This window comes from Salminus brasiliensis, chromosome 14 (assembly GCF_030463535.1).
Source record: "Salminus brasiliensis chromosome 14, fSalBra1.hap2, whole genome shotgun sequence".
Classification (NCBI taxonomy): Eukaryota; Metazoa; Chordata; class Actinopteri; order Characiformes; family Bryconidae; genus Salminus; species Salminus brasiliensis.
This window is the reverse complement of record NC_132891.1, coordinates 22,414,812-22,486,900: the sequence shown is the minus strand read 5'-3', so window position 1 is coordinate 22,486,900 and position 72,089 is coordinate 22,414,812.

Here is a 72,089-nt window from a genome sequence, read left to right as displayed (position 1 = left end):
CGGCTAGTTCGTTTCAGCTGCTAAGCTGTAGGCTAACAGGCAGAGGCTAGCGGGATTAGCATCTTGTTTAAGTGTAAATCTACGATGTTAAGTGTTAAATCCTGCTGTTTACGGACTCAGAGACATGCTGAGATGAATATGCTTGTCGTACAGTCTTGCTGAACTTAGTGCTGTATCGTACAGGTTGTTTTGTTGACGGGAAAAGCGAGCGAATTTGTCCACGATGGCGAGCCAACCCGAGACTACACTTCCCAGAGTACTGCGCGAGGGACGTCAGTAGCGGGAACACACACACACACACACATACACACACATACACACACACACACACACACACACACACACACCTACCTTAGTCTATCCGGGTAGTGAAGATTTAAACACACTTTTCTGACACTTTGAGACGATATTACTCCAGAAAGGAACATTGATTATAACAAAAGGGAAAAACTGTTGGTTCACATTTCAGACTTAAAGGACTGTTATATTGTTGAAAGTTGAGTAAAATATCTCATGAATTCTTGACTCTGAACTTTATTATTTTACTACCATTTAAGCTTTTGTTGAGTGTTTTATGTGTTTTGGGTTTTGTTGTTAAATCTGAACTTGTGCATTTTTCCAGTACTGTTATTTTTTTATATAGAGCCTCATTGAACTACAGTTTCCTCTTATAACTCATTTATACCTCCTACTCCATTTTTATATGTTTTTTTCTTTCCTATTAGCCACTCACAACTATTCACACACACATAAGAAGAAGGTCACATCATTTCTGTAAATAAATATATGATTATATCTTTAACCCTGTACTCACTGGTCCATCGCATCTCTGTCCAAGCTCTCCTTAGAGTACCTAGTGAGATATCAACACTGGTCCAAACCCCTGAAGAATCCCAACCTATGGTTGATCTGTCCCTCAATAGAAATTCCTATTGTGGTGTAACGGTTGGTGTAGACACTGAGTAAGCTAACGTAGCTCCTGTGTTACATTTACGCGTGCTACGTATCTGTCTATCTACCTAACTAGACAGATTTGATCTAGTTGAAGAAATTGTAGGACAGTCAGGACATTTCTCTTTGTTTTATTTCAGAAACAGGTTTCTGTAATGAAAGAGAAAAGCAGAAAATGCTGTTTATTGTTTAAATAGAAAAATGTAAAGAATTATTTGAATTAAATGACCCCATGCCTCTTATACTAAGAGCAGAAAATTCAGAGGAATTCATCTATCCAACTATCTATATATTTATCTAGCTAGCTATGTGTCTATCCACCTGTCATTGTTTTTATCCAGTTGGTGAAATTGCAGCGCCCTCATTCCCCCAGAATCACCAGGTAGTTAACATGTCACATAGTCACAAGTCTCTACTGTGTATGGGCTGGTGATGAGTCAGCTACCAGTGACCGATACCAGATACCAGTACCAGATAATGTGCTGCATGAGGCTTGTCTCTCCTGGTTGTTCTTTAAACAGCCCAGCTGGTATCCTTTCCTTCAGCTCCCTCAGCTTGTCCCTCATCTTGAGAACGTAGGACAGGATGTTTAGCTTTTCAGTCTTTCTCAGAGCAAATGCTTCCGGGTAGCATAGACCCAGATTACTAAAATATGGCAATTTCCTCCCCGGCCTCTTGGTAAAGGGCGTATTATATCCATGGCAATCCGTGAAAATGACATGTCAATAACTGTCAGACTTATTAATGGCACCCTGTCTAACTTTTTCTCAGATGCTGTTAACTGACACTCTGGACAGACATTACAAAATTCAGCTATATCTAGCAGCTGACTTGGCCAGTAAAATTGACTTGCAAATCTGCTGTGTGTTTTAGCCTGACCCAATTGACCTGGCCACGGGTCCGAATGACCCAACTTTAAAACTTCATCTCTGAGACATTTGGGAACCACTAATTGCTCAACACCATTTTTGACCTAGAGCTTGTTGTCTTTCAGAATGAGTTGACTTCCCTGAGCTTATTCTCTTTCCTTAGCACAGTCTAAAAACAAGGGTTTGAGTGTTTCATCCTGCCTTTGCAACATTGCTATGTCACCAGGTAAGGCAAATGTTTCACTTATGGGTGTATCCAATTGTTCCACTATTTTTGTGCATCTAATTTTTTCCCGTCCTTTTTGTTTTCTTGCATTTTGGTTTGACAGCATATGGTAATTCTTTTAAAACTCGACTGTTTTGTTTGCAGTTTAAACCTTTCTAGCCTACAACCTTGTTACAGCCATAACCACTGCAGTTCTCTGCTCAGTGTTTTAAAGATATACCAGAATCGGGATATATTTCTACCTAAAACGACAGCATGAGCAGATTTTTGCATTATGTCTACCTTTAATATGTAGCTTTGGTTATTGAACTGTGAGTTTAGTTGTGGGGTGTACCTGTTCATCTGTTCTATGTATACACCTGACCCCAAGTTTACCTGTACTCTCAAACTAGGATTCTGGAAGACACTGTGGTGTTATCATGATGTGACTAGCTCCAGTGTCAATAAGGGCTTTAAATGTTTTGTGTCCTATTTTTACAGGTATGGTTATCTCACTACTGTCCTGTTCCTGAAAGCTTTTTTCGGGTCTTGGAACATATCAAAGAGGATTTGTCCTGGTAACAAGCTTAGGACAATCTTAAATCTTTTGGCCAACCTGATTTTAGCTAGCTGTGTTTAAACAGTTTGGCGATTATCTGTTGCCTGACTATCTTTGCTTCTTTTGCTAGTACTCCAGCGCCCCTGTGTGGTGATAAATTCACTAGCGGCTTAGGACCACAACTGACCCTGCCCCCAGACTTACTTGTCTGCGCATATTGGTACACTCTGAGGCTGGAATCACAGAGCAGGAACTCCTTCTCAGCTTGCCTTGCTGCCACGAAAGCTTCAGCTGCTTCCACTGCTTGTGTTATGGACGCCGGGCTGCATACAGTTATCCAACATCTGAGGTCTGGACTTACAGTTCTAAGGTACTGTTTGAAAATGATGGTGTTCCCGATGTCCTCTTTCTTTTTTTTCTCTAGGAGTCATCCACTTTTCAGACAGTGATTTCAGTCTGTTATACAGTTCACGATAGTTATCCATGGCAACATACGCAGCCCTAGCTTTTCCCTCTAGCAGCGGGACTACATGTATTACCGAATTATCGCTTTTAGGCCATATTGCTACTTATGTTGGTAAAATTGAAGGACAGTCAGGGTGTTTCCCTTTATTCCATTTCAGACACAGGTTCCTGTAATGAAAAAAAGAATACCTCTTATACTGAGAGCGGAAAACTCGAAGGAATCTAGCTAGCTTGCTATCTTTCTATTTATCTAGGTAGCTAGCTATGTGTCTGTTAACCGGTCAATGTTTTTATCCAGTTGCAGAAATTGTAAGATTAAATTAAAGATTAATTAAATTACCCTTTACCTCTTTTACTGAGGGCACAAAACTCTGAGAAATTCATTTATCTAACTATTTATCTGTCTATTTATCTAGCTACCTAGCTTTGTGTCAATTAACCCGTAATTTTTTTTATCCATTTGGAGAATTTTTAGGACAGTCAGGGTGTTTGTCTTTGTTTCATTTCAAACACAGGTTTCTGTAATATAAAAAAATAAATCAGATAATGCTGTTTATCATGCAAATGTAAAAATATAAAGAATTAATATAATTAAATGACCCCTTACCTCTTATACTGAGAGCACAAAATTCTGAGAAATTCATCTATCTAACTATTTATTTGTCAATTTATCTAGATAGCTAGCTACGTGTCTTTTAACCTGTCAATTTTTGTATCCAGTTGGTAAAATTGTAGGACAGTTAGGGTGTTTTTCTTTGTTTCATTTCAAACACAGGTTCCTGTAATGAAAAAAAAGAAATCAGTTAATGCTGTTTATCTTGTAAATTGAAAAATATTAAGAATTATTTTAAGTGAATTACCCCTCACCTCTTATACTGAGAGCACAGAATTCGGAGAATTTCATCTATCTAACTATTTATCTGTCTAATTTTCTAGCTTCCTAGCTATGTCTCAATTAACCCGTCATTGTTTTAATCCAGTTGATGAAATGGTAGGACAGTCAGGGTGTTTGTCTTTGTTTCATTTCAAGGACAGGTTCCTGTAATGAAAAATAGAAATCGGTTAATGCTGTTTATTATGTAAATAGAAAATTATATATTAAATTCATCTATCTAACTATTTATTTGTCTGTTTATCTAGCTAGCTAGCTATGTGTCTTTTAACCCTCTCAATTTTTTTTACAGTTGGTAAAATTGTAGGACAGTTAGGGTGTTTGTCCTTGTTTCATTTCAAACACAGGTTCCTGTAATAAAAAAGAGGGAATTACTTAATGCTGTTTATTATGTAAATAGAAAAATATTGAGAATGTATTTAATTTAATTAGCACTTACCTTTTATACAGAATGCAGAAAACTCGGAGAAATTCATCTATCTGACTATCTGTCAATTTATCTAGCTAGCTAGCTATGTGTCAATTAACCCGTCATTGTTTTTATCTAGTTGGTGAAATTATTGGACAGTCAGGGTGTTTGTCTTTGTTTCATTTCAAGCACAGGTTCCTGTAATGATAAAAAGAAATCAGTTAATGCTGTTTGTCATGTAAATAGAAAAATATTAAGAATTATTTTAAGTGAATTACCCCTCACCTCTTATACTGAGAGCACAAAATTCATCTATCTAACTATTTATCTGTCAATTTATCTAGATAGCTAGCTATGTGTCTTTTAACCTGTCAATTTGTTTCCCAGTTGGTATAATTCTAGGACAGTTAGGGTGTTTGTGTTTGTTTCATTTCAAACAAAGGTTCCTGTAATGAAAAAAAAGAAATCAGTTAATGTTGTTTATCATGTAAATAGAAAAATATTAAGAATTATTTTAATTAAATTACCCCTTACCTCTTATACTGAGAGCAGAAAACTCAGAGAAATTCATCTATCTAACTATTTATCTGTCAATTTATCTAGCTAGCTAGTTATGTGTCTATAAACCCATCATTTTTTTTATTTATCCATTTGGAGAATTTGTAGGACAGTCAGGTTGTTTGTCTTTGTTTCATTTCAAACACGTTCCTGTAATGGAAAAAGAAATCAGTTAATGCTGTTTATCATGTAAATAGAAAAATATTAAGAATTATTTTATTTAAATTACCTCTTATCTCTTATACTGAGAGCACAAAACTCAGAGAAATGTATCTATCTAACTATTTATCTGTCTATTTATCTAGGTAGCTAACTATGTGTCAATTAACCCGTCATTGTTTTTATCTAGTTGGTGAAATTATTGGACAGTCAGGTTGTTGGTCTTTGTTTCATTTCAAGCACAGGTTCCTGTAATGAAAAAAAAGAAATCAGTTAATGCTGTATATCATGTAAATAGAAAAATATTAAGAATTATTTTAAGTGAATTTCCCCTTCACCTCTTATACTGAGAGCACAGAATTCGGAGAAATTCAACTAATCTAATTATTCTAACTATTTATCTGTCAATTTATCTAGCTAGCTAGTTATGTGTCTATAAACCCATCATTTTTTTTATTTATCCATTTGGAGAATTTGTAGGACAGTCAGGTTGTTTGTCTTTGTTTCATTTCAAACACGTTCCTGTAATGGAAAAAAAATCAGATAATGCTGTTTATCATGTAAATACAAAAATATTGAGAATTTATTTAATTTAATTAGCCCTTACCTTTTATACTGAGAGCAGAAAACTCAGAGAAATGTATCTATCTTACTGTTTATCTGTCTATTTGTCTAGCTAGCTAGCTATGTGTCTTTTAACCCTCTCATTTTTTTATCCAGTTGGTAAAATTGTAGGACAGTTAGGGTGTTTGTCTTTGTTTCATTTCAACCCCAGGTTCCTGTAATGAAATAAATAAATCAGATAATGCTGTTTATCATGTAAATAGAAAAATATTGAGGATTATTTAAATTGAATTACCCCTTACCTCTTATTCTGAGAGCACAAAATTCGGAGAAATTCATCTATCTAACTATTTATCTGTCTATTTATCTAGATAGCTAGCCATTTTTCTATTAACCCTTCATTTTTTCTATCCAGTTGGAGAAATTGTAGGACCTGATGTTTGTTTTTGTTTCATTTCAAACACAGGTTCTTGTATTAAAAAAGAGGGAATCAGTTAATGCTGTTTATCATGTAAATAGAAAAATATAAAGAATTATTTTAATTAAATGTCAACCTACCTCTTATACTGAACAGAAAACTCTGAGCAATTCACCTGTCTCTTTATCTGTCTGTTTATCTATCTTGCTATGTGTCTGTTAACCCGTCATTTTGTTTATCCATTTGGAGAATTTTTAAGACAGTTAGATAAATGACTGTATTGAATGAATTGTAGAACAGTCAGGATGTTTCTCTTTTTTTATTTCAAGTATCTTTAGCTGTCAGCTGTCTCTCTCTCTCTCTCTCTCTCTCTTTTATCTATCTATGTAAATTTTAGTCTGTATGTTTGTCTATTTCTTCTGTCTGTCTTTTGTCTATCTTTATTTTCTTTGTAACTGTTTCTTACTTATCAATTTTTCTAACTTTCTTATCATACATAGATCAATAGATTAAATTTTTCACCACTAGCAAACTTTAATAACTGAGTCTGTCCACCATCCCAAGAACATCATCAGCTTCTCAACATTACAACTTTAACCCAGTTAAAATTAAAACACACATCAGCAGCAGACTTTAAAAACCCAGTCAGTTTAGCAACCTCAAGGCTAAAGCACACTGCCACGGCGGGCAGGAATAATGAAAAGACTGTTTGTCCTACATTTGCTGTCCTGATGTGTGGAGAGGGTGCTGGTTACATGTCTGCAGCTGGAGGATCAGAGGAGCGACTGGGAGTTAAATGGAATAATTGATAATAGAACATTATTACATCATAAAGACACAGTTCTAAAGTTCCAGCAGCAGCTGTTTCTCTGACTTTTGAAAGATGCATTTGTGAACTGGTGCTCACCTGAGTTTACTCATGTATACACACCTGCACCAACACCTGAACACATTAAAATCACTCCTGTCATCAACAGGGTTCTTTCAGTAATCCAAAATCTGTCTTCAAATATGGGCCTAATAGTAATTTACTGTTACTATATATTGCATTTCATGATTTTATATGTTATGCCAATATATCTATCTATATATCTATCTGCCTGTATATATCTATCTTTATTGTTTTTAATTGATCAGTGAAATAATCAGCCTGGTCTCATGGGATATACGTACCTCTGACCACTTTTTAGGTTTAAGATATAGGGGAACTGGGTACTTTCTACTGATTAAGGGTGATTTATCTAGCTAGCTAGGTGGCTAGGCTAATGCAGCCTCTAACATAGCATCAGGTACACAGTGAGCTGTAGTTGTGGCCATTCTCATATAGTTTGGTGGTTAAATCAGAGGTTCTTCTAACATATCTTTTACCAAAAGCTTATGCGAAGATAAGGGAATGGGAGATACTGTCTGCTCATTCATTAGCGTAGAGTGAGGTGTCAGCTGAGCTCGTACATTAGCTAGCTAGCGCTAGGTGGCTAATGAGGAGCGCTTGCTAGATAAAGCAGCTGGTGTTTTTCTGTGGTTGTCACGATGTGCTGGCTAGAGATCTCGTATGCTGTACTAACTGATTTCATACTGGATCTAATTGTGTGTAATTATGATCTTTCTCTTTTTTTTACAGCTTTGAACATCTATTCATCATTGATTCTCATTATCTTTCTCTGCCTCTTGCAGGGACCAGGTCGACACATGGACAGGTGAGTTAATGGTAGAGTTTATATTAGCTGGTTTTCTGGTTAGTTTTTATACTCCCTCAGTTAACAAATGTAAGCACAGTACAGAAACACACCATGTGACCTTAGAATTACAGGATTTTACATGATGGGTTTTGTAAAAATGGACTAATTTGATTATTTGAGGTTAATCATCTGAATGTTAGAACTATCTGAGCTGGTTTCCCAGACTTGTGTTAAACCTAGTCCTTGACTAAAAGAGAACTTCAGTAAAGATCACCACTGGAAAAAAGCTAGTTAGTGTCTGGGATTATGATCAATCCATGTCTGGGTAATCAGCCCTTTCTGATCTGAATCATCATGTGTGAAATAATGTGTAATGTGTTGAAATTATTGCACCACTGATTTATTGCACATATTTCAATGAATTGCATTACCGTTATTATTGCACATATGAAAAGTATAATTTGAGTATTTTTCTGATGAACCACAATGTCACACATTGAGGGAGGAGTTTGATGGTCACAGGTAGGAATGACCTGTGGTGCTCTGTGGTGCATTTTGATGATGAGTCTTGCACTGAATGTGCTCCTGTGGGTTGGAGCCATTATCCGTAATGGCATGCAGCTTATACAGCATCCTCCCCTCTGACACTGCCTCAGTGAGTCCACCTCCACACCCACATCATCACTGGCCTTTTGGATCAGTTTGTTCAGTCTGTTGGTGTCTGCCACTCTCAGCCTGTCCCAGCATGCACTTGCCACCACAGACTCATAGAAGATCCTGAGCATAGTCTGGCAGTTATTGAAGGACCTTAGAAAATAGAGACTCCTTCCTGTAGAGGGCGTCAGTGTTCTTAGCCCAGTCTAGTGAGTTGTCAATTTAAACTCATAGATATTTGTAGTTCTCCACAGTGTCCACATTGACCCCCCTGATGGACACAGGGGTCGTCACCAGTGCCTTGTCCCTCCTTAACAGGTCATTTTGTAAAATACATTTTCATGAGTCGCTGAACATTAACAAAAATGGTTCAGCTTCCCATCCTCTATGAGGAAACATACATCATGTTGATTTGCATGTTCTGTGTATGTATGAAAATGTTTTTAAAAAAATAATTCCAGAAAATGCAAGAACATCTGAAGCTTCAGCTAGTGAACAATGCTTTGCGGATGTAAATGCACACCAAGTTATTGGTATGTATTTTTCACACCTAAAATGTTGTTCACAACAATTAGGAAGAGTGAAGCTGTTGAAAAGCCACCTGTCCTTATTTGTGCAGGTCTGTAATTAGCATGCCACTGTTATTCAGTATTTTCCTAATTCCAGAATGGGAACATTTGTGGCAATTTGTGTATCTTCCAAATATATCTTCCAAAAAGCTTTCCTTGAATGAACATATTGTCATCATGAAAAAGAAAAATTCTGTAGCATTGACCACTTCTCTTGCCCAGTTTGCACCCTAGATACAGTTGCTGTGTCTGTCGATGGAAACCGAACACTACATCATTTTAGCAAAACAAAGAGTTGTGTTATTATTGATAACTGTAAACTGTCAGAATCTCTAGGGAGTATCTCTATTATCTTTAATGTTTTCTTTAGAGGAACAGACATTTTTTGATGGCATTTTTTTGGCTAGTGATAAAGATATAGCAACATTTGTTGAGTGCATTCGTAAGAAGGCCAAGCCAGTAAGATATTTGTCAAAACACTTTAGACTGTACATAGTGAAGCAGGATTTACTTTTTGTATATATTTGATAATGACATTGTGTTACAGGTACATGGAAAATGAATCTGTGGGACATCAACATGGGCTGCAGCCAGAGAGACCTCTAAAAAGACAAACCTCATATGTGATGAAGAGGTCCTGGAGGTGGCAGTTTGCTTAAAGGTCTGAATATGTATTGGGGAGATATTAGCCAATCCTCCATTTTTGCAAGAAGAACTGGCCACAAAAACAAATGGAAAGTTCTTCTGCACTGATATAATGTGTGGATATTGGCCCTATCTGCAGAAAACCTGACTTAGACTTTTCTGCATGCAAAGGGGCGTTCTACAAAATGTGAGGTAATTGTGTATTGTCTAGCACACAGTTAAGTATTTTACCATATTGGTGGTGTTTTTAAACTTCAAATTTGTATTCTTGACATCTGATATAAATGCTGTAGGTGCAGCGGGGTGCCAAAAACCAAACAGGGGCAGGCACTACCATATTTAACAGCTTTTTGTCACGAATGGCTCTAACTACAAAATACATGAGTAAGGCTGGGAAGTGAACCTTTACTTACAGTGCTCATGTATTGTGCTTTTTTACCCTACTTTTCATTGATCATATTTGTTGACTAAGCCCTGGTGAAACAGTACATTTATCAGTTCCTTCATAATTACAGCTCGAGTGGATATGATCACATTGCATGTCAGGAGGAGGATCATCTTGCTGTTTTTTACAAGTATATCTTAACACCTGCCCTTTTAACTGATAGAGTGACCATGGCAAACAAACTTCAAAATTATTTGTATAATTGCTTTCTCATTGCATAAGTGATGTGACTTTCTCTATCAAAATGTTGGAATACTTATTAGTCACCATAAAACGAAAAAAGAGCAAACTATAGATATATTCTCAGATTTTCTTGGCAAAACATTTATGGGCGTCGTCTTTTAATTTTACATCCCACGTTGTTTAGTCATTTACTGTTTTGTCTTTATCTCAATATGTTAGATTTACTTTTAATGTCAACCACCTTAACCTGACAAATATTCTTTACAGCTCCACATGACCCCAGATCAGATGATCCAGTGGGGTTGCAACATGTGATTGAAGGCCTATTCTTGGATATGCAACAGAAAAGGGGGGATCTATATTGAGTAACTGTAGCCATGTTCAGGTTGCCTCCCAGACATCATGAACTTGTGGAATTAATTTTTAAATGTGAAATCTGTGACAATAACATTAAGTTGTAGGTAATTTAGGTAATTCAAATACAGTTCAAATACATTTTTACATGGAGCAAAGTGCCCCTTCCACATCGTACACTTAAACCCTTACATAATCTTTATACTGTGTTTATACTCTAGTGAGCATGTTCATGTCAGGTCCGCGTCGCCGCACCCATCCCGAGGGCGGTCCCGAGCCGCAGACCACAGGCTTCATGTTCAAGGACTTTTACGTTGACACCCGATTCCTGTTATCATGTTCTGATTTAGGTCACCTGAGAGCTGGGGTACAAAAGGGGAGCAAACGCTAAGGTCTGGGCCGAGAATTACTCTTGCGACGCCAAGCATTATGTTGGCCTCACGTTCATGAGACTTCTAGGAGAGTCTACGGGTTTCGGTAGTGTATGCTCTATCGGAGCTGTTTCACGTTCAGAGGGAGTTCGCTGTCTGGTTCACTGGTTGGTCGCCAGTGAGATTCGGCGTCCGGTTCCTTTGCACTCTAGTCACGTAAGTTTATCAGCGCCTGACGAGCGCGGTTTGGGTTCCTGTATTTGGCTTCCTCCCTCCGTTAGGGTGGCCCAGCCTCGCTTTGCTCCCTGGCTGCCTACCAGCCTCAGGTGGCCTTCAGGTTTTGCCCGCATTAGTTTGTCACGTTTGTCTTGTTTATCCCTCTGTTATTGTTGCACTCTTGTGTTTTCCCCTTGTTAATTTGAATAAAACGTTATCATGCATCGCACCGTCCCTGCGAGTGTTCACCCGTCCATGTCTAGCTTATCCAGCATGACAGTTCAATAAAAGAACCCCATTGTTTCTGCACGTTTTCCATTTGATCAGTTCCACTGACCATATAGGTCTTGTTGTACAGTTACATACTGTAATCCATCTTTTTCCCTGTGTACTTTGCCAGCACACCTTTACCTTTTTCTTTAGTATTCAGGACCTCCACAAGACTATCATTTCCAGATGTTGTAGTGAAGAAACTAGCATGAGCAAGTCCGATTTGTAATGTAAGCCAAGAGTGATAGTTGGTCACAGGAGGCTGTTGGCTGGATATTTGTGATTGGTGGACTATTCTCAGTGACACTGAGCTGTTTAAAAACTCCAGCAGCACTGCTGTGTGTCTGACTCACTCGCACTGGTGCAACACACACTAACACGCCACCACCCTGTCAGTGTTACTGCAGTGCTGAGAATAATCCGCCACCCAGATAGTACCAGTTTATTGCACTGGTGTGACTGAATCAGACACAGAAGTGCTGTTGGAGTTTTCACTGTTCACTCTATAGACAAACCGAGCTTGTCATTCTGCTTTGGAGACGTTTGCTTGTAATTGTACACACCTACCAACTTGGTAGGAGTGTCTAATCGAGTAGACAGTGAGTGGACACAACGTTTAAAAACTCTAGCAGCACTGCTGTTTCTGATGTATGCTTTGATTACTTTTGTATTCGCTGACGTTATGACTTGGGATTCTGGTACGTTAATTTTGACATGAACCATTTTCGTGACTCTTCATTTAAACTCATTAAACTCAGACTTTCAAAGGAAAGAGGTCTATGTGCTTTTCATTTGTTTCAGACCATAGAAATGTGCAGATTCTGACCATGAAGACCATTAGACATTTTTACCCCCTTTTTTGCCCACTTGCACTAAACTGTGCTTTCAACCTCACAGAGTGACCATGTTCCAGAGTCAGGAGGAAGTGACTGAACGCCTGACTCCTCTGATTAACTGTCACAGTGCTTCTGCTTTTCTTCCTCCACAATGTAAAACCAGTCTGTGTTGTCAGGACAGAAAGCTGCAGCCTTAACATCAGATGTCAAATTATTAACACTCACACTGCAGGAGAACTGGAAATGATGTGTGGACTGAGAGAGAGAAGCAGGAGCTCTGATGCTGTGTGCATCGCCTTTCAGTTCAGTTACACTCCCCTGCCAACCAATTCAGTTCAGCTGGTGATATCCATGCATTGAGTTGATGACGACAAGTAAGTGCCAGCTAGTTGGCTGTTCAAGTTTGTTCCTTGTGAGAATTAACTCCATGTTAAAGAATAAAGAGAGAAAGTCGTTCGAGCTGCAGTAAAGTTCTTGTTCTGTGTGGAAAATGGCTTCCACCTGAGGACGTAGTAGTGCAGTTCTCATGTTCGCCAAACATATAGGGAAGCTCTATATGTAACCATGTGCATATTCTCTAGAACGTAATGTCCCTTAAATACTATTCCTGCTAGAACTTAATGTTAATACTTATTATTTATTAAGTGATCATTTCTTATCTGATTCAGCAGTTTAGAATATTTGTTTGAATATGATTTGATGTTTTTTTTTTTTATTATTATTTGTTATTTCAGACTGTGAGCAATGCTGAATGTCAAGTTGTACTGTGAAGTACTACTGGATTACAATACAGTTTAATAAGAAGAAATTATGTTCCCTCGTCTTTAGTCCTGTGTCCTTACCGATGCACCATCCTGTTTACTGTGAAACCCAATACGAGCTAGCCCTACCTATATCCTCTGAAACACTTAGACATGAAGAAGAACGTTTTTGACAAGGTGATGCAGCTGGAGAGACTTATCGAGGAAGAGGCTCTACTGGTGGAAGAAATGAGACAACAGTGGAACCATCTTACAAGAACCTGCAGGGCTTTGAGGGACCAGGCTGGTGTACTAGCAGATGGCCTGGCCACATAGAGTGAGAACCTAAGTGAAATGAAAATACCCCCAAAAAAGCAGATCAGAATCATTTTCAGTTAGAATTAGTTTCAAACAAATGTAGGTGATTAAAATCATACAGTGATTATAAATCCAGCATGAAGATGAAATTCCAGACTCTTATGAAAGAACCATGAAACTACAGGGGCCGATTTCCTGCACAGGGATTAAGTTTAGTCTTGGACTATATTTGGGTGTTCATCTGTGGGACAAGTTGGAATGGGAAGTGAACATGGACAAGCTGTACAAGAAGGGCCAAAGCCAGCGCTACTTTTTGAAGGCTGAAGTTCTTTGGTGTGACAACCTAGCTGCTATGAACTTTCTACAAATCTGTGGTGCCAAGTATCATTTTTCTAATGGACACAGTGGAGATGGTGCTGGAGAGGGTAATGGGATGTTGGCAAAGGTGTCCGTGATCATGAAGAACCCAGTCCACAAAACACTACAGGGACAGAGAGCACACAATGGGCAGCAGACCTCACTGCAGGAAAAACACTTTGACAGGTCATTTCTTTCTACAGCCATCAGATTGTACAAATCTACACTCCAATCCATCAAATTAATCTGTTACTCAGCATCATTGTACATCTGTATATCACCTGCACTGCATTCCCATCACTGCCTGTTCTGCTCTAGTCATCTTTTGCACAATACTGTGTGTTACAGCAGTTCTGCATTAAGTACTATGCAGTAATACTGCAACTGTAAACGACCTCATCCGTGGATTACTGTTACTATCACACAGTAACATTAACTGTGACAGTAACTGTGGCTAGGACAGTGGCAATAACTGTAACTTCAATACCTATATATGAGGGTTAGGGTCCTCTATAACAGAAATATGCTACAAAGCCATTCAGGGAAACTGAATATCTCTGTATCAGTCCTTGGTTTGGTAACATCAGACAAAGCTGTAGAACACTAGAATAACCAGCTGTACTGAGTACTCCTCCTCTTCCCTGCCCACTTCTCCAACTAAAGTATAAAACATAGCCAAAGTCAAAGCATATAGTTGTGCAGTTGTGAGGACAACCCACTTGGAGGCCAGTAGACTCGACTTTTTTACTCAAACTCAATCCCCTTACACCACTTCACACTAAACCTGCACAGTTCAACAACATTAGAGACTGAGTGCATGTGCGCATAATGGAGATATCTGTCAGGGAGTCCAGCAATGTGTGGGTATCTCATGTAAAATGCATTTTGCAGCATGTAATGTCTGGATAAATGAGTGTAATTAGTTCTATTAAAACATTAACAGCCCCCATCATCTAGCTCGCCTCTTCTGTTTTACATTTATTATAGTCCTATTTTATTCGATTTATTACAATGGTCAGTGGCTTGTCTAGGCTGAGGTCTAAGCTAGACATAGGTTTTAATTTAAACTAATAAGATTATTTTTAATCTCTTCTGTCACATACGTGTTATTTGTGTAAAGATGACTGACATGAGCACTACGAAGGACTTTCAATTCATGGATGCAAACGTATGGATGCAGTTACTGCACAGAACCTGGCCCCAGTTTGAACATAAGACAGCTCTCACTTGAACTAAATTTGTCCTCATTTCTGTGTAATAGAAGGGCAGGATGTCATGCTTTGTATGTTTTTTACAGACACTGATATGACCCCTACCGAGTGAAGCATTTCAGTGGTATTTATTTCATGGCATTATTTCCATTATTACATTCATGTCATGACATTTTCTATCTCTGTATTCTCTCCATCGTCTCGTGCCAGGTTTATTAGCATTACAATGGTTGTGAGCAGCCAGGCCTTCCATGTCTGCAGAAAAAGGCATATGCCTTGAGCTTAGGACCAGTCCCCCCCCTGCCCATTGTTATGGAGAGAATTGCAGAGAAGTGAAATTACACCTTATCCTCAAAATGGAGTTATGTAATAACTGAAAGTTTGGGAGAAGCACCATGCTCAAACTTCCCCTCCATTACTTCGCGCTATAAAACGCTCCTCTCCCTTTTCGTTCTTGTGACGAAACTTGCATCCCACCACCACCCCTGCTCCTCCTGATCCAATTTTACTCAACCTCTACCTGGCAAGGGGGGGTCTGGCTTTGAATTCCATCTGCTCGAAGCCCCCCAGAACTCCAGCCCAAATTTCTCTAGTTGCCTCCTTGCCTCAGCTAGCTTGGTCCGCACTTGCAAACTGATTTATACTTAAATCATCATAGCAGCCACATACATTAATGTATAAATGTCAACAGGTACAGCGGCTGAGATGAATGAACTGAAAGACTCATGAATGGATGAGTGGGAACACTGACTGACAGTTCAGTTGCCAGCAGGCCTGGCAAAAGCAGATGAACCAAAAAATATAATAGTACCAGCAGGAATGACCTCCTGTATCACTCCTTTACACGCCAGAGATGAAGATGTCTGTTTCATCTAAACGGATTCCTTCTCTCTATATAGGAGTGCACTTTTCTAGAGGCTGAATATTAAAGACATTGTATTAGACTCTTGAGTACAGAAAACGTGAACTCCATAGAGAGGGAGAGTGTCCTTTTTTTCACATTACTTTATGAATTGGTAGGTAAACAAAGTCCACTGAAATAAATTTCTAATTTCTATTGGATAGAAATGAGAAATAGGTGCTGGGCATTTCTCACCACCTATTGCAGGGCCTCCATCTGCCACACACCAACAGCATCAAGGGAATACTTACATAATTTAGTGTAATATTAGATACACACTGATGCACCTCCCCTTGACCCTGTACACCTCTGAGAGCAGCACTGAATTTAAGAGTCTTCTGTAGGTCTGCTGGTGGAAATGAAAGTGGTGTGCTTACACTTTTGTTGAGCATCTCCTGAAGATCACCTAGGAGTCCTTTAGAGGAAAACTCCAAGCACTGTTTCAGCTGAAGCGGTGACAATGTACACCATCACAGGATGGATGGCATTAACCTCAAAATACACATAAGCTTCATTATGATGTTGCAAAAAAGTGTAGTGATGAAGGCAGTAGTGGAGAGTAAAGAACCTAGAACAGTCCTAAATATCTTATAATAGACTATAAAAGACACAACTATTCATATGAAGTTGGTTCATCACATCACATTTGATGGCTCTGCTGTTTATCCCCATTATATTATTCCACTTACCCCCAAGAATCTTCCAAGAGCTTTTTAATAGTCATTCCCTCAGCTAGTTCTCCATGCTGCCAATGCAAAGGCTTTCATAAGGTCCTTCACGATCATCAAATCAGGTTTTTCAGGCAACACCTTATTGTGGGCCTCAGACATAGTATCCTCTCCAACAACACATGATTCCCTCTTCAAAGACACAAAATATCAGTCCCAACGATAAAAAGAGAATTACTTAAATCTCTCCACCAATATTACACCAACTACACTTCTGTGATCAACCATAATAAAATCGTTCTTAAACAAACTTACATAACTGTTCTCCTCAACATCCCTCAGGAAAGAGCTCTTCACCATTAAAGCTTTGGTAACTTGGACATACTCTGCATTGGTGGGATAGCTGCACATCAAGAGCAACAAAATGAATCAAATGTATCCAGTAATTCTGTTCATCTAATGGGGGGCATTTCACAAAGCAGGATTCCTCCGATTAGCGAGAAAATTTAAGCCCAGAGTCAAGCCTATCCAATATGTAAAGAGCTAAGGCACATTTTGTAAGGAGGTTCAGTTCCTAATCAACATCTGGCTCTAGGAAGTGGCCACTGCATCATCTGAAAATGCCATCCACTGCCACGTACCATATTACGAATGGCACCTGCCAATGAAAGACAGATGCGCTACGTTAAAAAAGGCACTTTAGCAGAGTTGCTTACTTTTTTTTTAGTTTTTACTTTTGGGGTTCTATTGAGCTGTTCTCCAGAAAGAAGCTGGAGTCTTGCCTCAGCACTGTGAATGACACTTTGGGTCTGTTTACTCCTGCCATAAAGAGCTGTAAATCCCAGAAACATCAAACAAGTTACAGCAGCTTCAAGAAAAATGACATTCACTGGCCTGATGGTGGCGTTACAGGAAAGCATTAAGCGTTTTTATTCAATAGCATCTGGTCTGTAGCATCTGTGTCCTACACACAAAATTCTTTTTTTTTTTGGTAATTTCTTGATCCTTCCTACTTCAAGAATTTTTTTGACCAATCCTCACATATCTGGTAGCAAAATACCTGCAATATTTATAATTAATAATAATTAGAATGAATAATGTCAACTTGTACCTTTTGAACACTTAAGCCCATTTTAACAAAATCTTTTCAGCACATTATTTTGAGGGGGTATGTCAAGTTTGGTGGACATTTGTCACAAGAAAGCGAGGTCAATAGTACATAACTCTTAGAAACCATTCATCCAGTCAACCTACAATTTTACATGCTGCATCTTTAGCCTATTCTATAATAGTCTGACCAGAGGACTTGATATGTCAATTATTGTGGTTGGTATTAGCCAATCACATTCAAGCATACATTTGACATGCTAAACATTCACCAATCAGGGTGCAACTTATGGGGATTTATCAATGTAGGCATATTCTGTAAACCAGTGAAGTTGCCAGAAATGCCTTACAATAATGCTGTCATATGCTGTTATATGTTATGTCCTATATGTTACATTTACAGACACACCAACCTTTTTCAGTTCCGATACCAATACATAAATGTATTGATCGATACACAGTACCGATCCGATACCATTGTTAAATAAATAAACCGTATACCTCACCATGTGGGAGAGATTTAAAGCATCAGGATTGATGTAAACATTATCTCACTAACTTAATAACTAAAATAGTTATAAATGTATTAAATTGCTATTTATTTGTCACTAAAATAAGAAACAATTGTGCAGGACCTAGGCACAGCATTCACCTTACAATGTGTTCATTTATTTATAAGTATTTATAGGAGACAGTCACACATGTCAGATTTAGTTCTTTTCAAAGGATACAAAAGTCTTCATATGAGATATGACTATTAACAGAATGTTTTTTTAGTTAATAATTACAATAATTTTGATGATTGGTTATGTGTATTGATTTGTAACTATCATTATCATTGGGCCTGTTGTGCTGGTTCTTTAGGTCTCATTGGGCCTGTCGTGGTTGGAACTTTAAGCCACTTGCCTATTGTCTATTTTATATATTGGCATAAAGAAAATCCTAAAACTTAGGCCTACTTGAAGCCATAGCTGACACTCCTGTGACTCCAGTGTTGTGACTGTTTTTTTTCATGGTAATTCCTACTCCATCCACTATGTGGCAGTATATTGGAAGTAGACCAGGTTACAAGCCAAAAGGGAGGGAACTATGAAGCAGCAAGGTGGTTTAGATGTGGCTCACTTCAGGCCTCACTGTAATGAAGATCCTCCTGGTGGAACTACAGGTTCTAACACTCACTGTAAGTTTGCTATCATTTAATCCTTTCTATATTCAGTCAAGCTTTTTGTATGTTTTATTCATGAGGTTTTGTGCTGTTCTGCTTTTGCAGAAAGCTTCACTTTTGTCTTGTTTTCTATTTGTTTGTTTCTCTATTTGCAGTTCTTAAAACTAACTTGCTCTTCTTATGGACATTGGGATAAACTTTACACACAGAAGACAAATGTATCACTCCTGAATTGACTCTCAGCAACTCAAACCAGGGATTTCCATGGTTCAGATTTTCTTTTCACAAGGAAACATCCAGGATTATAAACTGTTATCAGAAAGAAGGATGTCTGAAATACAAACCACTTTGTGAGAGCTTTCCAACTCCTATGTTTTGGATTGGTTCTATGGACTTCAAGTAAGTACCGTTAATAAGAGGGTGAGTACAGACAAAATTTCACCCACCTTCAAGCACTAGTGAGCAGTCCACAAGAAATCTGCAGGCTCTCTTAAGTACTTTTTTTGTAAATTGTGATCTGGCTATTCTAAGGGTAGTAGTATATTTCAGATGTGTCTCTACACTACAGCTGATTTTGGATTTATATGCTTTATGGATGTTTAACTGGAACAATATTACATTAAAAATGGTTAAAATAGGCATATTGTACGACAGTGTCACAGTAGTGATTTATTCATTATGAAAATGCACTACATGCATGTTTAGAAGTGTTAAAGTGATTTTCATTTCTTCTCTGTTCTTTAGTAGGTTTGTTTGTCTTTATAAGTAACACCAGCAGCTCTTTATCTCTGAGAGTTTTTGGTTTCTGCACATTTTTTTTTATCTTTTACCATCAACAGCACCTGTTGCAGGAATTCTGGCTATTCTGATTAAATATCCTTGTCAAAATGGAAAGACTGGAAATGTTGAGGAAATCTAGTGAGTGTAGTTTCTCTGTTCTCCATCGTGGTTTTTTGTTGTTTTTTTTAAGTCATGTTTGAGGTTTTAGGACATTGTTTGTGAGTGAGAGGAGGGGCAAAGTGAATATCTAATGATCCAATATCAAACTAAGTTGACTGAGCTTTCCAAACTCAAGGTTCTCAAACTCAAATGTGCTTGGATGTACAAACAAGTGACTGTGTGTTTTTTTTTTTAGTTCATTAGTAAGACAGCCCGATTCATTTCTGTGAAGTTTAATTTACTAGTGTTTGCAAATGTAGCTTCTCTTAGTCTGAGAAATATGTGGAAATAGTACCACCAGTTAAAGTATTGAAATTGGGTATGACGTCCGGTCCTCTATCACAGAGAAAGGCTTCACCTCTGCTGCCTGGAATCTGTTGTGCTCTCCGGAAACATCAAGAAGGTGCTACACCAAGACCTTACCCAGTCACACCAGTCAGGTAAGTGATGATTTACTTTATTCAAATCTTTATACAGTCAAACAATTTTTAGTTGCTGGACCAGGAATAATGGAAAAATCAGCTGATCTAACATTAAGTCTAAATAAAAATAGTTTATTTCTAGTGTCTTTTGGACCTAAAAGGAGAACTTCTGTTTTGTTACTGTTAAGAAGAAAGAAGTTATGTGACATCCAGAGTTTTATATCCTTTACACAGTCCTCCATTTTCTTTAATCTAAAGTTATCAACATGTTGAGCTGATATATAGAGCTGTGTGTCATCTGCAATGGCAATGGAAATTATAACTGCCCAGTGGTAACATGTATAATGTAAATAATAGCAGTCCTAAAATAGAGTATTGTGGAACTCCATATCTTACTTGTGTAATTTGATGATAAATCTTTTATCTTTATAAACTGATAGTGTTCAGTTAGATATGATTTGAACCACGGTGGGGCTGTTCCTGTGATTCCAACCATTTTCTCTAATCTTTCTAGTAGAATAGTGTGAACTATTGTATCAAAGGCTGCACTGCGGTCTAGTAGGGCTTTCTAATTATGCAATGTCTAATTTTTAAATATTTCCAGAAATCACCTTTTTCGCTCTAGCATTTACTGTTGAACAAGTTTACAAAATTACATAAATGTCCCCTCTTTATAGAGATCATTCACAGTGTGTATACCCTTGTCTACACCCTTTCCAAAAAACTTTCTGCTTCCCAATCTTCACCTCTGGGTTGAACCAGAATGATGCATAATGTTGTTTGTAGTGGGAAATCCTGTGCAATTTATGAACCTTTGCCCAGACCTCTTGAGAGTGCGTAGTGACTGGGTTTACTCCTTTGATGGCAGGATTCGCTCTTATGGCCACCGCTAGGGGTTCCAGCGCAATTATAAATAAGAGCAGTGGCATACAGCAACCCTAAAGCATCAGTTTTGACAAATATTATTTTTTTCCCTTTAGCAAAACCAGAACCAAAACCAAACCTCAACAGGTCCGAGTGTAAGGAGTCCCACTCGACCCTGTCGAAGGCCTTCTGAGCATCAAGCGATACAGTGGCCACTGGCATTTCGCATTGACTAGGAGGCATTTAACCACATTAGGTGCATGAGCCTTCTCAAATTATCAGTGGAAGACCTACCCTTTATAAAGCCTACTTGGTCTGAATGTATAATGTGTGGTAAGATTTCCAATCTGAAGGTCAGTACCTTACTATATACAATGATGAGGCTGATTGGTCTAAAGTTAGCCGGATCCATATGATCTGTTCCTTTATTAAGTATCAGAGTGTTTTTTAAGAGATGTTGGAAATGAAAATATTCTTTATAGTACTCCACCGGAAACCCATTCGTTCCTGATGATTTCCCTGTTTTCATGCCAGTTTTAACCTCTTCTTGGGTTTTTGGTGCATCAAGAATAGATGCTTGATCTAAACAGGTTCTCATAGAATTCTTTAAAGACATCATTATTACCTTTAGAAATGATGTGGACAGAGCATTGTTCTTTTAACTGTCTGGCCAAAAGTCTACCAGTTTTTTCTCCTGACTCATAAAATTTTGTCTGAACGTTTTTTTTTGTTTTTTTTTATTGAAAATGTCCTAAATTCGAAACTTACATTTACAAATGTTTTTAAATAAGCTTTCAGAGTAATGTCTGGCCAACTCTTTTTCCATGCTATTTAGTTCTGCTGTCAATGTTTTAATTCTCTAATTGAGCTATTTTTCCCTTTTCTGTGCAATCCTTTTACCCAAATGTACGCTTCAGATGCCTCCAAAACCATTGCTACGCTGTCTGTGCTACCCAAATTAAAACAATGATGGGTCCTCTGTAAGCTCTTTCGAAAATAACTCATCCTGTAGTAGAGATGTGTTCATTCTCCATCTACCTCTTCTAAGCCTGTCTAAATGTATATTCACACAAAGCTCAACAGGTGCATTCTAGGTGCATAATTCTAAATAGAACCAACATAGCCAAACAGGCCAACAAGAATCTTTTCTCCACAGCAGAGGAGAGAACATGAACAGAAAAATGTCTCCAGTAGCCAGCTGAGGATTCTCTTCTTGTTAAATTCATGTCCACAAAACTAACAACAAAGAGAAAAAAGGAAGAAAAAAAAGAAGAGAACTTCACTTAGGTCAGTGGAATGTCTGAGACGTCTACTAGGTTATAGCCTAAACAGCTCCACAAAGCTATCCAGATCAATCATACTTCTCAGTCTCCTTGTGCTAGTGGATGTTTTATAGTTTATTCTCCATCAGTAACTTGCTTCTCGATGAACTTGACAGCTTCTGTTGTGACGTCAAACTTTGTTTCTCCTCTTCCACGCAAACTGGAGCGCTGCAGGAAAGACTAAAGGAAACCTCACTTTTTTTATGTCATGCAGCAGCTGTTTCACCAATCAGAAAGTTTTCCTCCTCTCAAACAGCTTCTTTGACATGTAAGGAAACAAGGAAATGTTGCTTCCACTCCACACTACACCTCCTTTCTCTCTCGCAGCTTTTAAGACATTATCTCTCGCGGTTGAACGCAGAGAGGATCAATCTCTGAGGCTGTCTTCATGTGGACGAGATCAGGGAGAGCAGTGTGCTCTTTTAATTTCGAATTTGTTGTTAATGTGCATGTGCAGGCCCTCTGACAGTATCTTTTCAATGCATACAATCAAGTTCTCCCCTTCAATGCCCTCTTTTAAGCCCAACGATCTGACATTATTGTGGCGGCTCCTATTTTCCAGATCTTCCACACGGCTCTCCAGAGTATCTATGCGCTTGCCATGCAGCTCATGGCCATTCACCATTTGTTGAGTGGCGTCTTCCAAGCTGGAGATTGCCCTTCCTCCTCTGCTAGTCGCCCCTGCATGCCGTTTTTCAGTTCTTCTGTAGTCTCCTTAATCATTGACACATCATAAGCAACTGTTTGCAGCGTCAAGCTCATTCCATTCACTTCGGCAAGGATGTGTTCCAAATTAGCATTCTGTCCCGTTTCGGGCTAGCATCACCTGGTTTGGTAGCAGCTGCCCCTTCCCTCATGAAGGCTTAAAATATTTTGAAGATGAAGACATGTTCTTATGGATGAACGGTTTCGAACGGTAGAAAGTTTGATAATGAAATACGTAACAGACAAATAGCTGAAAAGGAGAAATATGCAGATTAGTTGGGATTTAAGTTAATGGGGCTTAGGACAACGTCTAACTCCCTCCTAGTCATTTCTTTTATATTCTTTAATATTAGCTTTGGCTTGTTTATCATAGTTTTAATCCTTGTGCTGTCTGCTATGTGTCTTACTTTACATTAATTTGCTTTAGTAACTAACTTCTGTGTTTACTTTTGAGGAATATGGTGGCCATGGAGAGGCACTGGGAGCATCAGCGTGACCAGGGCCAGCCCAAGACTTTATGGGGCCCTAAGCAGATTTTCATTTGGAGCCCCCATACCACTACCTTAGCACCAGATGCTTCATCATTCCGTATGCTGCACTGTGTGTGTATCGTACCCATTAGCATTATTTGTAATTAGCTTACATCGTACACAAAAATGTTCTAAATAATTTTCACTTTAAATACAGAGTGATGTATACATGTTCAGTAACATTAGCAGACAAGTCACTGCATTTACAGTAAACAGGTTAATGAGATTTTTCTTAATTTTTTCTTCAACAGATGTAGAAAAGTGTGAGAAAGGCACCTATTATTGACAGGTCCCCTAACTCTGACCATCTCTGCATATTGCGCAATTCCCTTTCTCCCTGGGCCAGAAAAAAGAAAAACAAAAAGAAAGTTGAAGGCCTAAGGTGGGAGCTGATGTTTATTTATTTTTTCCTTTGAGCGATTTGCTGAGAGAGATATTGTTCAATGCTGAAGCAACTGGGTCTTTATCAACTTTGTCTATGGCTCTGCATGCTCCAGCAGAGAGGGCAACTACTCCAGATGGTGTTTCTCATTGTTGGAGATTTTATTGTAAGACCCTATTAAATATCGGGCTCAAAGAGTAATGCTGTGGTACCTGTGGCCTGGAAGACCTCTAGTACACTAAATTCCAGACACCGTTTGGAAGAAAACAGACGCCAGGATCGAGGAAGCAAGTCATTCAGCTGACTCTTCGCGCTCCACTGCTGACTGCAGGTTTGACGTTCTGTCCTCTACCACCGAGAAAGGCTACACCTGTGCTGCCTGAGATCTGTCAGGTAAGTGATGATTTACTATATTCAAACCATTTGTTCTTCCCTTTCTCTGCTTGTATTAAAAAAGTAATATTAGTATCACTTGCTTACATTTCAAACAAACCTTGCAGTATCGAGCATATACTGAGAACAGAAAATTGGTTTTAACAATCTTAGGGAAAAAAAGGAAACCTACGTATCAATTCTTACCAGTACTAGTAACTTCCACAAATAAATTTAAATTTAGACTGTTAAATATACAACCTAAGTCAGGTATGCCGGGCAGATTCTCAACCCCAGATCCCTACTACCTTAACCAGTAATATTTTTATAATAAAATTTTAATAATAAAATAAAAAAAACATTTGACAACAAATCCAACACTCCTTATTAAAGCAAACAATGCTGTCACCTGGTGTAGCTGATTTAGAACATGAGTTAAAATATTAGTTGTAGAACAAAGGCTGGAAGTCTTCTACTCACTTCCACAGCCAGAACTAACAAAAAACTATTTCCTCAGTAAATGTTACAACCTGTACACTCGACCCGATTCCCTTTCAAATACTGACAGAATTACTCCCAATTATAATCAGACCTCTTTTAACAATAGTAAATTCATCCCTTACCTAAGGCCATGTACCCAAATGTACCTTTATTTTGCAGTTATAAAACCTTTAATTAAGAAACTAAATGAATCATCATTAGCCCCCACCATTACTTACATGGTCTACGTGCTGCAGACACAGCTGGACCCCTTAACATCTCTTTTACGTTATGTTTCTTCAGTTCATGTACAGTTTCTCACATTCCTCACATTCCCACTCTCCTTTCCAAGTCTACCCCATGGGCCTCACTATATTCAGTTTCTATACATGTATTGACTTTCTTTTTTGTGTTACAGGATCTCAGGAACCCCATCAACCCAACAATTGTATTTTCATCGGCAACTGTGTGGCTCAATGTCTAAACTGTGTGTTCTGCAACTCTGTAACATGTAAGTGATCCTTCAGTTTCCATAGATGTATTGACTTTCTTTGTCTTACAGGCTTTCTGGAGCCCATGACCCCACCCCCCTCCTCCATCCTAATGGTGGATCCAGCCAAGAAGGGTCTATGCATCTGCAACTGTGTGTGACTCGCTATCTGTCTGCAACTCTGTAACAGGTAAGTGATCATTCAGTTTCTATACATGTATTGACTTTTTGTTATCTTACAGGCTTTCAGGACCAATGGCTCCCCCCTTCATGATGGTGCATACAGCCAACAAGGGTCTGTCCATTGCAACTGTGTGTGTGGCTTGCTATCTGTCTGTCTGCAAGTGTGTAACAGGTTGGTGATCATTCAGTTTCTTTACATGTATTGACTTTCTTTTTTTTTTTTGTCTTACAGGTTTTTCGGACCGCATGAACCAAGGGTCTTTCCATTGCAACTATGTGTGTGGCCAGCTATCTTTCTGTCTGCAAGTGTGTAACAGGTTGGTCATCATTCAGTTTCTATACATGTATTGACTTTCTTTTTTGTGTTACAGATTCTCAAGAAGTCCATCAACCTCTTCTTCTCCCTGAAGGTGTATCCTTCTAACAAATATTTTCATCTGTAACTGTGTGTGGTTCGCTGTCCATCATTCTGCAACTCTGTAACAGGTAAGTGATCATTCAGTTTCTATACATGTATTGACTTTTTGTTGTCTTACAGGCTTTCAGGACTAATGGCTCCCCCCTTCCAGATGGTGCATGCCGCCAACATGGGTCTGTGCATCTGCAACTGTGTGTGACTCGCTACTATCTGTCTGGGAGTGTGTAACAGGTAGGTGATCATTCAGTTTCTCTACATGTACTGACTTTCTTTTTTGTGTTGCAGGTTCTGAAGAAGTCCATCAACCTCTTCTTTTCCCTGAAGATGTATCCTTCTAACAAATATATTTGCAACTGTGTGTGGTTCGCTGTCCATCATTCTGCAACTCTGTAACAGGTAAGTCATCATTCAGTTTTTCTACATGTATTGACTTTCTTTTTTTTGTCTTACAGGTTTTTCAAGCCGCATGAACCAAGGGTCTGTGCATCTGCAACTGTGTGTGACTCGCTACTATCTGTCTGCGAGTGTGTAAAAGGTTGGTGATCTTTCACTTTCTATACATGTATTGCCTTTCTTTTTTGTTTTACAGGTTCTCAAGAAGTCCATCAACCTCTTCTTCTCCCTGAAGGTGTATCCTTCTAACAAATATCTTTGCAACTGTGTGTGGTTCGCTGTCCATCATTCTGCAACTCTGTAACAGGTAAGTCATCATTCAGTTTCTATACATGTACTGACATTCTTTTTTGTGTTGCAGGTTCTCAAGAAGTCCATCAACCTCTTCTTCTCCCTGAAGGTGTATCCTTCTAACAAATATCTTTGCAACTGTGTGTGGTTCGCTGTCCATCATTCTGCAACTCTGTAACAGGTAAGTGTTCATTCATTTTTTATACATGTATTGACTTTTTGTTGTCTCGCAGGCTTTCAGGACTAATGGCTCCCCCCTTCCTGATGGTGCATACCGCCAACATGGGTCTGTGCATCTGCAACTGTGTGTGACGTGCTATCTATCTGTCTGCAAGTGTGTAACAGGTAGGTGATCATTCAGTTTCTCTACATGTATTGACTTTCTTTTTTTTGTCTTACAGGTTTTTCAAGCCGCATGAACCAAGGGTCTGTGCATCTGCAACTGTGTGTGACTCACTACTATCTGTCTGCAAGTGTGTAACAGGTTGGTGATCATTCAGTTTCTCTACATGTATTAACTTTCTTTTTTGTGTTACAAGTTCTGAAGAAGTCCATCAACCTCTTCTTTTCCCTGAAGGTGTATCCTTCAAACAAATATATTTGCAACTGTGTGTGGTTCGCTGTCCATCATTCTGCAACTCTGTAACAGGTAAGTGATCATTCAGTTTCTATACATGTATTGCCTTTTTGTTGTCTTACAGGCTTTCAGGACTAATGGCTCCCCCCCTCCCTGATGGTGCATACAGCCAACAAGGGTCTGCCCATTGCAACTGTGTGTGTGGCTCGCTATCTATATGTCTGCAAGTGTGTAACAGGTTGGTGATCATTCAGTTTCTTTACATGTATTGACTTTCTATTTTTTGTCTTGCAGGTTTTTCAGACTGCATGAACCAAGGGTCTGTGCATCTGCAACTGTATGTGACTCGCTACTATCTGTCTGCAAGTGTGTAAAAGGTTGGTGATCATTCAGTTTCTATACATGTATTGCCTTTTTGTTTAGTTACAGGCTTTCAGAACCAATGGCTCCCCCCTTCCTGATGGTGCATACAACCAACAAGGGTCTATCCATTGCAACTGTGTGTGTGGCTCGCTATCTATATGTCTGCAAGTGTGTAACAGGTTGGTGATCATTCAGTGTCTATACATGTATTGCTTTTTTGTTGTCTTACAGCCTTTCAAGACCAATGGCTCCCCCCTTCCTGATGGTCCATTGCAACTGTGTGTGACTCGCTATCAGTCTGTCTGCAAGTGTGTAACAGGTAGGGGATCATTCAGTTTCTAAATATGTATTGCCTTTTTGTTGTCTTACAGGCATTCAGGACCAATGGCTCCCCCCTTCCTGATGGTGCATACAGCCAACAACGGTCTGTCCATTGCAACTTTGTGTGACTCGCTACTATCTGTCTGCAAGTGTGTAACAGGTTAGTGATCATTCAGTTTCTATACATGTATTGACTTTCTTTTTTGTGTTACAGTTTCTCAAGAAGTCCATCAACCTCTTCTTCTCCCTGAAGGTGTATCCTTCTATCAAATATTTTCATCTGTATCTGTGTGTGGTTCGCTGTCCATCATTCTGCAACTCTGTAACAGATAAGTGATCATTCAGTGTCTATACATGTTTTGCCTTTTTGTTGTCTTACAGGCTTTCAGGACCAATGGCTTCCACCTTCCGGATGGTGCATACAGTCAACAAGTGTCTGTCCATTGCAACTGTGTGTGGCTCGCTATCACTGTCTGCAAGTGTTTAACAGGTAGGTGTTCATTCAGTTTCTATAAATGTATTGACTTTCTTTTTTGTGTTACAGGTTCTGAAGAAGTCCATCAACCTCTTCTTCTCCCTGAAGGTGTATCCTTCTAACAAATACATTTTCATATGCAACTGTGTGTGGTTCGCTGTCCATCATTCTGCAACTCTGTAACAGATAAGTGATCATTCAGTGTCTATACATGTTTTGCCTTTTTGTTGTCTTACAGGCTTTCAGGACCAATGGCTTCCACCTTCCGGATGGTGCATACAGTCAACAAGTGTCTGTCCATTGCAACTGTGTGTGGCTCGCTATCAATCTGTTTGCAAGTGTGTAACAGGTAGGTGATCCTTCAGTTTCTATACATGTATTGCCTTTTTGTTGTCTTACAGGCTTTCAAGACCAATGGCTCCCCCCTTCCTGATGGTGCATTCGCTGTCCATCATTCTGCAACTCTGTAACAGGTAAGTGATCATTCAGTGTCTATACATGTATTGCCTTTTTGTTGTCTTACAGGCTTTCAGGACCAATGGCTCCCACCTTCCTGATGGTGCATACAGTCAACAAGTGTCTGTCCATTGCAACTGTGTGTGGCTCGCTATCAATCTGTCTGCAAGTGTGTAACAGGTAGGTGATCATTCAGTGTCTATACATGTATTGCCTTTTTGTTGTCTTACAGGCTTTCAGGACCAATGGCTCCCCCCTTCCTGATGGTCCATACAGTCAACAAGGGTCTGTCCATTGCAACTGTGTGTGAGTCGCTACTATCTATCTGCAAGTGTGTAAAAGGTTGGTGATCATTCAGTTTCTATACATGTATTGACATGCATTTTTCGTCTCACAGGTTTTTCGGACAACATGACCGCCTCCCTCCCTTCCTGATAGTGGATCTGTCCTTCAAGGGTCTGTGCATCTGCAACTGTGTGTGACTCGCTATCAATCTGTCTGCAAGTGTGTAACAGGTTGGTGAGCATTCAGTTTCTGTACATGTATTGACTTTCTTTTTTGTGTTACAGGTTCTCAAGAAGTTCATCAACCTCTTCTTCTCCCTGAAGGTGTATCCTTCTAACAAATAAATTTTCATCTGCAACTGCGTGTAGTTCGCTGTCCATCATTCTGCAACTCTGTAAAAGGTAAGTGATCGTTCAGTGTCTGTACATGTATTGCCTTTTTGTTGTCTTACAGGCTTTCAGGACCAATGGCTCCCCCCCTCCCTGATGGTGCATACAGCCAACAAGGGTCTGCCCATTGCAACTGTGTGTGTGGCTCGCTATCTATATGTCTGCAAGTGTGTAACAGGTTGGTGATCATTCAGTTTCTTTACATGTATTGACTTTCTATTTTTTGTCTTGCAGGTTTTTCAGACTGCATGAACCAAGGGTCTGTGCATCTGCAACTGTATGTGACTCGCTACTATCTGTCTGCAAGTGTGTAAAAGGTTGGTGATCATTCAGTTTCTATACATGTATTGCCTTTTTGTTTAGTTACAGGCTTTCAGAACCAATGGCTCCCCCCTTCCTGATGGTGCATACAACCAACTAGGGTCTATCCATTGCAACTGTGTGTGTGGCTCGCTATCTATATGTCTGCAAGTGTGTAACAGGTTGGTGATCATTCAGTGTCTATACATGTATTGCTTTTTTGTTGTCTTACAGCCTTTCAAGACCAATGGCTCCCCCCTTCCTGATGGTCCATTGCAACTGTGTGTGACTCGCTATCAGTCTGTCTGCAAGTGTGTAACAGGTAGGGGATCATTCAGTTTCTAAATATGTATTGCCTTTTTGTTGTCTTACAGGCATTCAGGACCAATGGCTCCCCCCTTCCTGATGGTGCATACAGCCAACAACGGTCTGTCCATTGCAACTTTGTGTGACTCGCTACTATCTGTCTGCAAGTGTGTAACAGGTTAGTGATCATTCAGTTTCTATACATGTATTGACTTTCTTTTTTGTGTTACAGTTTCTCAAGAAGTCCATCAACCTCTTCTTCTCCCTGAAGGTGTATCCTTCTAACAAATATTTTCATCTGTATCTGTGTGTGGTTCGCTGTCCATCATTCTGCAACTCTGTAACAGATAAGTGATCATTCAGTGTCTATACATGTTTTGCCTTTTTGTTGTCTTACAGGCTTTCAGGACCAATGGCTTCCACCTTCCGGATGGTGCATACAGTCAACAAGTGTCTGTCCATTGCAACTGTGTGTGGCTCGCTATCACTGTCTGCAAGTGTTTAACAGGTAGGTGTTCATTCAGTTTCTATAAATGTATTGACTTTCTTTTTTGTGTTACAGGTTCTGAAGAAGTCCATCAACCTCTTCTTCTCCCTGAAGGTGTATCCTTCTAACAAATACATTTTCATATGCAACTGTGTGTGGTTCGCTGTCCATCATTCTGCAACTCTGTAACAGATAAGTGATCATTCAGTGTCTATACATGTTTTGCCTTTTTGTTGTCTTACAGGCTTTCAGGACCAATGGCTTCCACCTTCCGGATGGTGCATACAGTCAACAAGTGTCTGTCCATTGCAACTGTGTGTGGCTCGCTATCACTGTCTGCAAGTGTTTAACAGGTAGGTGTTCATTCAGTTTCTATAAATGTATTGACTTTCTTTTTTGTGTTACAGGTTCTGAAGAAGTCCATCAACCTCTTCTTCTCCCTGAAGGTGTATCCTTCTAACAAATACATTTTCATATGCAACTGTGTGTGGTTCGCTGTCCATCATTCTGCAACTCTGTAACAGGTAAGTGATCATTCAGTGTCTATACATGTATTGCCTTTTTGTTGTCTTACAGACTTTCAGGACCAGTGGCCCTCCCCTTCCTGATGGTCCATTCAGTCAACAAGAGTCTGTCCATTGCAACTGTGTGTGGCTCGCTATTAATCTGTCTGCAAGTGTGTAACAGGTAGGTCATCATTCAGTTTCTATACATGTATTGACTTTCTTTGTTTGTCTTACAGGTTTTACGGACAGCATGACTGCCTCCTTCCCTTCCTGATGGTGGATCTGTCCTTCAAGGGTCTGTGCATGTGCAACTATGTGTGAGTCGCTACTATCTGTCTACAAGTGTGTAACAGGTTGGTGATCATTCAGTTTCTATACATGTATTGACTTTTTTTTTTGTGTTACAGGTTTTCAAGAAATCCGTCAACCTCTTCTTCTTCCTGAAGGTGTATCCTTCTAACAAATACATTTTCATCTGCAACTGTGTGTACTTAGCTGTCCATCATTCTACAACTCTGTAACAGGTAAGTGATCATTCAGTGTCTATACATGTATTGCCTTTTTGTTGTCTTACAGGCTTTCAGGACCAATGGCTCCCCACTTCCTGATGTTGCATACAGCCAACAAGGGACTGTCTATTGCAACTGTGTGTGGCTCGCTATTAATCTGTATGCAAGTGTGTAACAGGTAGGTCATCATCCAGTTTCTATACATGTATTGACTTTCTTTGTTTGTCTTACAGGTTTTACGGACAGCATGATCGCCTCCCTCCCTTCCTGATGGAGGATCTGTCCTTCAAGGGTCTGTGCATCTGCAACTGTGTGTGGCTCGCTATTAATCTGTCTGCAAGTGTGTAACAGGTTGGTGATCATTCAGTGTCTATACATGTATTGCCTTTTTGTTGTCTTACAGGCTGTCAGGACCAATGGCTCCCCCCTTCCTGATGGTGCATACAGTCAAAAAGTGTCTGTCCATTGCAACTGTGTGTGGCTCGCTATCAATCTGTCTGCAAGTGTGTAACAGGTAGGTGATCATTCAGTTTCTATACATGTATTGACTTTTTTTTTTTGTGTTACAGGTTCTCAAGAAGTTCATCAACCTCTTCTTCTCCCTGAAGGTGTATCCTTCTAACAAATATTTTCATCTGTAACTGTGTGTGGTTCGCTGTCCATCATTCTGCAACTCTGTAACAGGTAAGTGATCATTCAGTGTCTATACATGTATTACCTTTTTGATGTCTTACAGGCTTTCAGGACCAATGGCTCCCCATTCTTGATGTTGCATACTGCCAACAACGGTCATTCCATTGCAACTGTGTGTGACTCGCTACTATCTGTCTACAAGTGTGTGACAGGTTGGTGATCATTCAGTTTCTATACATGTATTGACTTTCTTTGTTTGTCTTACAGGTTTTACGGACAGCATTACCGCCTCCCTCCGTTCCTAATGGAGGATCTGTCCTTCAAGGGTCTGTGCATCTGCAACTGTGTGTGGCTCGCTATTAATCTGTCTGCAAGTGTGTAACAGGTTGGTGATCATTCAGTTTCTATACATGTATTGACTTTCTTTTTTGTGTTACAGGTTCTCAAGAAGTCCATCAACCTCTTCTTCTCCCTGAAGGTGTATCCTTCTAACAAATACATTTTCATCTGCAACTGTGTGTGGTTCGCTGTCCATCATTCTGCAACTCTGTAACAGATAAGTGATCATTCAGTGTCTATACATGTATTGCCTTTTTGTTGTCTTACAGGCTTTCAGGACCAATGGCTCCCCCCTTCCTGATGGTCCATACAGTCAACAAGGGTCTATCCATTGCAACTGTGTGTGGTTCGCTATTAATCTGTCTGCAAGTGTGTAACAGGTAGGTCATCATCCAGTTTCTATACATGTATTGACTTTTTTTTGTGTTACAGATTCTCAAGAAGTTCATCAACGTCTTCTCCCTGAAGGTGTGTCCTTCTAACAAATGTTTTCATCTGTAACTGTGTGTCGTTCGCCGTCCAATATTCTGCAACTCTGTAACAGGTAAGTGATCATTCAGTGTCTATACATGTATTGCCTTTTTGTTGTCTTACAGGCTTTCAGGACCAATGGCTCCCCCCTTCCTGATGGTTCATACAGTCAACAAGGGTCTGTCCATTGCAACTGTGTGTGGCTCGCTATCAATCTGTCTGCAAGTGTGTAACAGGTAGGTCATCATTCAGTTTCTATACATGTATTGACTTTCTTTGTTTGTCTTACAGGTTTTTCTGACCGCATGACCGCCTCCCTCCCTTCCTGATGGAGGATCTTTCCTTCAAGGGTCTGTGCATCTGCAACTGTGTGTGGCTCGCTATTAATCTGTCTGCAAGTGTGTAACAGGTAGGTCATCATTCAGTTTCTATACATGTATTGACTTTCTTTGTTTGTCTTACAGGTTTTTCGGACAGCATGACCGCCTCCCTCCCTTCCTGATGGTGGATCTCTCCTTCAGGGGTCTGTGTATCTGCAACTGTGTGTGGCTTGCTATTAATCTGTCTGCAAGTGTGTAACAGGTTGGTGATCATTCAGTTTCTATACATGTATTGACTTTCTTTTTTGTGTTACAGATTCTTAAGAAGTTCATCAACCTCTGCTTCTCCCTGAAGGTGTATCCTTCTAACAAATATTTTCATCTGTAACTTTGTGTTGCTCGCTGTCCATCATTCTGCAACTCTGTAACAGGTAAGTGATAATTCAGTGTCTATACATGTATTGCCTTTTTGTTGTCTTACAGGCTTTCAAGACCAATGGCTCCCCCCTTCCTGATGTTCTATTGCAACTGTGTGTGACTCGCTATCAATCTGTCTGCAAGTGTGTAAAAGGTTGGTGATCATTCAGTTTCTATACATGTATTGACATTCTTTGTTTGTCTTACAGGTTTTTCGGACAGCATGACTGCCTCCCTCCCTTCCTGATGGTGGATCTGTCCTTCAAGGGTCTGTGCATCTGCAACTGTGTGTGAGTCGCTACTATCTGTCTGCAAGTGTGTAACAGGTTGGTGATCATTCAGTTTCTATACATGTATTGACTCTCTTTTTTCTGTTACAGGTTCTCAAGAAGTCCATCAACCTCTTCTTCTCCCTGAAGGTGTATCTTTCTAACAAATATTCTCATCTGTAACTGTCTGTGGTTCGCTAACCATCATTTTGCAACTCTGTAACAGGTAAGTGATCATTCAGTGTCTATACATGTATTGCCTTTTTGTTGTCTTACAGGCTTTCAGAACCAACGGCTCCCACCTTCCTCATATTGCACACAGACAACAACGGTCTGTCCATTGCAACTGTTTGTGGCTTGCTATTAATCTGTCTGCAAGTGTGTAACAGGTAGGTCATCATTCAGTTTCTATACATGTATTGACTTTCTTTGTTTGTCTTACAGGTTTTACGGACAGCATGACCGCCTCCCTCCCTTCCTGATGGAGGATTTGTCCTTCAAGGGTCTGTGCATCTGCAACTGTTTGTTGCTCGCTATTAATCTGTCTGCAACTGTGTAACAAGTAGGTCATCATTCAGTTTCTATACATGTATTGACTTTCTTTGTTTGTCTTACAGGTTTTACGGACAGCATGACCGCCTCCCTCCCTTCCTGATGGAGAATCTGTCCTTCGAGGGTCTATGCATCTGCAACTGTTTGTGGTTCGCTATTAATCTGTCTGCAAATGTGTAACAGGTAGGTCATCATTCAGTTTCTATACATGTATTGACTTTCTTTGTTTGTCTTACAGGTTTTACGGACAGCATGACCGCCTCCCTCCCTTCCTGATGGAGGATCTGTCCTTCAAGGGTCTGTGCATCTGCAACTGTGTGTGGCTCGCTATTAATCTGTCTGCAAGTGTGTAACAGGTAGGTCATCATTCAGTTTCTATACATGTATTGACTTTCTTTTTTCTGTTACAGATTCTCAAGAAGTTCATTAACCTCTTCTTCTCCCTGAAGGTGTATCCTCCAAATATTTTAATCTGTAACTGTGTGAGGTTTGATGTTCATCATTCTGCAACTCTGTAACAGGTAAGTGATTGTTCAGTGTCTATACATGTATTGCCTTTTTGTTGTCTTACAGACTTTCAGGACCAGTGGCCCTCCCCTTCCTGATGGTCCATACAGTCAACAAGGGTCTGCCCATTGCAACTGTGTGTGGCTCGCTATTAATCTGTCTGCAAGTGTGTAACAGGTAGGTCATCATTCAATTTCTATACATGTATTGACTTTCTTTGTTTGTCTTATAGGTTTTTCAGACAGCATGACCGCCTCCCTCCCTTCCTGATGGTGGATCTGTCCTTCTAGGGTCTGTGCATCTGCAACTGTGTGTGAGTTGCTACTATCTGTCTGCAAGTGTGTAAAAGGTTGTTGATCATTCAGTTTCTATACATGTATTGACTTTCTTTTTTCTGTTACAGGTTCTCAAGAAGTCCATCAACCTCTTCTTCTCCCTGAAGGTGTATCCTTCTAACAAATATTCTCATCTGTAACTGTCTGTGGTTCGCTAACCATCATTCTGCAACTCTGTAACAGGTAAGCGATCTTTCAGTGTCTATACATGTATTGCCTTTTTGTTGTCTTACAGGCTTTCAGGACCAATGGCTCCCCACTTCCTGATGTTGCATACAGCCAACAAGGGATTGTCCATTGCAACTGTGTGTGACTCGCTACTATCTGTCTGCAAGTGTGTAACAGATAAGTCATCATTCAGTTTCTTTACATGTATTGACATTCTTTGTTTGTCTTACAGGTTTTTCAGACAGCATGACTGCCTCCCTCCGTTCCTGATGTTGGATCTGTCCTTCAAGGGTCTGTGCATCTTCAACTATGTGTGAGTCGCTACTATCTGTCTGCAAGTGTGTAACAGGTTGGTGAGCATTCAGTTTCTATACATGTATTGACTTTCTTTTTTGTGTTACAGGTTCTCAAGAAGTCCATTAACCTCTTCTTCTCCCTGAAGGTGTATCCTTCTAACAAATATTCTCATCTGTAACTGTCTGTGGTTCGCTAACCATCATTCTGTAACTCTGTAACAGGTAAGTGATCATTCAGTGTCTATACATGTATTGCCTTTTTGTTGTCTTACAGGCTTTCAGAACCAACGGCTCCCACCTTCCTCATGTTGCACACAGACAACAACGGTCTGTCCATTGCAACTGTTTGTGGCTTGCTATTAATCTGTCTGCAAGTGTGTAACAGGTAGGTCATCATTCAGTTTCTATACATGTATTGACTTTCTTTGTTTGTCTTACACGTTTACGGACAGCATGACTGCCTCCCTCCCTTCCTGATGGAGGATTTGTCCTTCAAGGGTCTGTGCATCTGCAACTGTGTGTTGCTCGCTATTAATCTGTCTGCAACTGTGTAACAGGTAGGTCATCATTCAGTTTCTATACATGTATTGACTTTCTTTGTTTGTCTTACAGGTTTTACGGGCAGCATGACCGCCTCCCTCCCTTCCTGATGGAGAATCTGTCCTTCGAGGGTCTATGCATCTGCAACTGTTTGTGGTTCAATATTAATCTGTCTGCAAATGTGTAACAGGTAGGTCATCATTCAGTTTCTATACATGTATTGACTTTCTTTGTTTGTCTTACAGGTTTTACGGACAGCATGACCGCCTCCCTCCCTTCCTGATGGAGGATCTGTCCTTCAAGGGTCTGTGCATCTGCAACTGTGTGTGGCTCGCTATTAATCTGTCTGCAAGTGTGTAACAGGTAGGTCATCATTCAGTTTCTATACATGTATTGACTTTCTTTTTTGTGTTACAGATTCTCAAGAAGTTCATTAACCTCTTCTTCTCCCTGAAGGTGTATCCTCCAAATATTTTAATCTGTAACTGTGTGAGGTTTGATGTTCATCATTCTACATCTCTGTAACAGGTAAGTGATTGTTCAGTGTCTATACATGTATTGCCTTTTTGTTGTCTTACAGACTTTCAGGACCAGTGGCCCTCCCCTTCCTGATGGTCCATACAGTCAACAAGGGTCTGCCCATTGCAACTGTGTGTGGCTCGCTATTAATCTGTCTGCAAGTGTGTAACAGGTAGGTCATCATTCAATTTCTATACATGTATTGACTTTCTTTGTTTGTCTTATAGGTTTTTCAGACAGCATGACCGCCTCCCTCCCTTCCTGATGGTGGATCTGTCCTTCTAGCATCTGCAACTGTGTGTGAGTTGCTACTATCTGTCTGCAAGTGTGTAAAAGGTTGTTGATCATTCAGTTTCTATACATGTATTGACTTTCTTTTTTCTGTTACAGGTTCTCAAGAAGTCCATCAACCTCTTCTTCTCCCTGAAGGTGTATCCTTCTAACAAATATTCTCATCTGTAACTGTCTGTGGTTCGCTAACCATCATTCTGCAACTCTGTAACAGGTAAGCGATCTTTCAGTGTCTATACATGTATTGCCTTTTTGTTGTCTTACAGGCTTTCAGGACCAATGGCTCCCCACTTCCTGATGTTGCATACAGCCAACAAGGGATTGTCCATTGCAACTGTGTGTGACTCGCTACTATCTGTCTGCAAGTGTGTAACAGATAAGTCATCATTCAGTTTCTTTACATGTATTGACATTCTTTGTTTGTCTTACAGGTTTTTCAGACAGCATGACTGCCTCCCTCCGTTCCTGATGTTGGATCTGTCCTTCAAGGGTCTGTGCATCTTCAACTATGTGTGAGTCGCTACTATCTGTCTGCAAGTGTGTAACAGGTTGGTGAGCATTCAGTTTCTATACATGTATTGACTTTCTTTTTTGTGTTACAGGTTCTCAAGAAGTCCATTAACCTCTTCTTCTCCCTGAAGGTGTATCCTTCTAACAAATATTTTCATCCGCAACTGTGTGTGGTTCGCTGTCCATCATTCTGCAACTCTGTAACAGGTAAGTGATCATTCAGTGTCTATACATGTATTGCCTTTTTATTGTCTTACAGACTTTCAGGACCAGTGGCCCTTCCCTTCCTGATGGTCCATACAGTCAACAAGGGTCTGTCCATTGCAACTGTGTGTGGCTCGCTATTAATCTGTCTGCAAGTGTGTAACAGGTAGGTCATCATTCAGTTTCTATACATTTATTGACTTTCTTTGTTTGTCTTACAGGTTTTTCGGAAAGCATGACCGCCTCCCTCCCTTCCTGATGGAGGATCTGTCCTACAAGAGTCTGTGCATCTGCAACTGTGTGTGAGTTGCTACTATCTGTCTGCAAGTGTGTAACAGGTTGGTTATCATTCAGTTTCTATACATGTATTGACTCTCTTTTTTCTGTTACAGGTTCTCAAGAAGTCCATCAACCTCTTCTTCTCCCTGAAGGTGTATCCTTCTAACAAATATTCTCATCTGTAACTGTCTGTGGTTCGCTAACCATCATTCTGTAACTCTGTAACAGGTAAGTGATCATTCAGTGTCTATACATGTATTGCCTTTTTGTTGTCTTACAGGCTTTCAGAACCAACGGCTCCCACCTTCCTCATGTTGCACACAGACAACAACGGTCTGTCCATTGCAACTGTTTGTGGCTTGCTATTAATCTGTCTGCAAGTGTGTAACAGGTAGGTCATCATTCAGTTTCTATACATGTATTGACTTTCTTTGTTTGTCTTACACGTTTACGGACAGCATGACTGCCTCCCTCCCTTCCTGATGGAGGATTTGTCCTTCAAGGGTCTGTGCATCTGCAACTGTGTGTTGCTCGCTATTAATCTGTCTGCAACTGTGTAACAGGTAGGTCATCATTCAGTTTCTATACATGTATTGACTTTCTTTGTTTGTCTTACAGGTTTTACGGGCAGCATGACCGCCTCCCTCCCTTCCTGATGGAGAATCTGTCCTTCGAGGGTCTATGCATCTGCAACTGTTTGTGGTTCAATATTAATCTGTCTGCAAATGTGTAACAGGTAGGTCATCATTCAGTTTCTATACATGTATTGACTTTCTTTGTTTGTCTTACAGGTTTTACGGACAGCATGACCGCCTCCCTCCCTTCCTGATGGAGGATCTGTCCTTCAAGGGTCTGTGCATCTGCAACTGTGTGTGGCTCGCTATTAATCTGTCTGCAAGTGTGTAACAGGTAGGTCATCATTCAGTTTCTATACATGTATTGACTTTCTTTTTTGTGTTACAGATTCTCAAGAAGTTCATTAACCTCTTCTTCTCCCTGAAGGTGTATCCTACAAATATTTTAATCTGTAACTGTGTGAGGTTTGATGTTCATCATTCTACATCTCTGTAACAGGTAAGTGATTGTTCAGTGTCTATACATGTATTGCCTTTTTGTTGTCTTACAGACTTTCAGGACCAGTGGCCCTCCCCTTCCTGATGGTCCATACAGTCAACAAGGGTCTGCCCATTGCAACTGTGTGTGGCTCGCTATTAATCTGTCTGCAAGTGTGTAACAGGTAGGTCATCATTCAATTTCTATACATGTATTGACTTTCTTTGTTTGTCTTATAGGTTTTTCAGACAGCATGACCGCCTCCCTCCCTTCCTGATGGTGGATCTGTCCTTCTAGCATCTGCAACTGTGTGTGAGTTGCTACTATCTGTCTGCAAGTGTGTAAAAGGTTGTTGATCATTCAGTTTCTATACATGTATTGACTTTCTTTTTTCTGTTACAGGTTCTCAAGAAGTCCATCAACCTCTTCTTCTCCCTGAAGGTGTATCCTTCTAACAAATATTCTCATCTCTAATTGTCTGTGGTTCGCTAACCATCATTCTGCAACTCTGTAACAGGTAAGTGATCTTTCAGTGTCTATACATGTATTGCCTTTTTGTTGTCTTACAGGCTTTCAGGACCAATGGCTCCCCACTTCCTGATGTTGCATACAGCCAACAAGGGATTGTCCATTGCAACTGTGTGTGACTCGCTACTATCTGTCTGCAAGTGTGTAACAGATAAGTCATCATTCAGTTTCTGTACATGTATTGACATTCTTTGTTTGTCTTACAGGTTTTTCAGACAGCATGACTGCCTCCCTCCGTTCCTGATGTTGGATCTGTCCTTCAAGGGTCTGTGCATCTTCAACTATGTGTGAGTCGCTACTATCTGTCTGCAAGTGTGTAACAGGTTGGTGAGCATTCAGTTTCTATACATGTATTGACTTTCTTTTTTGTGTTACAGGTTCTCAAGAAGTCCATTAACCTCTTCTTCTCCCTGAAGGTGTATCCTTCTAACAAATATTTTCATCTGCAACTGTGTGTGGTTCGCTGTCCATCATTCTGCAACTCTGTAACAGGTAAGTGATCATTCAGTGTCTATACATGTATTGCCTTTTTGTTGTCTTACAGATTTTCAGGACCAGTGGCCCTCCCTTCCTGATGGTCTATACAGTCAACAAGGGTTTGTCCATTGCAACTGTGTGTGGCTCGCTATTAATCTGTCTGCAAGTGTGTAACAGGTAGGTCATCATTCAGTTTCTATACATGTATTGACTTTCTTTGTTTGTCTTACAGGTTTTTCAGACAGCCTGACCACCTCCCTCCCTTCCTGATGGTGGATCTGTCCTTCTAGGGTCTGTGCATCTGCAACTGTGTGTGAGTTGCTACTATCTGTCTGCAAGTGTGTAACAGGTTGGTGATCATTCAGTTTCTATACATGTATTGACTTTCTTTTTTCTGTTACAGGTTCTCAAGAAGTCCATCAACCTCTTGTTCTCCCTGAAGGTGTATCCTTCTAACAAATATTCTCATCTGTAACTGTCTGTGGTTCGCTAACCATCATTCTGCAACTCTGTAACAGGTAAGTGATTGTTCAGTGTCTATACATATATTGCCTTTTTGATGTCTTAAAGGCTTTCAGGACCAATGGCTCCCCCCTTCCTGATGGTCCATACAGTCAACAAGGTTCTGTCCTTTGCAACTGTGTGTGGCTCGCTATTAATCTGTCTGCAAGTGTGTTACAGGTAGGTCATCATTCAGTTTCTATACATGTATTGACTTTCTTTATTTGTCTTACAGGTTTTTCGGAAAGCATGACCGCCTCCCTCCCTTCCTGATGGAGGATCTGTCCTTCAAGAGTCTGTGCATCTGCAACTGTGTGTGAGTTGCTACTATCTGTCTGCAAGTGTGTAACAGGTTGGTGATCATTCAGTTTCTATACATGTATTGACTTTCTTTTTTCTGTTACAGGTTCTCAAGAAGTCCATCAACCTCTTCTTCTCCCTGAAGGTGTATCCTTCTAACAAATATTCTCATATGTAATTGTCTGTGGTTCGATAACCATCATTCTGCAACTCTGTAACAGGTAAGTGATTATGCAGTGTCTATACATGTATTGCCTTTTTGTTGTCTTACAGGCTTTCAGAACCAACGGCTCCCACCTTCCTCATGTTGCACACAGACAACAACGGTCTGTCCATTGCAACTGTCTGTGGCTTGCTATTAATCTGTCTGCAAGTGTGTAACAGGTAGGTCATCATTCAGTTTCTATACATGTATTGACTTTCTTTGTTTGTCTTACAGGTTTTACGGACAGCATGACCGCCTCCCTCCTCTCCTGATGGAGGATCTGTCCTTCTAGGGTCTGTGCATCTGCAACTGTGTGTGGCTCGCTATTAATCTGTCTGCAAGTGTGTAACAGGTAGGTCATCATTCAGTTTCTATACATGTATTGACTTTCTTTTTTGTGTTACAGATTCTCAAGAAGTTCATTAACCTCTTCTTCTCCCTGAAGGTGTATCCTCCAAATATTTTAATCTGTAACTGTGTGAGGTTTGATGTTCATCATTCTGCAACTCTGTAACAGGTAAGTGATTGTTCAGTGTCTATACATGTATTGCCTTTTTGTTGTCTTACAGACTTTCAGGACCAGTGGCCCTCCCCTTCCTGATGGTCCATACAGTCAACAAGGGTCTGCCCATTGCAACTGTGTGTGGCTCGCTATTAATCTGTCTGCAAGTGTGTAACAGGTAGGTCATCATTCAATTTCTATACATGTATTGACTTTCTTTGTTTGTCTTATAGGTTTTTCAGACAGCATGACCGCCTCCCTCCCTTCCTGATGGTGGATCTGTCCTTCTAGGGTCTGTGCATCTGCAACTGTGTGTGAGTTGCTACTTTCTGTCTGCAAGTGTGTAAAAGGTTGTTGATCATTCAGTTTCTATACATGTATTGACTTTCTTTTTTCTGTTACAGGTTCTCAAGAAGTCCATCAACCTCTTCTTCTCCCTGAAGGTGTATCCTTCTAACAAATATTCTCATCTGTAACTGTCTGTGGTTCGCTAACCATCATTCTGCAACTCTGTAACAGGTAAGTGATCTTTCAGTGTCTATACATGTATTGCCTTTTTGTTGTCTTACAGGCTTTCAGGACCAATGGCTCCCCACTTCCTGATGTTGCATACAGCCAACAAGGGATTGTCCATTGCAACTGTGTGTGACTCGCTACTATCTGTCTGCAAGTGTGTAACAGATAAGTCATCATTCAGTTTCTATACATTTATTGACTTTCTTTGCTTGTCTTACAGGTTTTTCGGAAAGCATGACCGCCTCCCTCCCTTCCTGATGGAGGATCTGTCCTTCAAGAGTCTGTGCATCTGCAACTGTGTGTGAGTTGCTACTATCTGTCTGCAAGTGTGTAACAGGTTGGTGATCATTCAGTTTCTATACATGTATTGACTTTCTTTTTTCTGTTACAGGTTCTCAAGAAGTCCATCAACCTCTTCTTCTCCCTGAAGGTGTATCCTTCTAACAAATATTCTCATCTGTAATTGTCTGTGGTTCGATAACCATCATTCTGCAACTCTGTAACAGGTAAGTGATTATGCAGTGTCTATACATGTATTGCCTTTTTGTTGTCTTACAGGCTTTCAGAACCAACGGCTCCCACCTTCCTCATGTTGCACACAGACAACAACGGTCTGTCCATTGCAACTGTCTGTGGCTTGCTATTAATCTGTCTGCAAGTGTGTAACAGGTAGGTCATCATTCAGTTTCTATACATGTATTGACTTTCTTTGTTTGTCTTACAGGTTTTACGGACAGCATGACCGCCTCCCTCCTCTCCTGATGGAGGATCTGTCCTTCAAGGGTCTGTGCATCTGCAACTGTGTGTGGCTCGCTATTAATCTGTCTGCAAGTGTGTAACAGGTAGGTCATCATTCAGTTTCTATACATGTATTGACTTTCTTTTTTGTGTTACAGATTCTCAAGAAGTTCATTAACCTCTTCTTCTCCCTGAAGGTGTATCCTCCAAATATTTTAATCTGTAACTGTGTGAGGTTTGATGTTCATCATTCTGCAACTCTGTAACAGGTAAGTGATTGTTCAGTGTCTATACATGTATTGCCTTTTTGTTGTCTTACAGACTTTCAGGACCAGTGGCCCTCCCCTTCCTGATGGTCCATACAGTCAACAAGGGTCTGCCCATTGCAACTGTGTGTGGCTCGCTATTAATCTGTCTGCAAGTGTGTAACAGGTAGGTCATCATTCAATTTCTATACATGTATTGACTTTCTTTGTTTGTCTTATAGGTTTTTCAGACAGCATGACCGCCTCCCTCCCTTCCTGATGGTGGATCTGTCCTTCTAGGGTCTGTGCATCTGCAACTGTGTGTGAGTTGCTACTTTCTGTCTGCAAGTGTGTAAAAGGTTGTTGATCATTCAGTTTCTATACATGTATTGACTTTCTTTTTTCTGTTACAGGTTCTCAAGAAGTCCATCAACCTCTTCTTCTCCCTGAAGGTGTATCCTTCTAACAAATATTCTCATCTGTAACTGTCTGTGGTTCGCTAACCATCATTCTGCAACTCTGTAACAGGTAAGTGATCTTTCAGTGTCTATACATGTATTGCCTTTTTGTTGTCTTACAGGCTTTCAGGACCAATGGCTCCCCACTTCCTGATGTTGCATACAGCCAACAAGGGATTGTCCATTGCAACTGTGTGTGACTCGCTACTATCTGTCTGCAAGTGTGTAACAGATAAGTCATCATTCAGTTTCTATACATTTATTGACTTTCTTTGCTTGTCTTACAGGTTTTTCGGAAAGCATGACCGCCTCCCTCCCTTCCTGATGGAGGATCTGTCCTTCAAGAGTCTGTGCATCTGCAACTGTGTGTGAGTTGCTACTATCTGTCTGCAAGTGTGTAACAGGTTGGTGATCATTCAGTTTCTATACATGTATTGACTTTCTTTTTTCTTTTACAGGTTCTCAAGAAGTCCATCAACCTCTTCTTCTCCCTGAAGGTGTATCCTTCTAACAAATATTCTCATCTGTAACTGTCTGTGGTTCGCTAACCATCATTCTGCAACTCTGTAAAGGGTAAGTGATCATTCAGTGTCTATACATGTATTGCCTTTTTGTTGTCTTACAGACTTTCAGGACCAGTGGCCCTCCCTTCCTGATGGTCTATACAGTCAACAAGGGTTTGTCCATTGCAACTGTGTGTGGCTCGCTATTAATCTGTCTGCAAGTGTGTAACAGGTAGGTCATCATTCAGTTTCTATACATGTATTGACTTTCTTTGTTTGTCTTACAGGTTTTTCAGACAGCCTGACCACCTCCCTCCCTTCCTGATGGTGGATCTGTCCTTCTAGGGTCTGTGCATCTGCAACTGTGTGTGAGTTGCTACTATCTGTCTGCAAGTGTGTAACAGGTTGGTGATCATTCAGTTTCTATACATGTATTGACTTTCTTTTTTCTGTTACAGGTTCTCAAGAAGTCCATCAACCTCTTCTTCTCCCTGAAGGTGTATCCTTCTAACAAATATTCTCATCTGTAACTGTCTGTGGTTCGCTAACCATCATTCTGCAACTCTGTAACAGGTAAGTGATTATTCAGTGTCTATACATGTATTGCCTTTTTGTTGTCTTACAGGCTTTCAGAACCAACGGCTCCCACCTTCCTCATGTTGCACACAGACAACAACGGTCTGTCCATTGCAACTGTCTGTGGCTTGCTATTAATCTGTCTGCAAGTGTGTAACAGGTAGGTCATCATTCAGTTTATATACATGTTTTGACTTTCTTTGTTTGTCTTACAGGTTTTACGGACAGCATGACCGCCTCCCTCCCTTCCTGATGGAGGATCTGTCCTTCAAGGGTCTGTGCATCTGCAACTGTGTGTGGCTCGCTATTAATCTGTCTGCAACTGTGTAACAGGTAGGTCATCATTCAGCTTCTATACATGTATTGACTTTCTTTGTTTGTCTTACAGGTTTTACGGACAGCATGACCGCTTCCCTCCCTTCTTGATGGAGGATCTGTCCTTCGAGGGTCTATGCATCTGCAACTGTTTGTAGTTCGTTATTAATCTGTCTGCAAATGTGTAACAGGTAGGTCATCATTCAGTTTCTATACATGTATTGACTTTCTTTGTTTGTCTTACAGGTTTTACGGACAGCATGACCGCCTCCCTCCCTTCCTGATGGAGGATCTGTCCTTCAAGGGTCTGTGCATCTGCAACTGTGTGTGGCTCGCTATTAATCTGTCTGCAAGTGTGTAACAGGTAGGTCATCATTCAGTTTCTATACATGTATTGACTTTCTTTGTTTGTCTTACAGGTTTTACAGACAGCATGATCGCCTCCCTCCCTTCCTGATGGAGGATCTGTCCTTCAAGGGTCTGTGCATCTGCAACTGTGTGTGGCTCGCTATTAATCTGTCTGCAAGTGTGTAACAGGTTGGTGATCATTCAGTTTCTATACATGTATTGACTTTCTTTTTTGTGTTACAGATTCTCAAGAAGTTCATTAACCTCTTCTTCTCCGTGAAGGTGTATCCTACAAATATTTTAATCTGTAACTGTGTGAGGTTTGATGTTCATCATTCTGCAACTCTGTAACAGGTAAGTGATTGTTCAGTGTCTATACATGTATTGCCTTTTTGTTGTCTTACAGACTTTCAGGACCAGTGGCCCTCCCCTTCCTGATGGTCCATACAGTCAACAAGGGTCTGCCCATTGCAACTGTGTGTGGCTCGCTATTAATCTGTCTGCAAGTGTGTAACAGGTAGGTCATCATTCAATTTCTATACATGTATTGACTTTCTTTGTTTGTCTTATAGGTTTTTCAGACAGCATGACCGCCTCCCTCCCTTCCTGATGGTGGATCTGTCCTTCTAGGGTCTGTGCATCTGCAACTGTGTGTGAGTTGCTACTATCTGTCTGCAAGTGTGTAAAAGGTTGTTGATCATTCAGTTTCTATACATGTATTGACTTTCTTTTTTCTGTTACAGGTTCTCAAGAAGTCCATCAACCTCTTCTTCTCCCTGAAGGTGTATCCTTCTAACAAATATTCTCATCTCTAATTGTCTGTGGTTCGCTAACCATCATTCTGCAACTCTGTAACAGGTAAGTGATCTTTCAGTGTCTATACATGTATTGCCTTTTTGTTGTCTTACAGGCTTTCAGGACCAATGGCTCCCCACTTCCTGATGTTGCATACAGCCAACAAGGGATTGTCCATTGCAACTGTGTGTGACTCGCTACTATCTGTCTGCAAGTGTGTAACAGATAAGTCATCATTCAGTTTCTGTACATGTATTGACATTCTTTGTTTGTCTTACAGGTTTTTCAGACAGCATGACTGCCTCCCTCCGTTCCTGATGTTGGATCTGTCCTTCAAGGGTCTGTGCATCTTCAACTATGTGTGAGTCGCTACTATCTGTCTGCAAGTGTGTAACAGGTTGGTGAGCATTCAGTTTCTATACATGTATTGACTTTCTTTTTTGTGTTACAGGTTCTCAAGAAGTCCATTAACCTCTTCTTCTCCCTGAAGGTGTATCCTTCTAACAAATATTTTCATCTGCAACTGTGTGTGGTTCGCTGTCCATCATTCTGCAACTCTGTAACAGGTAAGTGATCATTCAGTGTCTATACATGTATTGCCTTTTTGTTGTCTTACAGACTTTCAGGACCAGTGGCCCTCCCTTCCTGATGGTCTATACAGTCAACAAGGGTTTGTCCATTGCAACTGTGTGTGGCTCGCTATTAATCTGTCTGCAAGTGTGTAACAGGTAGGTCATCATTCAGTTTCTATACATGTATTGACTTTCTTTGTTTGTCTTACAGGTTTTTCAGACAGCCTGACCACCTCCCTCCCTTCCTGATGGTGGATCTGTCCTTCTAGGGTCTGTGCATCTGCAACTGTGTGTGAGTTGCTACTATCTGTCTGCAAGTGTGTAACAGGTTGGTGATCATTCAGTTTCTATACATGTATTGACTTTCTTTTTTCTGTTACAGGTTCTCAAGAAGTCCATCAACCTCTTCTTCTCCCTGAAGGTGTATCCTTCTAACAAATATTCTCATCTGTAACTGTCTGTGGTTCGCTAACCATCATTCTGCAACTCTGTAACAGGTAAGTGATTATGCAGTGTCTATACATGTATTGCCTTTTTGTTGTCTTACAGGCTTTCAGAACCAACGGCTCCCATCTTCCTCATGTTGCACACAGACAACAACGGTCTGTCCATTGCAACTGTCTGTGGCTTGCTATTAATCTGTCTGCAAGTGTGTAACAGGTAGGTCATCATTCAGTTTCTATACATGTATTGACTTTCTTTGTTTGTCTTACAGGTTTTACGGACAGCATGACCGCCTCCCTCCCTTCCTAATGGAGGATCTGTCCTTCAAGGGTCTGTGCATCTGCAACTGTGTGTGACTCGCTATTAATCTGTCTGCAAGTGTGTAACAGGTAGGTCATCATTCAGTTTCTATACATGTATTGACTTTCTTTGTTTGTCTTACAGGTTTTACGGACAGCATGACCGCCTCCCTCCCTTCCTGATGGAGGATCTGTCCTTCAAGGGTCTGTGCATCTGCAACTGTGTGTGGCTCGCTATTAATCTGTCTGCAAGTGTGTAACAGGTAGGTCATCATTCAGTTTCTATACATGTATTGACTATTTTTTTTGTGTTACACGTTCTCAAGAAGTTCATCAACCTCTTGTTCTCCCTGAAGTTGTATCCTTCTAACAAATATTTTCATCTGTAACTGTGTGTGGTTCGCTGTCCATCATTCTGCAACTCTGTAACAGGTAAGTGATTGTTCAGTGTCTATACATGTATTGCCTTTTTGTTGTCTTACAGACTTTCAGGACCAGTGGCCCTCCCCTTCCTGATGGTCCATACAGTCAACAAGGGTCTGTCCATTGCAACTGTGTGTGGCTCGCTATTAATCTGTCTGCAAGTGTGTAACAGGTAGGTCATCATTCAGTTTCTATACATGTATTGACTTTCTTTGTTTGTCTTACAGGTTTTTCAGACAGCCTGACCACCTCCCTCCCTTCCTGATGGTGGATCTGTCCTTCTAGGGTCTGTGCATCTGCAACTGTGTGTGAGTTGCTACTATCTGTCTGCAAGTGTGTAACAGGTTGGTGATCATTCAGTTTCTATACATGTATTGACTTTCTTTTTTCTGTTACAGGTTCTCAAGAAGTCCATCAACCTCTTCTTCTCCCTGAAGGTGTATCCTTCTAACAAATATTCTCATCTGTAACTGTCTGTGGTTCGCTAACCATCATTCTGCAACTCTGTAACAGGTAAGTGATTGTTCAGTGTCTATACATATATTGCCTTTTTGATGTCTTACAGGCTTTCAGGACCAATGGCTCCCCCCTTCCTGATGGTCCATACAGTCAACAAGGTTCTGTCCTTTGCAACTGTGTGTGGCTCGCTATTAATCTGTCTGCAAGTGTGTTACAGGTAGGTCATCATTCAGTTTCTATACATTTATTGACTTTCTTTATTTGTCTTACAGGTTTTTTGGAAAGCATGACCGCCTCCCTCCCTTCCTGATGGAGGATCTGTCCTTCAAGAGTCTGTGCATCTGCAACTGTGTGTGAGTTGCTACTATCTGTCTGCAAGTGTGTAACAGGTTGGTGATCATTCAGTTTCTATACATGTATTGACTTTCTTTTTTCTGTTACAGGTTCTCAAGAAGTCCATCAACCTCTTCTTCTCCCTGAAGGTGTATCCTTCTAACAAATATTCTCATCTGTAACTGTCTGTGGTTCGATAACCATCATTCTGCAACTCTGTAACAGGTAAGTGATTATGCAGTGTCTATACATGTATTGCCTTTTTGTTGTCTTACAGGCTTTCAGAACCAACGGCTCCCACCTTCCTCATGTTGCACACAGACAACAACGGTCTGTCCATTGCAACTGTCTGTGGCTTGCTATTAATCTGTCTGCAAGTGTGTAACAGGTAGGTTATCATTCAGTTTCTATACATGTATTGACTTTCTTTGTTTGTCTTACAGGTTTTACGGACAGCATGACCGCCTCCCTCCTCTCCTGATGGAGGATCTTTCCTTCAAGGGTCTGTGCATCTGCAACTGTGTGTGGCTCGCTATTAATCTGTCTGCAAGTGTGTAACAGGTAGGTCATCATTCAGTTTCTATACATGTATTGACTTTCTTTTTGTGTTACAGATTCTCAAGAAGTTCATTAACCTCTTCTTCTCCCTGAAGGTGTATCCTCCAAATATTTTAATCTGTAACTGTGTGAGGTTTGATGTTCATCATTCTGCAACTCTGTAACAGGTAAGTGATTGTTCAGTGTCTATACATGTATTGCCTTTTTGTTGTCTTACAGACTTTCAGGACCAGTGGCCCTCCCCTTCCTGATGGTCCATACAGTCAACAAGGGTCTGCCCATTGCAACTGTGTGTGGCTCGCTATTAATCTGTCTGCAAGTGTGTAACAGGTAGGTCATCATTCAGTTTCTATACATGTATTGACTTTCTTTGTTTGTCTTACAGGTTTTTCAGACAGCATGACTGCCTCCCTCCGTTCCTGATGTTGGATCTGTCCTTCAAGGGTCTGTGCATCTTCAACTATGTGTGAGTCGCTACTATCTGTCTGCAAGTGTGTAACAGGTTGGTGAGCATTCAGTTTCTATACATGTATTGACTTTCTTTTTTGTGTTACAGGTTCTCAAGAAGTCCATCAACCTCTTCTTCTCCCTGAAGGTGTATCCTTCTAACAAATATTTTCATCTGCAACTGTGTGTGGTTCGCTGTCCATCATTCTGCAACTCTGTAACAGGTAAGTGATCATTCAGTGTCTATACATGTATTGCCTTTTTGTTGTCTTACAGACTTTCAGGACCAGTGGCCCTCCCCTTCCTGATGGTCCATACAGTCAACAAGGGTCTGTCCATTGCAACTGTGTGTGGCTCGCTATTAATCTGTCTGCAAGTGTGTAACAGGTAGGTCATCATTCAATTTCTATACATGTATTGACTTTCTTTGTTTGTCTTATAGGTTTTTCAGACAGCATGACCGCCTCCCTCCCTTCCTGATGGTGGATCTGTCCTTCTAGGGTCTGTGCATCTGCAACTGTGTGTGAGTTGCTACTATCTGTCTGCAAGTGTGTAAAAGGTTGTTGATCATTCAGTTTCTATACATGTATTGACTTTCTTTTTTCTGTTACAGGTTCTCAAGAAGTCCATCAACCTCTTCTTCTCCCTGAAGGTGTATCCTTCTAACAAATATTCTCATCTCTAACTGTCTGTGGTTCGCTAACCATCATTCTGCAACTCTGTAACAGGTAAGTGATCTTTCAGTGTCTATACATGTATTGCCTTTTTGTTGTCTTACAGGCTTTCAGGACCAATGGCTCCCCACTTCCTGATGTTGCATACAGCCAACAAGGGATTGTCCATTGCAACTGTGTGTGACTCGCTACTATCTGTCTGCAAGTGTGTAACAGATAAGTCATCATTCAGTTTCTGTACATGTATTGACATTCTTTGTTTGTCTTACAGGTTTTTCAGACAGCATGACTGCCTCCCTCTGTTCCTGATGTTGGATCTGTCCTTCAAGGGTCTGTGCATCTTCAACTATGTGTGAGTCGCTACTATCTGTCTGCAAGTGTGTAACAGGTTGGTGAGCATTCAGTTTCTATACATGTATTGACTTTCTTTTTTGTGTTACAGGTTCTCAAGAAGTCCATTAACCTCTTCTTCTCCCTGAAGGTGTATCCTTCTAACAAATATTTTCATCTGCAACTGTGTGTGGTTCGCTGTCCATCATTCTGCAACTCTGTAACAGGTAAGTGATCATTCAGTGTCTATACATGTATTGCCTTTTTGTTGTCTTACAGACTTTCAGGACCAGTGGCCCTTCCCCTTCCTGATGGTCTATACAGACAACAAGGGTTTGTCCATTGTAACTGTGTGTGGCTCGCTATTAATCTGTCTGCAAGTGTGTAACAGGTAGGTCATCATTCAGTTTCTATACATGTATTGACTTTCTTTGTTTGTCTTACAGGTTTTTCAGACAGCCTGACCACCTCCCTCCCTTCCTGATGGTGGATCTGTCCTTCTAGGGTCTGTGCATCTGCAACTGTGTGTGAGTTGCTACTATCTGTCTGCAAGTGTGTAACAGGTTGGTGATCATTCAGTTTCTATACATGTATTGACTTTCTTTTTTCTGTTACAGGTTCTCAAGAAGTCCATCAACCTCTTCTTCTCCCTGAAGGTGTATCCTTCTAACAAATATTCTCATCTGTAACTGTCTGTTGTTCGCTAACCATCATTCTGCAACTCTGTAACAGGTAAGTGATTGTTCAGTGTCTATACATATATTGCCTTTTTGATGTCTTACAGGCTTTCAGGACCAATGGCTCCCCCCTTCCTGATGGTCCATACAGTCAACAAGGTTCTGTCCTTTGCAACTGTGTGTGGCTCGCTATTAATCTGTCTGCAAGTGTGTTACAGGTAGGTCATCATTCAGTTTCTATACATTTATTGTCTTTCTTTATTTGTCTTACAGGTTTTTCGGAAAGCATGACCGCCTCCCTCCCTTCCTGATGGAGGATCTGTCCTTCAAGAGTCTGTGCATCTGCAACTGTGTGTGAGTTGCTACTATCTGTCTGCAAGTGTGTAACAGGTTGGTGATCATTCAGTTTCTATACATGTATTGACTTTCTTTTTTCTGTTACAGGTTCTCAAGAAGTCCATCAACCTCTTCTTCTCCCTGAAGGTGTATTCTTCTAACAAATATTCTCATCTGTAACTGTCTGTGGTTCGCTAACCATCATTCTGCAACTCTGTAACAGGTAAGTGATTATTCAGTGTCTATACATGTATTGCCTTTTTGTTGTCTTACAGGCTTTCAGAACCAACGGCTCCCACCTTCCTCATGTTGCACACAGACAACAACGGTCTGTCCATTGCAACTGTCTGTGGCTTGCTATTAATCTGTCTGCAAGTGTGTAACAGGTAGGTCATCATTCAGTTTCTATACATGTATTGACTTTCTTTGTTTGTCTTACAGGTTTTACGGACAGCATGACCGCCTCCCTCCTCTCCTGATGGAGGATCTGTCCTTCAAGGGTCTGTGCATCTGCAACTGTGTGTGACTCGCTATTAATCTGTCTGCAAGTGTGTAACAGGTAGGTCATCATTCAGTTTCTATACATGTATTGACTTTCTTTTTTGTGTTACAGATTCTCAAGAAGTTCATTAACCTCTTCTTCTCCCTGAAGGTGTATCCTCCAAATATTTTAATCTGTAACTGTGTGAGGTTTGATGTTCATCATTCTACAACTCTGTAACAGGTAAGTGATTGTTCAGTGTCTATACATGTATTGCCTTTTTGTTGTCTTACAGACTTTCAGGACCAGTGGCCCTCCCCTTCCTGATGGTCCATACAGACAACAACGGTCTGTCCATTGCAACTGTCTGTGGCTTGCTATTAATCTGTCTGCAAGTGTGTAACAGGTAGGTCATCATTCAGTTTCTATACATGTATTGACTTTCTTTGTTTGTCTTACAGGTTTTACGGACAGCATGACCGCCTCCCTCCCTTCCTGATGGAGGATCTGTCCTTCAAGGGTCTGTGCATCTGCAACTGTGTGTGACTCGCTATTAATCTGTCTGCAAGTGTGTAACAGGTAGGTCATCATTCAGTTTCTATACATGTATTGACTTTCTTTGTTTGTCTTACAGGTTTTACGGACAGCATGACCGCCTCCCTCCCTTCCTGATGGAGGATCTGTCCTTCAAGGGTCTGTGCATCTGCAACTGTGTGTGGCTCGCTATTAATCTGTCTGCAAGTGTGTAACAGGTAGGTCATCATTCAGTTTCTATACATGTATTGACTATTTTTTTTTGTGTTACACGTTCTCAAGAAGTTCATCAACCTCTTCTTCTCCCTGAAGGTGTATCCTTCTAACAAATATTCTCATCTGTAACTGTCTGTGGTTCGCTAACCATCATTCTGCAACTCTGTAACAGGTAAGTGATCATTCAGTGTCTATACACATATTGCCTTTTTGATGTCTTACAGGCTTTCAGGACCAATGGCTCCCCCCTTCCTGATGGTCCATACAGTCAACAAGGTTCTGTCCATTGCAACTGTGTGTGGCTCGCTATTAATCTGTCTGCAAGTGTGTAACAGGTAGGTCATCATTCAGTTTCTATACATGTATTGACTTTCTTTGTTTGTCTTACAGGTTTTACGGACAGCATGACCGCCTCCCTCCCTTCCTGATGGTGGATCTGTCCTTCTAGGGTCTGTGCATCTGCAACTGTGTGTGAGTTGCTACTATCTGTCTGCAAGTGTGTAAAAGGTTGTTGATCATTCAGTTTCAATACATATATTGACTTTCTTTTTTCTGTTACAGGTTCTCAAGAAGTCCATCAACCTCTTCTTCTCCCTGAAGGTGTATCCTTCTAACAAATATTCTCATCTCTAACTGTCTGTGGTTCGCTAACCATCATTCTGCAACTCTGTAACAGGTAAGTGATCTTTCAGTGTCTATACATGTATTGCCTTTTTGTTGTCTTACAGGCTTTCAGGACCAATGGCTCCCCACTTCCTGATGTTGCATACAGCCAACAAGGGATTGTCCATTGCAACTGTGTGTGACTCGCTACTATCTGTCTGCAAGTGTGTAACAGATAAGTCATCATTCAGTTTCTGTACATGTATTGACATTCTTTGTTTGTCTTACAGGTTTTTCAGATAGCATGACTGCCTCCCTCCGTTCCTGATGTTGGATCTGTCCTTCAAGGGTCTGTGCATCTTCAACTATGTGTGAGTCGCTACTATCTGTCTGCAAGTGTGTAACAGGTTGGTGAGCATTCAGTTTCTATACATGTATTGACTTTCTTTGTTTGTCTTACAGGTTTTACGGACAGCATGACCGCCTCCCTCCCTTCCTGATGGAGGATCTGTCCTTCAAGGGTCTGTGCATCTGCAACGGTGTGTGACTCGCTATTAATCTGTCTGCAAGTGTGTAACAGGTAGGTCATCATTCAGTTTCTATACATGTATTGACTTTCTTTGTTTGTCTTACAGGTTTTACGGACAGCATGACCGCCTCCCTCCCTTCCTGATGGAGGATCTGTCCTTCAAGGGTCTGTGCATCTGCAACTGTGTGTGGCTCGCTATTAATCTGTCTGCAAGTGTGTAACAGGTAGGTCATCATTCAGTTTCTATACATGTATTGACTATTTTTTTTTGTGTTACACGTTCTCAAGAAGTTCATCAACCTCTTGTTCTCCCTGAAGTTGTATCCTTCTAACAAATATTTTCATCTGTAACTGTGTGTGGTTCGCTGTCCATCATTCTGCAACTCTGTAACAGGTAAGTGATTGTTCAGTGTCTATACATGTATTGCCTTTTTGTTGTCTTACAGACTTTCAGGACCAGTGGCCCTCCCCTTCCTGATGGTCCATACAGTCAACAAGGGTCTGTCCATTGCAACTGTGTGTGGCTCGCTATTAATCTGTCTGCAAGTGTGTAACAGGTAGGTCATCATTCAGTTTCAATACATATATTGACTTTCTTTTTTCTGTTACAGGTTCTCAAGAAGTCCATCAACCTCTTCTTCTCCCTGAAGGTGTATCCTTCTAACAAATATTCTCATCTCTAACTGTCTGTGGTTCGCTAACCATCATTCTGCAACTCTGTAACAGGTAAGTGATCTTTCAGTGTCTATACATGTATTGCCTTTTTGTTGTCTTACAGGCTTTCAGGACCAATGGCTCCCCACTTCCTGATGTTGCATACAGCCAACAAGGGATTGTCCATTGCAACTGTGTGTGACTCGCTACTATCTGTCTGCAAGTGTGTAACAGATAAGTCATCATTCAGTTTCTGTACATGTATTGACATTCTTTGTTTGTCTTACAGGTTTTTCAGATAGCATGACTGCCTCCCTCCGTTCCTGATGTTGGATCTGTCCTTCAAGGGTCTGTGCATCTTCAACTATGTGTGAGTCGCTACTATCTGTCTGCAAGTGTGTAACAGGTTGGTGAGCATTCAGTTTCTATACATGTATTGACTTTCTTTGTTTGTCTTACAGGTTTTACGGACAGCATGACCGCCTCCCTCCCTTCCTGATGGAGGATCTGTCCTTCAAGGGTCTGTGCATCTGCAACGGTGTGTGACTCGCTATTAATCTGTCTGCAAGTGTGTAACAGGTAGGTCATCATTCAGTTTCTATACATGTATTGACTTTCTTTGTTTGTCTTACAGGTTTTACGGACAGCATGACCGCCTCCCTCCCTTCCTGATGGAGGATCTGTCCTTCAAGGGTCTGTGCATCTGCAACTGTGTGTGGCTCGCTATTAATCTGTCTGCAAGTGTGTAACAGGTAGGTCATCATTCAGTTTCTATACATGTATTGACTATTTTTTTTTGTGTTACACGTTCTCAAGAAGTTCATCAACCTCTTGTTCTCCCTGAAGTTGTATCCTTCTAACAAATATTTTCATCTGTAACTGTGTGTGGTTCGCTGTCCATCATTCTGCAACTCTGTAACAGGTAAGTGATTGTTCAGTGTCTATACATGTATTGCCTTTTTGTTGTCTTACAGACTTTCAGGACCAGTGGCCCTCCCCTTCCTGATGGTCCATACAGTCAACAAGGGTCTGTCCATTGCAACTGTGTGTGGCTCGCTATTAATCTGTCTGCAAGTGTGTAACAGGTAGGTCATCATTCAGTTTCTATACATGTATTGACTTTCTTTGTTTGTCTTACAGGTTTTTCAGACAGCCTGACCACCTCCCTCCCTTCCTGATGGTGGATCTGTCCTTCTAGGGTCTGTGCATCTGCAACTGTGTGTGAGTTGCTACTATCTGTCTGCAAGTGTGTAACAGGTTGGTGATCATTCAGTTTCTATACATGTATTGACTTTCTTTTTTCTGTTACAGGTTCTCAAGAAGTCCATCAACCTCTTCTTCTCCCTGAAGGTGTATCCTTCTAACAAATATTCTCATCTGTAACTGTCTGTGGTTCGCTAACCATCATTCTGCAACTCTGTAACAGGTAAGTGATCATTCAGTGTCTATACACATATTGCCTTTTTGATGTCTTACAAGCTTTCAGGACCAATGGCTCCCCCCTTCCTGATGGTCCATACAGTCAACAAGGTTCTGTCCATTGCAACTGTGTGTGGCTCGCTATTAATCTGTCTGCAAGTGTGTAACAGGTAGGTCATCATTCAGTTTCTATACATGTATTGACTTTCTTTGTTTGTCTTACAGGTTTTACGGACAGCATGACCGCCTCCCTCCCTTCCTGATGGTGGATCTGTCCTTCAAGGGTCTGTGCATCTGCAACTGTGTGTGGCTCGCTATTAATCTGTCTGCAAGTGTGTAACAGGTAGGTCATCATTCAGTTTCTATACATGTATTGACTTTCTTTGTTTGTCTTACAGGTTTTACGGACAGCATGACCGCCTCCCTCCCTTCCTGATGGAGGATCTGTCCTTCAAGGGTCTGTGCAGCTGCAACTGTGTGTGGCTCGCTATTAATCTGTCTGCAAGTGTGTAACAGGTAGGTCATCATTCAGTTTCTATACATGTATTGACTTTCTTATTTATGTTACACATTCTCAAGAAGTTCATCAACCTCTTGTTTTCCCTGAAGTTGTGTCCTTCTTACAGATATTTTCATCTGTAACTGTGTGTGGTTCGCTGTCCATCATTCTGCAACTCTAACAGGTAAGTGATCTTTCAGTGTCTATACATGTATTGCCTTTTTTTTGTCTTACAATCTTTCAGGACCAATGGCTCCCCACTTCCTGATGTTGCATACAGCCAACAAGGGACTGTCCATTGCAACTGTGTGTGACTCGCTACTATCTGTCTGCAAGTGTGTAACAGATAAGTCATCATTCAGTTTCTGTACATGTATTGACATTCTTTGTTTGTCTTACAGGTTTTTCAGACAGCATGACTGCCTCCCTCCGTTCCTGATGTTGGATCTGTCCTTCAAGGGTCTGTGCATCTTCAACTATGTGTGAGTCGCTACTATCTGTCTGCAAGTGTGTAACAGGTTGGTGAGCATTCAGTTTCTATACATGTATTGACTTTCTTTTTTGTGTTACAGGTTCTCAAGAAGTCCATTAACCTCTTCTTCTCCCTGAAGGTGTATCCTTCTAACAAATATTTTCATCTGCAACTGTGTGTGGTTCGCTGTCCATCATTCTGCAACTCTGTAACAGGTAAGTGATCATTCAGTGTCTATACATGTATTGCCTTTTTGTTGTCTTACAGACTTTCAGGACCAGTGGCCCTCCCCTTCCTGATGGTCCATACAGTCAACAAGGGTCTGTCCATTGCAACTGTGTGTGGCTCGCTATTAATCTGTCTGCAAGTGTGTAACAGGTAGGTCATCATTCAGTTTCTATACATGTATTGACTTTCTTTGTTTGTCTTACAGGTTTTTCAGACAGCCTGACCACCTCCCTCCCTTCCTGATGGTGGATCTGTCCTTCTAGGGTCTGTGCATCTGCAACTGTGTGTGAGTTGCTACTATCTGTCTGCAAGTGTGTAACAGGTTGGTGATCATTCAGTTTCTATACATGTATTGACTTTCTTTTTTCTGTTACAGGTTCTCAAGAAGTCCATCAACCTCTTCTTCTCCCTGAAGGTGTATCCTTCTAACAAATATTCTCATCTGTAACTGTCTGTGGTTCGCTAACCATCATTCTGCAACTCTGTAACAGGTAAGTGATCATTCAGTGTCTATACACATATTGCCTTTTTGATGTCTTACAGGCTTTCAGGACCAATGGCTCCCCCCTTCCTGATGGTCCATACAGTCAACAAGGTTCTGTCCATTGCAACTGTGTGTGGCTCGCTATTAATCTGTCTGCAAGTGTGTAACAGGTAGGTCATCATTCAGTTTCTATACATGTATTGACTTTCTTTGTTTGTCTTACAGGTTTTACGGACAGCATGACCGCCTCCCTCCCTTCGTGATGGTGGATCTGTCCTTCAAGGGTCTGTGCATCTGCAACTGTGTGTGGGTCGCTATTAATCTGTCTGCAAGTGTGTAACAGGTAGGTCATCATTCAGTTTCTATACATGTATTGACTTTCTTTGTTTGTCTTACAGGTTTTACGGACAGCATGACCGCCTCCCTCCCTTCCTGATGGAGGATCTGTCCTTCAAGGGTCTGTGCATCTGCAACTGTGTGTGGCTCGCTATTAATCTGTCTGCAAGTGTGTAACAGGCAAGTCATCATTCAGTTTCTATACATGTATTGACTTTCTTTGTTTGTCTTACAGGTTTTACGGACAGCATGATCGCCTCCCTCCCTTCCTGATGGAGGATCTGTCCTTCAAGGGTCTGTGCATCTGCAACTGTGTGTGGCTCGCTATTAATCTGTCTGCAAGTGTGTAACAGGTTGGTGATCATTAAGTTTCTATACATGTCTTGACTTTCTTTTTTGTGTCACAGATTCTCAAGAAGTTCATCAACCTCTTGTTTTCCCTGAAGTTGTGTCCTTCTTACAGATATTTTCATCTGTAACTGTGTGTGGTTCGCTGTCCATCATTCTGCAACTCTAACAGGTAAGTGATCTTTCAGTGTCTATACATGTATTGCCTTTTTTTTGTCTTACAGGCTTTCAGGACCAATGGCTCCCCACTTCCTGATGTTGCATACAGCCAACAAGGGACTGTCCATTGCAACTGTGTGTGACACGCTACTATCTGTCTGCAAGTGTGTAACAGATAAGTCATCATTCAGTTTCTGTACATGTATTGACATTCTTTGTTTGTCTTACAGGTTTTTCAGACAGCATGACTGCCTCCCTCCGTTCCTGATGTTGGATCTGTCCTTCAAGGGTCTGTGCATCTTCAACTATGTGTGAGTCGCTACTATCTGTCTGCAAGTTTGTAACAGGTTGGTGAGCATTCAGTTTCTATACATGTATTGACTTTCTTTTTTGTGTTACAGGTTCTCAAGAAGTCCATTAACCTCTTCTTCTCCCTGAAGGTGTATCCTTCTAACAAATATTTTCATCTGCAACTGTGTGTGGTTCGCTGTCCATCATTCTGCAACTCTGTAACAGGTAAGTGATCATTCAGTGTCTATACATGTATTGCCTTTTTGTTGTCTTACAGACTTTCAGGACCAGTGGCCCTCCCCTTCCTGATGGTCCATACAGTCAACAAGGGTCTGTCCATTGCAACTGTGTGTGGCTCGCTATTAATCTGTCTGCAATTGTGTAACAGGTAGGTCATCATTCAGTTTCTATACATGTATTGACTTTCTTTGTTTGTCTTACAGGTTTTACGGACAGCATGACCGCCTCCCTCCCTTCCTGATGGAGGATCTGTCCTTCAAGGGTCTGTGCAGCTGCAACTGTGTGTGGCTCGCTATTAATCTGTCTGCAAGTGTGTAACAGGTAGGTCATCATTCAGTTTCTATACATGTATTGACTTTCTTTTTTATGTTACACATTCTCAAGAAGTTCATCAACCTCTTGTTCTCCCTGAAGTTGTGTCCTTCTTACAGATATTTTCATCTGTAACTGTGTGTGGTTCGCTGTCCATCATTCTGCAACTCTGTAACAGGTAAGTGATCATTCAGTGTCTATACATGTATTGCCTTTTTGATGTCTTACAGGCTTTCAGGACCAATGGCTCCCCCCTTCCTGATGGTCCATACAGTCAACAAGGTTCTGTCCATTGCAACTGTGTGTGGCTCGCTATTAATCTGTCTGCAAGTGTGTAACAGGTAGGTCATCATTCAGTTTCTATACATGTATTGACTTTCTTTGTTTGTCTTACAGGTTTTACGGACAGCATGACCGCCTCCCTCCCTTCATGATGGAGGATCTGTCCTTCAAGGGTCTGTGCATCTGCAACTGTGTGTGGCTCGCTATTAATCTGTCTGCAAGTGTGTAACAGGCAAGTCATCATTCAGTTTCTATACATGTATTGACTTTCTTTGTTTGTCTTACAGGTTTTACGGACAGCATGACCGCCTCCCTCCCTTCCTGATGGAGGATCTGTCCTTCAAGGGTCTGTGCATCTGCAACTGTGTGTGGCTCGCTATTAATCTGTCTGCAAGTGTGTAACAGGCAAGTCATCATTCAGTTTCTATACATGTATTGACTTTCTTTGTTTGTCTTACAGGTTTTACGGACAGCATGATCGCCTCCCTCCCTTCCTGATGGAGGATCTGTCCTTCAAGGGTCTGTGCATCTGCAACTGTGTGTGGCTCGCTATTAATCTGTCTGCAAGTGTGTAACAGGTTGGTGATCATTAAGTTTCTATACATGTCTTGACTTTCTTTTTTGTGTTACAGATTCTCAAGAAGTTCATCAACCTCTTCTTCTCCCTGAAGGTGTATCCTCCAAATATTTTAATCTGTATCTGTGTGAGGTTTGATGTTCATCATTCTGCAACTCTGTAATAGGTAAGTGATCGTTCAGTGTCTATACATGTATTGCCTTTTTGTTGTCTTACAGGCTTTCAGAACCAACGGCTCCCACCTTCCTGATGTTGCACACAGACAACAACGGTCTGTCCATTGCAACTGTTTGTGGCTTGCTATTAATCTGTCTGCAAGTGTGTAACAGGTAGGTCATCATTCAGTTTCTGTACATGTATTGACATTCTTTGTTTGTCTTACAGGTTTTTCAGACAGCATGACTGCCTCCCTCCGTTCCTGATGGAGGATCTGTCCTTCAAGAGTCTGTGCATCTGCAACTGTGTGTGAGTTGCTACTATCTGTCTGCAAGTGTGAAACAGGTTGGTGATCATTCAGTTTCTATACATGTATTGACTTTCTTTTTTCTTTTACAGGTTCTCAAGAAGTCCATCAACCTTCTTCTCCCTGAAGGTGTATCCTTCTAACAAATATTCTCATCTGTAACTGTCTGTGGTTCGCTAACCATCATTCTGAAACTCTGTAACAGGTAAGTGATCATTCAGTGTCTATACATGTATTGCCTTTTTGTTGTCTTACAGGCTTTCAGAACCAACGGCTCCCACCTTCCTCATGTTGCACACAGAAGACAACAGTCTGTCCATTGCAACTGTTTGTGGCTTGCTATTAATCTGTCTGCAAGTGTGTAACAGGTAGGTCATCATTCAGTTTCTATACATGTATTGACTTTCTTTGTTTGTCTTACAGGTTTTACGGACAGCATGACCGCCTCCCTCCCTTCCTGATGGAGGATTTGTCTTTCAAGGGTCTGTGCATCTGCAACTGTGTGTTGCTCGCTATTAATCTGTCTGCAAGTGTGTAACAGGTAGGTCATCATTCAGTTTCTATACATGTATTGACTTTCTTTTTTGTGTTACAGGTTCTCAAGAAGTCCATTAACCTCTTCTTCTCCCTGAAGGTGAATCCTTCTAACAAATATTTTCATCTGTATCTGTGTGAGGTTTGATGTTCATCATTCTGAAACTCTGTAACAGGTAAGTGATCGTTCAGTGTCTATACATGTATTGCCTTTTTGTTGTCTTACAGGCTTTCAGAACCAACGGCTCCCACCTTCCTGATGTTGCACACAGACAACAACGGTCTGTCTATTGCAACTGTTTGTGGCTTGCTATTAATCTGTCTGCAAGTGTGTAACAGCTAGGTCATCATTCAGTTTCTAAGCATGTATTGACTTTCTTTGTTTGTCTTACAGGTTTTTCGGACAGCATGACCGCCTCCCTCCCTTCCTGATGGAGGATCTGTCCTTCAAGGGTCTGTGCATCTGCAATTGTGTGTGGCTCGCTATTAATCTGTCTGCAAGTGTGTAACAGGTAGGGGATCATTAAGTTTCTAAACATGTATTGACTTTCTTTTTTGTGTTACAGATTCTCTAGAAGTTCATTAACCTCTTCTTCTCCCTGAAGGTGTATCCTCCAAATATTTTAATCTGTAACTGTGAGAGGTTTGATGTTCATCATTCTGCAACTCTGTAACAGGTAAGTGATTGTTCAGTGTCTATACATGTATTGCCTTTTTGTTGTCTTACAGACTTTCAGGACCAGTGGCCCTCCCCTTCCTGATGGTCCATACAGTCAATAAGGGTCTGTCCATTGCAACTGTGTGTGGCTCGCTATTAATCTGTCTGCAAGTGTGTAACAGGTAGGTCATCATTCAGTTTCTATACATGTATTGACTTTCTTTGTTTGTCTTGCAGGTTTTTCGGACAGCATGACCGCCTCCCTCCCTTCCTGATGGTGGATCTGTCCTTCTAGGTTCTGTGCATCTGCAACTGTGTGTGAGTTGCTACTATCTGTCTGCAAGTGTGTAACAGGTTCGTGATCATTCAGATTCTATACATGTATTGACTTTCTTTTTTCTGTTACAGGTTCTCAAGAAGTCCATCAACCACTGCTTCTCCCTGAAGGTGTATCCTTCTAACAAATATTCTCATCTGTAACTGTCTGTGGTTCGCTGTCCATCATTCTGCAACTCTGTAACAGGTAAGTGATCATTCAGTTTCTATACATATATTGCCTTTTTAATGTCTTACAGGCTTTCAGGACCAATGGCTCCCCCCTTCCTGATGGTCCATACAGTCAACAAGGTTCTGTCCATTGCAACTGTTTGTGGCTTGCTATTAATCTGTCTGCAAGTGTGTAACAGGTAGGTCATCATTCAGTTTCTATACATGTATTGACTTTCTTTGTTTGTCTTACAGGTTTTACGGACAGCATGACCGCCTCCCTCCCTTCCTGATGGAGGATCTGTCCTTCGAGGGTCTGTGCATCTGCAACTGTTTGTGGTTCACTATTAATCTGTCTGCAAGTGTGTAACAGGTAAGTCATCATTCAGTTTCTATACATGTATTGACTTTCTTTGTTTGTCTTACAGGTTTTATGGACAGCATGACCGCCTCCCTCCCTTCCTGATGGAGGATCTGTCCTTCAAGGGTCTGTGCATCTGCAATTGTGTGTGGCTCGCTATTAATCTGTCTGCAAGTGTGTAACAGGTAGGGGATCATTAAGTTTCTAAACATGTATTGACTTTCTTTTTTGTGTTACAGATTCTCTAGAAGTTCATTAACCTCTTCTTCTCCCTGAAGGTGTATCCTCCAAATATTTTAATCTGTAACTGTGTGAGGTTTGATGTTCATCATTCTGCAACTCTGTAACAGGTAAGTGGTCATTCAGTGTCTATACATTTATTGCCTTTTTGTTGTCTTGCAGGCTTTCAGAACCAACGGCTCCCACCTTCCTGATGTTGCACACAGACAACAACGGTCTGTCCATTGCAACTGTTTGTGGCTTGCTATTAATCTGTCTGCAAGTGTGTAACAGGTAGGTCATCATTCAGTTTCTATACATGTATTGACTTTCTTTGTTTGTCTTACAGGTTTTACGGACAGCATGACCGCCTCCCTCCCTTCCTGATGGAGGATTTGTCCTTCAAGGGTCTGTGCATCTGCAACTGTGTGTGGCTCGTTATTAATCTGTCTGCAAGTGTGTAACAGGAAGGTCATCATTCAGTTTCTATACATGTATTGACTTTCTTTGTTTGTCTTACAGGTTTTACGGACAGCATGACCGCCTCCCTCCCTTCCTGATGGAGGATCTGTCCTTCGAGGGTCTGTGCATCTGCAACTGTTTGTTGTTCGCTATTAATCTGTCTGCAAGTGTGTAACACGTAGGTCATCATTCAGTTTCTATACATGTATTGACTTTCTTTGTTTGTCTTACAGGTTTTTTGGACAGCATCTTTGTTTGTCTTACAGGTTTTACGGACAGCATGACCGCCTCCCTCCCTTCCTGATGGAGGATCTGTCCTTCAAGGGTCTGTGCATCTGCAACTGTGTGTGGCTCGCTATTAATCTGTCTGCAAGTGTGTAACAGGTAGGTCATCATTCAGTTTCTATACATGTATTGACTTTCTTTGTTTGTCTTACAGGTTTTACGGACAGCATGATCGCCTCCCTCCCTTCCTGATGGAGGATCTGTCCTTCAAGGGTCTGTGCATCTGCAACTGTTTGTGGCTCGCTATTAATCTGTCTGCAAGTGTGTAACAGGTTGTTGATCATTCAGTTTCTATACATATATTGACTTTCTTTTTTGTTACAGATTCTCAAGAAGTTCATTAACCTCTTCTTCTCCCTGAAGGTGTATCCTACAAATATTTTAATCTGTATCTGTGTGAGGTTTGATGTTCATCATACTGCAACTCTGTAACAGGTAAGTGATTGTTCAGTGTCTATACATGTATTGCCTTTTTGATGTCTTACAAACTTTCAGGACCAATGGCTCCCCCCTTCCTGATGGTCCATACAGCCAACAAGGGACTGTCCATTGCAACTGTGTGTGACTCGCTACTATCTGTCTGCAAGTGTGTAACAGGTTCGTGATCATTCAGTTTCTATACATGTATTGACTTTCTTTTTTCTGTTACAGGTTCTCAAGAAGTCCATCAACCACTTCTTCTCCCTGAAGGTGTATCCTTCTAACAAATATTCTCATCTGTAACTGTCTGTGGTTCGCTAACCATCATTCTGCAACTCTGTAACAGGTAAGGGATCATTCAGTGTCTATACATGTATTGCCTTTTTGTTGTCTTACAGGCTTTCAGGACCAATGGCTCCCCACTTCCTGATGTTGCATACAGCCAACAAGGGACTGTCCATTGCAACTGTGTGTGACTCGCTACTATCTGTCTGCAAGTGTGTAACAGATAAGTCATCATTCAGTTTCTGTACATGTATTGACATTCTTTGTTTGTCTTACAGGTTTGTCAGACAGCATGACTGCCTCCCTCCGTTCCTGATGTTGGATCTGTCCTTCAAGGGTCTGTGCATCTTCAACTATGTGTGAGTCGCTACTATCTGTCTGCAAGTGTGTAACAGGTTGCTGAGCATTTAGTTTCTATACATGTATTGACTTTCTTTTTTGTGTTACAGGTTCTCAAGAAGTCCATTAACCTCTTCTTCTCCCTGAAGGTGTATCCTTCTAACAAATATTTTCATCTGCAACTGTGTGTGGTTCGCTGTCCATCATTCTGCAACTCTTTAACAGGTAAGTGATTGTTCAGTGTCTATACATGTATTGCCTTTTTGTTGTCTTACAGGCTTTCAGGACCAATGGCTCCCCCCTTCCTGATGGTCCATACAGTCAACAAGGTTCTGTCCATTGCAACTGTTTGTGGTTCGCTATTAATCTGTCTGCAAGTGTGTAACAGGTAAGTCATCATTCAGTTTCTATACATTTATTGACTTTCTTTGTTTGTCTTACAGGTTTTACGGACAGCATGACCGCCTCCCTCCCTTCCTGATGGAGGATCTGTCCTTCAAGGGTCTGTGCATCTGCAACTGTGTGTGGCTCTCTATTAATCTGTCTGCAAGTGTGTAACAGGTAGGTCATCATTCAGTTTCTATACATGTATTGACTTTCTTTGTTTGTCTTACAGGTTTTACGGACAGCATGATCGCCTCCCTCCCTTCCTGATGGAGGATCTGTCCATCAAGGGTCTGTGCATCTGCAACAGATGCACAGACCCTTGGGCCCTTGAGCAAGGCCCTTTACCCTCTCTGCTCCCCGGGCGCTGGAGTTGGCTGCCCACCGCTCTGGGTGTGTGTGTGTACTCACTGCCCCTAACACATGTGTGTGTGTGAGTGTGTGTTCACTACCAGATGGGTTAAATGCGGAGGACACATTTCGCTGTACAGTCCACACTGTACAGTGACGAATACGTGCACCTTTATCCTTTTATCCTTTAACTGTGTGTGGCTCGCTATTAATCTGTCTGCAAGTGTGTAACAGGTTGTTGATCATTCAGTTTCTATACATGTATTGACTTTCTTTGTTTGTCTTGCAGGTTTTTCGGACAGCATGACCGCCTCCCTCCCTTCCTGATGGTGGATCTGTCCTTCTAGGTTCTGTGCATCTGCAACTGTGTGTGAGTTGCTACTATCTGTCTGCAAGTGTGTAACAGGTTCGTGATCATTCAGATTCTATACATGTATTGACTTTCTTTTTTCTGTTACAGGTTCTCAAGAAGTCCATCAACCACTGCTTCTCCCTGAAGGTGTATCCTTCTAACAAATATTCTCATCTGTAACTGTCTGTGGTTCGCTGTCCATCATTCTGCAACTCTGTAACAGGTAAGTGATCATTCAGTTTCTATACATATATTGCCTTTTTAATGTCTTACAGGCTTTCAGGACCAATGGCTCCCCCCTTCCTGATGGTCCATACAGTCAACAAGGTTCTGTCCATTGCAACTGTTTGTGGCTTGCTATTAATCTGTCTGCAAGTGTGTAACAGGTAGGTCATCATTCAGTTTCTATACATGTATTGACTTTCTTTGTTTGTCTTACAGGTTTTACGGACAGCATGACCGCCTCCCTCCCTTCCTGATGGAGGATCTGTCCTTCAAGGGTCTGTGCATCTGCAACTGTGTGTGGCTCTCTATTAATCTGTCTGCAAGTGTGTAACAGGTAGGTCATCATTCAGTTTCTATACATGTATTGACTTTCTTTGTTTGTCTTACAGGTTTTACGGACAGCATGATCGCCTCCCTCCCTTCCTGATGGAGGATCTGTCCATCAAGGGTCTGTGCATCTGCAACAGATGCACAGACCCTTGGGCCCTTGAGCAAGGCCCTTTACCCTCTCTGCTCCCCGGGCGCTGGAGTTGGCTGCCCACCGCTCTGGGTGTGTGTGTGTACTCACTGCCCCTAACACATGTGTGTGTGTGAGTGTGTGTTCACTACCAGATGGGTTAAATGCGGAGGACACATTTCGCTGTACAGTCCACACTGTACAGTGACGAATACGTGCACCTTTATCCTTTTATCCTTTAACTGTGTGTGGCTCGCTATTAATCTGTCTGCAAGTGTGTAACAGGTTGTTGATCATTCAGTTTCTATACATGTATTGACTTTCTTTGTTTGTCTTGCAGGTTTTTCGGACAGCATGACCGCCTCCCTCCCTTCCTGATGGAGGATCTGTCCTTCAAGGGTCTGTGCATCTGCAATTGTGTGTGGCTCGCTATTAATCTGTCTGCAAGTGTGTAACAGGTAGGGGATCATTAAGTTTCTAAACATGTATTGACTTTCTTTTTTGTGTTACAGATTCTCTAGAAGTTCATTAACCTCTTCTTCTCCCTGAAGGTGTATCCTCCAAATATTTTAATCTGTAACTGTGTGAGGTTTGATGTTCATCATTCTGCAACTCTGTAACAGGTAAGTGGTCATTCAGTGTCTATACATTTATTGCCTTTTTGTTGTCTTGCAGGCTTTCAGAACCAACGGCTCCCACCTTCCTGATGTTGCACACAGACAACAACGGTCTGTCCATTGCAACTGTTTGTGGCTTGCTATTAATCTGTCTGCAAGTGTGTAACAGGTAGGTCATCATTCAGTTTCTATACATGTATTGACTTTCTTTGTTTGTCTTACAGGTTTTACGGACAGCATGACCGCCTCCCTCCCTTCCTGATGGAGGATTTGTCCTTCAAGGGTCTGTGCATCTGCAACTGTGTGTGGCTCGTTATTAATCTGTCTGCAAGTGTGTAACAGGAAGGTCATCATTCAGTTTCTATACATGTATTGACTTTCTTTGTTTGTCTTACAGGTTTTACGGACAGCATGACCGCCTCCCTCCCTTCCTGATGGAGGATCTGTCCTTCGAGGGTCTGTGCATCTGCAACTGTTTGTTGTTCGCTATTAATCTGTCTGCAAGTGTGTAACACGTAGGTCATCATTCAGTTTCTATACATGTATTGACTTTCTTTGTTTGTCTTACAGGTTTTTTGGACAGCATCTTTGTTTGTCTTACAGGTTTTACGGACAGCATGACCGCCTCCCTCCCTTCCTGATGGAGGATCTGTCCTTCAAGGGTCTGTGCATCTGCAACTGTGTGTGGCTCGCTATTAATCTGTCTGCAAGTGTGTAACAGGTAGGTCATCATTCAGTTTCTATACATGTATTGACTTTCTTTGTTTGTCTTACAGGTTTTACGGACAGCATGATCGCCTCCCTCCCTTCCTGATGGAGGATCTGTCCTTCAAGGGTCTGTGCATCTGCAACTGTTTGTGGCTCGCTATTAATCTGTCTGCAAGTGTGTAACAGGTTGTTGATCATTCAGTTTCTATACATATATTGACTTTCTTTTTTGTTACAGATTCTCAAGAAGTTCATTAACCTCTTCTTCTCCCTGAAGGTGTATCCTACAAATATTTTAATCTGTATCTGTGTGAGGTTTGATGTTCATCATACTGCAACTCTGTAACAGGTAAGTGATTGTTCAGTGTCTATACATGTATTGCCTTTTTGATGTCTTACAAACTTTCAGGACCAATGGCTCCCCCCTTCCTGATGGTCCATACAGCCAACAAGGGACTGTCCATTGCAACTGTGTGTGACTCGCTACTATCTGTCTGCAAGTGTGTAACAGGTTCGTGATCATTCAGTTTCTATACATGTATTGACTTTCTTTTTTCTGTTACAGGTTCTCAAGAAGTCCATCAACCACTTCTTCTCCCTGAAGGTGTATCCTTCTAACAAATATTCTCATCTGTAACTGTCTGTGGTTCGCTAACCATCATTCTGCAACTCTGTAACAGGTAAGGGATCATTCAGTGTCTATACATGTATTGCCTTTTTGTTGTCTTACAGGCTTTCAGGACCAATGGCTCCCCACTTCCTGATGTTGCATACAGCCAACAAGGGACTGTCCATTGCAACTGTGTGTGACTCGCTACTATCTGTCTGCAAGTGTGTAACAGATAAGTCATCATTCAGTTTCTGTACATGTATTGACATTCTTTGTTTGTCTTACAGGTTTGTCAGACAGCATGACTGCCTCCCTCCGTTCCTGATGTTGGATCTGTCCTTCAAGGGTCTGTGCATCTTCAACTATGTGTGAGTCGCTACTATCTGTCTGCAAGTGTGTAACAGGTTGCTGAGCATTTAGTTTCTATACATGTATTGACTTTCTTTTTTGTGTTACAGGTTCTCAAGAAGTCCATTAACCTCTTCTTCTCCCTGAAGGTGTATCCTTCTAACAAATATTTTCATCTGCAACTGTGTGTGGTTCGCTGTCCATCATTCTGCAACTCTTTAACAGGTAAGTGATTGTTCAGTGTCTATACATGTATTGCCTTTTTGTTGTCTTACAGGCTTTCAGGACCAATGGCTCCCCCCTTCCTGATGGTCCATACAGTCAACAAGGTTCTGTCCATTGCAACTGTTTGTGGTTCGCTATTAATCTGTCTGCAAGTGTGTAACAGGTAAGTCATCATTCAGTTTCTATACATTTATTGACTTTCTTTGTTTGTCTTACAGGTTTTACGGACAGCATGACCGCCTCCCTCCCTTCCTGATGGAGGATCTGTCCTTCAAGGGTCTGTGCATCTGCAACTGTGTGTGGCTCTCTATTAATCTGTCTGCAAGTGTGTAACAGGTAGGTCATCATTCAGTTTCTATACATGTATTGACTTTCTTTGTTTGTCTTACAGGTTTTACGGACAGCATGATCGCCTCCCTCCCTTCCTGATGGAGGATCTGTCCATCAAGGGTCTGTGCATCTGCAACAGATGCACAGACCCTTGGGCCCTTGAGCAAGGCCCTTTACCCTCTCTGCTCCCCGGGCGCTGGAGTTGGCTGCCCACCGCTCTGGGTGTGTGTGTGTACTCACTGCCCCTAACACATGTGTGTGTGTGAGTGTGTGTTCACTACCAGATGGGTTAAATGCGGAGGACACATTTCGCTGTACAGTCCACACTGTACAGTGACGAATACGTGCACCTTTATCCTTTTATCCTTTAACTGTGTGTGGCTCGCTATTAATCTGTCTGCAAGTGTGTAACAGGTTGTTGATCATTCAGTTTCTATACATATATTGACTTTCTTTTTTGTGTTACAGATTCTCAAGAATTTCATTAACCTCTTCTTCTCCCTGAAGGTGTATCCTACAAATATTTTAATCTGTATCTGTGTGAGGTTTGATGTTCATCATTCTGCAACTCTGTAACAGGTAAGTGATTGTTCAGTGTCTATACATGTATTGCCTTTTTGTTGTCTTACAGACTTTCAGGACCAGTGGCCCTCCCCTTCCTGATGGTCCATACAGTCAACAAGGGTCTGTCCATTGCAACTGTGTGTGGCTCGCTATTAATCTGTCTGCAAGTGTGTAACAGGTAGGTCATTATTCAGTTTCTATACATGTATTGACTTTCTTTGTTTGTCTTACAGGTTTTTCAGAGAGCATGACCGCCTCCCTCCCTTCCTGATGGTGGATCTGTCCTTCTAGGGTCTGTGCATCTGCAATTGTGTGTGAGTCGCTACTATCTGTCTGCAAGTGTGTAACAGGTAGGGGATCATTAAGTTTCTAAACATGTATTGACTTTCTTTTTTGTGTTAGAGATTCTCAAGAAGTTCATCAACCTCTTGTTCTCCCTGAAGTTGTGTCCTTCTTGCAGATATTTTCATCTGTTACTGTGTGTGGTTCGCTGTCCATCATTCTGCATCTCTGTAACAGGTAAGTGATCATTCAGTGTCTATACATGTATTGCCTTTTTGTTGTCTTACAGGCTTTCAGGACCAATGGCTCCCCACTTCCTGATGTTGCATACAGCCAACAAGGGACTGTCCATTGCAACTGTGTGTGACTCGCTACTATCTGTCTGCAAGTGTTTAACAGATAAGTCATCATTCAGTTTCTGTACATGTATTGACATTCTTTGTTTGTCTTACAGGTTTTTCAGACAGCATGACTGCCTCCCTCCGTTCCTGATGTTGGATCTGTCCTTCAAGGTTCTGTGCATCTTCATCTATGTGTGAGTCGCTACTATCTGTCTGCAAGTGTGTAACAGATTGGTGAGCATTCAGTTTCTATACATGTATTGACTTTCTTTTTTGTGTTACAGGTTCTCAAGAAGTCCATTAACCTCTTCTTCTCCCTGAAGGTGTATCCTTCTAACAAATATTTTCATCTGCAACTGTGTGTGGTTCGCTGTCCATCATTCTGCAACTCTGTAACAGGTAAGTGATCATTCAGTTTCTATACATATATTGCCTTTTTAATGTCTTACAGGCTTTCAGGACCAATGGCTCCCCCCTTCCTGATGGTCCATACAGTCAACAAGGTTCTGTCCATTGCAACTGTGTGTGGCTTGCTATTAATCTGTCTGCAAGTGTGTAACAGGTAGGTCATCATTCAGTTTCTATACATGTATTGACTTTCTTTGTTTGTCTTACAGGTTTTACGGACAGCATGACCGCCTCCCTCCCTTCCTGATGGAGGATCTGTCCTTCGAGGGTCTGTGCATCTGCAACTGTTTGTGGTTCACTATTAATCTGTCTGCAAGTGTGTAACAGGTAAGTCATCATTCAGTTTCTATACATGTATTGACTTTCTTTGTTTGTCTTACAGGTTTTATGGACAGCATGACCGCCTCCCTCCCTTCCTGATGGAGGATCTGTCCTTCAAGGGTCTGTGCATCTGCAATTGTGTGTGGCTCGCTATTAATCTGTCTGCAAGTGTGTAACAGGTAGGGGATCATTAAGTTTCTAAACATGTATTGACTTTCTTTTTTGTGTTACAGATTCTCAAGAAGTTCATTAACCTCTTCTTCTCCCTGAAGGTGTATCCTCCAAATATTTTAATCTGTAACTGTGAGAGGTTTGATGTTCATCATTCTGCAACTCTGTAACAGGTAAGTGATTGTTCAGTGTCTATACATGTATTGCCTTTTTGTTGTCTTACAGACTTTCAGGACCAGTGGCCCTCCCCTTCCTGATGGTCCATACAGTCAATAAGGGTCTGTCCATTGCAACTGTGTGTGGCTCGCTATTAATCTGTCTGCAAGTGTGTAACAGGTAGGTCATCATTCAGTTTCTATACATGTATTGACTTTCTTTGTTTGTCTTGCAGGTTTTTCGGACAGCATGACCGCCTCCCTCCCTTCCTGATGGTGGATCTGTCCTTCTAGGTTCT